This window comes from Engystomops pustulosus, chromosome 3, assembly GCF_040894005.1.
Source record: "Engystomops pustulosus chromosome 3, aEngPut4.maternal, whole genome shotgun sequence".
Classification (NCBI taxonomy): Eukaryota; Metazoa; Chordata; class Amphibia; order Anura; family Leptodactylidae; genus Engystomops; species Engystomops pustulosus.
This window is the reverse complement of record NC_092413.1, coordinates 143,770,103-143,842,191: the sequence shown is the minus strand read 5'-3', so window position 1 is coordinate 143,842,191 and position 72,089 is coordinate 143,770,103. Positions and strand designations below refer to the sequence as shown.

The 72,089-nt window shown below is 43.9% G+C and overlaps 1 protein-coding gene across 2 annotated transcripts; it reads left to right on the top strand.

The window, feature by feature from the left end:
- The first annotated feature begins 24,919 nt into the window (after positions 1 to 24,919).
- On the top strand, positions 24,920 to 46,259 carry EIF4G1 (eukaryotic translation initiation factor 4 gamma 1). Of its 2 annotated transcripts, XM_072142375.1 has the most exons (31): positions 24,920 to 25,030; positions 30,137 to 30,233; positions 30,434 to 30,520; positions 31,082 to 31,102; positions 31,729 to 31,896; positions 32,003 to 32,099; positions 32,574 to 32,680; positions 34,092 to 34,184; positions 34,464 to 34,530; positions 34,650 to 35,516; positions 35,755 to 35,843; positions 36,407 to 36,587; positions 36,896 to 37,029; positions 37,106 to 37,225; positions 37,318 to 37,491; positions 37,828 to 38,025; positions 38,503 to 38,649; positions 38,826 to 39,062; positions 40,052 to 40,156; positions 40,315 to 40,669; positions 40,761 to 40,863; positions 41,250 to 41,497; positions 41,590 to 41,714; positions 41,801 to 41,973; positions 42,675 to 42,800; positions 42,898 to 42,979; positions 43,066 to 43,164; positions 43,267 to 43,401; positions 43,499 to 43,580; positions 43,663 to 43,803; positions 44,909 to 46,259. In XM_072142375.1, exons 1-31 carry the CDS (start codon positions 24,954 to 24,956, stop codon positions 45,097 to 45,099), a joined length of 4,926 nt encoding a protein of 1,641 aa, XP_071998476.1. In that variant the 5' UTR covers positions 24,920 to 24,953; the 3' UTR covers positions 45,100 to 46,259. The 2 variants fall into 2 exon arrangements, with proteins under 2 accessions (XP_071998476.1, XP_071998477.1); XM_072142376.1 differs by lacking the exon at positions 31,082 to 31,102.
- Positions 46,260 to 72,089: the final 25,830 nt, after the last annotated feature.

Here is a 72,089-nt window from a genome sequence, read left to right as displayed (position 1 = left end):
TTTCCACATAAATGAAAATGATCAAAAACATGAATGTGTTAAAAAAACTGACACTGAACAAACTCTGACAGCAAATGATGGAAATCTGATGGAAAATGTTTTTCAGTGACCAAACTCTGAGGAACATTTTATTTTATCTTGGACTGTGCTGCTTTTTTATTGCAAGTCATGTTGTAGCCTAAACTTGAGCTACTTGGTTATACAATGGCATAACAATAAAAAACAGGGTAAATAAGTGCAATAATTAAGATAGTTCATCAAACTTTATTGAGTAAGCTAACAACAATTAAAAAACCTATATTGGGTATGTACAAAAATCTCCCCAAGAACCTGGCCAAGAGAGTGGCAGAGTATTTTACCACACAAGTGAGATGGTGACATCCAAGCTGGGGCAACAAGCAAATAAGATGGTAATAATGCATGAGTAAAACAAAAAGATAATTAATAATATTAAAGCACAAGTCACTGCAGCCCAGACACGAATACATACCTCCCAACTGTCCCGGTTTAAGCGTGACAGTCCCGTTTTTTGGGCTCTGTCACGCTGCCACGGGCGGCTGAGAGGATGTCCCTGGCCCCAACCACTTTTCCCATTTTGTCCCGCCTCCTCTAGACCCCGTAATTTATAGCTGCAGAGCAGCCGAGGCATGGGGGCCGGGAGGAGGGACGGAATGACTGCGGGGAACGAGGAGAGGTAAGAGAGTGAGGGGACAGAGGGCCACAGGGAGCCAGGAGGAGGATAGAGGACAGGGGGGCTGGAGTCTACAGGAGGACAGGGGGGGCTGATGGCTACAGGAGGAGCACAGTGGGGGCTGGAGGCTACAGGAGGAGGACAGTGGAGGCTGGAGGCTACAGGAGGACAGGGGGGGGCTGGAGGCTACAGGAGGAGGACAGTGGGGGCTGGAAGCTACAGGAGGAGGACAGGGGGGGCTGTAGGCTACAGGAGGACAGGGGAAGCTGGAGGCCACAGGAAGAGGACAGGGGTTCTGGAGGCTACAGGGGGGCTGGAGACTACAGGAGGAGGACAGGGGGGCTGTAGGCTACAGGAAGACAGGGTGGGCTGGAGGCTACAGGAGGACAGGGGGGCTGGAGGCTACAGAAGGAGGACAGGGGGGGCTGGAGGCTACAGGAGGACAGGGGGGCTGGAGGCTACAGGAGGACAGGGGGACTGGAGGCTACAGGAGGACAGGGGGGCTGGAGGCTACAGGAGGAGGACAGGGGTTCTGGAGGCTGCAGGAGGAGGACAGGGGGGGGCTGGAGGCTACAGGAGGAGAACAGTGGAGACCTCCCCTCACTAATAACATATCTCAGCAGTGTCCTCCCCTCACTAATAACATGTCCAGCAGTGGCCTCACTTTACTAATAACATGTCCAGCAGCAGTCTCCCCTCACCAATAACATGTCCGAGCAGTGGTCTCCCCTCACTAATAACATGTCCAGCAGTGGCCTCCCCTCACTAATAACATGTCCAGCAGTGGCTTTACCTTTCTTATAACTTGTACAGCAGCAGTCTCCCATCACTAATAACATGTCCAGCAGTGGCCTCACCTTACTAATAACATGTCTAGCAGCAGTCTCCCCTCACTAATAACATGTCCCAGCAGCAGCCTCCCTTCACTAATAACATGTCCAGCAGCGGCCCTCCCTCACTAATAACCTGTCCAGCAGCAGCCTCCCCTCACTAATAACATGTCCAGCAGCGGCCTCCCCTCAATAATAACATGTCCAGCAGCGGAATCCCCACACTAATAACATGTCCAGCAGCAGAATTCCCTCACTAATAACATGTCCAGCAGCGGAATCCCCTCACTAGTAACATGTCCAACAGCGGAATCCCCTCACTAATAACATGTCCCAGCAGCGGCCTCCCTTCACTAATTAAATGTCCAGCAGTGGCTTCCCCCACTAATAATATGTCCAGCAATGGCCTCCCCTCACTAATTACATATCCAGCAGTGGCCTCCCCTCACTAATAACATGTCTAGCAGTGGCATCCCCTCACTAATGACATGTCCAGCAGCGGCCTTCCCTCACTAATAACATATCCTGCAGCGGCCTCCCTTCCCTAATAACATGTCCAGCAGTGGCCTCCCTTCACTAATTACATGTCCAGCAGTGGCCTCCCCTCACTAACAACATATCTAGCAGCGGCCTCCCATCACTAACGACATGTCCAGCAGCGGCCTCCCCTCACTAATAACATATCCTGCAGTGGCCTCCCTTCACTAATAACATGTCCAGCAGTGGCCTTCCCTCACTAATTACATGTCCAGCAGTGGCATCCCCTCACTAATTACATGTCTAGCAGTGGCCTCCCCATACTATCAACATGTCCCAGCAGTGGCCTCACCTTACTAGTAACATGTCCAGCAGTGGCCTCCCCTTACTAATAACATGTCCCAGCAGAGGCCTCACCTTACTAATAACATGTCCTGCAGCAGTCTCCCCTCACTAATATCATGTCCAGCAGCGGCCTCCCCTCACTAATAACATGTCTAGCAACGGAATCCCCTCACAAATAACGTTTCCAGCAGCGGCCTCCTCTCACTAATAACATGTCCCAGCAGCAGCCTCCCTTCACTAATTACATGTCCAGTAGTGGCCTCCCCTCACTAATAATATGTCCAGCAGTGGCCTCCCCTCACTAATTACATGTCCAGCAGTGGTTTCCCCTCACTAATAATATGTCCAGCAGCGGCCTCTTCTCACTAATAACATGTCCAGCAGTGGTTTCACCTTACTAATAACATGTCAAGCAGCCTCCCTTCACTAATAACATGTCCCAGTAGCGGCCTCCCCTCACTAATAACATATCCAGCAGTGGCCTCCCCTCACTAATCACATGTCCAGCAGCCTCCCTTCACTAATAACATGTCCCAGCAGAGGCCTCACCTTGCGAATAACATGTCCAGCAGCAGTCTCCCCTCACTAATATCATGTCCAGCAGCGGCCTCCCCTCACTAATAACATGTCCAGCAACGGAATCCCCTCACAAATAACATTTCCAGCAGCGGCCTCCCCTCACTAATAACATGTCCAGCAGCCTCCCTTCACTAATAACATATCCTGCAGCGGCCTCCCTTCACTAATAACATGTCCAGCAGTGGCCTCCCTTCACTAATTACATGTCTAGCAGTGGCCTCCCCTCACTAATGACCTGTCCAGCAGCGGCCTCCCATCACTAACGACATGTCCAGCAGCGGCCTCCCCTCACTAATAACATATCCTGCAGCGGCCTCCCTTCACTAATAACATGTCCAGCAGTGGCCTCCCCTCAATAATTACATGTCCAGCAGTGGCCTCCCCTCACTAATTACATGTCTAGCAGTGGCCTCCCCATACTAACAACATGTCCCAGCAGCAGTCTCGCCTCACTAATTACATGTCTCAGCAGTGGCCTCCCCTCACTAATAACATGTCCAGCAGTGGCCTCCCCTCACTAATAACATGTCCAGCAGTGGCCTCCCCTCACTAATAACATGTCCAGCAGCGGCCTACCCTCACTAATAACATGTCCAGCAACGGAATCCCCTCACAAATAACATGTCCAGCAGCAGCCTCCCCTCACTAATAACATGTCCAGCAGCCTCTCTTCACTAATAACATGTCCAGCAGCGGCCTCCTCTCACTAATATCATATCCAGCAGCGGAATCCCCATATTAACCCCTTAAGGATGCAGCCATTTTACAGCTTAAGGCTCAGTCCCATTTTTTAGATTCTGACCTGCGTCTCTTTATATGGTTATAACTTTTGAACACTGTTACTTATCAAAGCGATTCTGAGATTGTTTATTCCCCACATGTTGAACTTCTTTTTAGTGGTAAATTTTGGCTGATAAGTTTTGCGTTTATTTACAAAAAAAAGAAAAAAATGATGAATTTTTTAGAAAAACTTGCAGAATAACATTTCCCATTTGTCTACTTTACATTTTCATAATTTTTGAAATGTTTGGATAATTTATTTTGACGTCACGCGGCCTACAAATCGAATAGCGATTTTCCGTATTTTCAGATTTGACTATTTTGGGGATAAATACTGTTTGAAATCAAATTTTACATATTTAGCAACAAAAACCCCCTATATAACCAACCCATTTTCAAATCTGCACCCCTCAAACTATCAGAAACAGCATTTACAAAAATTGTTAAGCCTTTGAGATCTTCATAGTAATTGAATCAAAATGGCGGTGAAATTTAGAATGGTCAAATTTTGTCGGTTATATGTTCATTTAGCCCTAAAATTTACACATTTCCAAAAGATAAAAAGAGAAAACTCACCATAAAATTTATCTACAATTTCTCCTGAGTGCAGCGACCCCCCACACATGGCCGTTACTTGTGTTATGGGGGCACAGCGAGGCACAGAAGGGAAGGAGCACCCTGCAGCTGCCAGGATTTTAGTTTTCTCGTTGCCCCCTTTTGAAGGCTATAAAATTTTCGCTTTTCCGTTATTTGGGCCATGTGACGGCATTTTTTTTTTGCGGGACGAGATGCTTTTTCCAGTGTTACCATTTTGGGGTTGGTATCACCTATTGTTGAAAATTTAGGAACTTTTTTTGAGGTCATGAGTAGAAAAGCATCAATTCTGTACTGGATTTTTTTTAACTGTTTTATTGCAGAAACAGAATCGTAGAAAACTTTACATTGACATTTTGCATTTTACAGTTTATCCACAAAATTATGTTACAATCTCTATCGATTTATCTGCTTTATCTGTAAAAAACATAAAAACATAAACTATAATAAAATGATGAGTCAATACCAGCTAACTGGGTCTTTGGTTTCATTTTCGAGTGTCTCTAATGTATTATATTCATTGATTATTGTCCCTGTATCTCCTCTCTATCATGTCCTGCTGGAGTGTCACTTATTTATACCTTCAAATGTTGCTGTTTGTTGGTATCCGGTCTTCCTTGGTCTCAAGAAGGTGGTAAAGTTAGGGTTTCAATCTGAAGTCAATTTTAAACTCTAAAAAAAAAAAATGTTTTAGTGTGTATCTCCACTGCTGTGCTTGTATAGTATTTAAACTCACTGTCAGCCTATAAGTCTCTCATGGCTATCCTAAATCTGGGGGGGGAGTAGTTGGTTCTCGGTGAGTCGCACCAGTCTCCCCATATTTGGTCAAATTTGCCAGGCTTTTGTCTGTGTTTATAGATAATCTTCTCATATGGCAGAATTTGATTTACTTGAAGCTTCCACATGCTAAGTGTAGGAGTGTTAGGTGAGTACCACCGCAGAGCAATGCATTTGCGGGCCAGTACTGGATTTTTTACTTTTTTTTTTTCGTGTTCACCGTATAGCCTAATAATCATGTTATCTTTATTCTATGGGTCGATACGATTACGGGGATACCAGACATGAATATTTTTTCTTATGTTTTACTAAATTTGCCAAATAAAACCCTAATGTGGGGAAAAATCTATCATTTTTGCATCGCCGTCTTCCAAGTGGCATAACATTGTTACGTTTTTGGCTACAGAGCTGATTGATGGCTTGTTTTTCTTTGCGGGACATGTTGTTCTTTGCAAAGGTATCATTCTGGAGTACATATGTTTTGTTGATCACTTTTTATTGCATTTTTAGTGGGATATAATAGGTAAAAATCATAATTTTTGGCGGGTTTTTAACGTTTTTTTTTTTTACGGCGTTCATCATATGGGTTCAATAGTTATTTAGTTTTATTCTATGGATTGTTACGGACGCGGTGATACTATATATGTGGGGTTTGTGTTATGATTTAGACTTTTTTGAGCGTTATATGTCTCTTTATATGTTTTGGGGCTTATGGGCATTTTTAGTGATTTATAAAGTAATTTTTTATTGAAAAACATTTTTTTTTAAATTTTTTTACATGATGCACCATGGAATATGAACAAGCAATCATCTGACCGCGGGTGTTAGCCGGGGATGTCAACGGTAGATTACCGTTGAAATCCCGCGGCTAACGATGCCGGTTCGGCTGCTATGCAGCGCTGAACCGGCATCGTCTCTGCGCAGTAGCTGTACTGCGCTGAACGCTATTCGCGGGACTCAGCGCAGTACAGCTACGGCGCAGAGCGCTAAGGGGTTAATAACATGTCCAGCAGCGGTCTCCTCTCACTAATAACATTCCCAGCAGCGGCCTCCCTTCACTAATTACATGTCCAGTAGTGGCCTCCCCTCACTAATAATATGTCCAGCAGCGGCCTCCCCTCACTAATTACATGTCCAGCAGTGGCCTCCCCTCACTAATTACATGTCCAGCAGTGGCTTCCCCTAACTAATAACATGTCCCAGCAGAGGCCTCACCTTACTAATAACATATCCAGCAGCAGTCTCCCCTCACTAATATTATGTCCAGCAGCGGCCTCCCCTCACTAATAACATGTCCAGCAACGGAATCCCCTCACAAATAACATGTCCAGCAGCGGCCTCCTCTCACTAATAACATGTCCAGCAGCCTCCCTTCACTAATAACATATCCTGCAGCGGCCTCCCTTCACTAATAACATGTCCAGCAGTGGCCTCCGTTCACTAATTACATGTCCAGCAGTGGCCTCCCCTCACTAATGACATGTCTAGCAGTGGCCTCCCCTCACTAATGACCTGTCCAGCAGCGGCCTCCCATCACCAACGACATGTCCAGCAGCGGCCTCCCCTCACTAATAACATATCCTGCAGCGGCCTCACTTCACTAATAACATGTCCAGCAGTGGCCTCCCCTCACTAATTGCATGTCCAGCAGTGGCCTCCCCTCACTAATTACATGTCTAGCAGTGGCCTCCCCATACTAACAACATGTCCCAGCAGCAGTCTCGCCTCACTAATTACATGTCCCAGCAGTGGCCTCCCCTCACTAATAACATGTCCAGCAGTGGCCTCCCCTCACTAATAACATGTCCAGCAGCGGCCTCCCCTCACTAATAACATGTCCAGCAACGGAATCCCCTCACAAATAACATGTCCAGCAGCCTCCCTTCACTAATAACATGTCCAGCAGCGGCCTCCTCTCACTAATAACATATCCAGCAGCGGAATCCCCATATTAATAACATGTCCAGCAGCGGCCTCCTCTCACTAATAACATGTCCCAGCAGCAGCCTCCCTTCACTAATTACATGTCCAGTAGTGGCCTCCCCTCACTAATAATATGTCCAGCAGTGGCCTCCCCTCACTAATTACATGTCCAGCAGTGGCTTCCCCTCACTAATAATATGTCCAGCAGCGGCCTCCCCTCACTAATAATATGTCCAGCAGTGGTTTCACCTTACTAATAACATGTCAAGCAGCCTCCCTTCACTAATAACATGTCCCAGTAGCGGCCTCCCCTCACTAATAACATATCCAGCAGTGGCCTCCCCTCACTAGTAACATGTCCAGCAGCCTCCCTTCACTAATAACATGTCCCAGCAGCGGCCTCCCCTCACTAATAACATAACCCGCAGCAGTCTCCCTTCACTAATAACATGTCCAGCAGCGGCCTCCCCTCACTAATAACATGTCCAGCAGCTGCCTCCTTTCACTAATAACATGTCCAGCAGAGGCCTCCCCTCACTAATAACATGTCCAGCAGAGGCCTCCCCTCACTAATAACATGTACAGCATTTCAAATTACTTTTTAAATTTCTTCCATTAGTGTTCGTTTGCTCAACTTCAGTTATTTGAGCAGAAACTTCAACAGGAGGCTGCATAGCTGTTTTTTTCCGTGGCAAATAACTGAACGGAATTGATACAAAAGTAGAGTAACGGAATCCATTAAAGAAGTGATATAAGATAATAGCAAATAGCAGAGGTCTGATCATAGGTGAGACGTGGGTGTAACTTGTACACACTGTACTTGTACTGCCCCTGTCCTTGGTGTTACAGAACTGTCCATAACACTTGAGTGACGGGAGACACTTTGCTCAGTAAATCTCCCGCTATCCCGACACAGGGAAGGGAGTATGGATGTCATCTCATGCATTCAGTAGGATGACACCGCGGGCTGGAGATTGGTCAATGGAAGGCGGATGTTCCACCGCTCTTCCAATCACGTCTCGTCTATGTTTTTTGTCTATGCCAGACATCACATTACGTCCTTTACTGCTGCACTGCCTGCATCAGCCTCACTTTGTGCACCCAGTGAACGCCTCCGCCGGCTGCTCATCACGTGACACTTGACACGCGCTCTCAACCTCCCCCTCCCCCCCATGTCGCACACTCATCACGTGCCCGGCATGGAAGGCGACGCAGCGCTTCTGACGCCCCGCCTCTTCCGCTCGTTTTCGTCACGTGGACATTGGCTGCGCTTGCGTAGTACGGCACCGGGATCCGGAAATGGGCCATCTGGCTGGTGCGGCTGCGCCCGGCTGCGCGGACTGAGGAGAGCAGGTGAGACTTGGTGGGGCCCGGCTCGCAATCCATCACCATCCTTCGTCTCATACGTCCCCGCATGTCCGTGGCAGCTGTCCGCTTGGTACTGCTTGGCCTATGTGGCCGGCCCAGGGCCATCTGTGTGTGTCTGTGCTCGGTTATGTCCACCTTGGATGATCCGGGCCCTGTGCCCTGGCAGGCGTCTCCGTGCCAGCCGGCGTTTGTATGCGACACGAATGTAGTAACTGAGATCTGGCCCGTTTTTGGCCACGTGTGCAGATAAAGTACGGGGTGACCTCTGCCATGCGTGGCCTCGCCGTATGTCAGTTCCTACCCGTGTATTCCGCGAATGAATGACATCACACGTCTAGAGTGACATCATATATCACCGCAGGCCAGGCTGCATTGCTTCCCTGCGGCACCTGAGTGACCCTGTGCCCGATGAGTGAGGCAGGCAGTACGTCACTGGCACCTGTGCCCCGGGTCACCATCCTCAGTGCGTCACTGACTGGTGATCAGGATGCCGGGTGAGGCCTGGGCTACCCCCAGAGGCCGCTATGCAGCAGGGGGCAGTGTGCTGTGCCACTGCTATTGTGTGTGACACCATATGCTTGTCACATCTGATGCCCTCTACCATTCTTGCCATAGTTTCTATGGATTAGCCGGTCACACATATGGACTGGTTATCATGGCGTTCAGTGCAGGGGCATGTGACGTCCTTCACGTGAATGTGGCTAGCAGTCTTCATCCACTGTGCAATGACACAGATACCGGTGCGATTCCTCATCTGGGGCTAAACTATTATTTAAATAATTCTCTATCTAGTGAGTGGGTCCCGTGGTAACCTATAAACTGCTGGGGCAGCCCCCTGTGATTGTGCTGTGTCTGTGCGCCCTGTAATGTTCTGATGAAGTAACATCGCTGCCCCCCTCCGCCTGGTGATGTAATATGTAGGCAGTGTATTATGTGCTGTCATTCCTCCTGAGCGCACTGACCATTACAGTGTAGTGGGGAGTTATGGAGGCCTGTAGTTTTCATCCTTGCACAATAGTGATCAGGATGTGTCTGCTGGCATTGTTCCTTCTTGTATACCCTTGAGCAGTGTAACATTACTGTTTGCTATATGCATAAATTAGGTGCCTTTAATAGAATTGTTCGCCAGATGTTTGCTCCATGGTATAATGTATGGACTTATTTTGTGCTTTGTGCAGGTTTTGTATACATATATTTCACATCTTACAGGTGAGTTTAGGTTCTTTCACTCTGCTCAGGTCTAAATGTGAATTACCATTGACAGTATTCATAGTGACGTGATGAAGTCCCTGCCTTCTTCAGTCATCAATCACTATAATGCTCGGATCAGGAATATAGATATACTGGTTTGGTATATGCATGCTTGATGCCAAGGGAGCTGCCCTACAAGGTAGCTAAAGAGGCATCCTTATCCCATCCAGGAAAACTTTGCATATTTTCACTATAATGCTGGGAGTCCTGTCCTGACTAATATTGCAGTAGCATTACAATTGCCAGCAAAACAGTGTCAGCAGTTGGATACTTGGAAATGCTTCAGCCTTCTATTGATTTAAGCCTTTTGTTACTTTTGTAATATTAACCGATAATAACTATAAAATGGTGAAATTTATAGTGCCTTGTATAACACATAATTCTTGAGTAATTGTTGTACATGCACACCTGTCTGCGGTGGTAAGAACTACTCCATGACCCAATAGCAGAGATAACAGTGGGACATCTGATGTAGCACTTGATGGGAATGGCAATTTTACATATCAGTAGTACATTACACAGATCATTTTACTCTGACTTCTCATTCATTTGTTTATTAGCCAATCCTGAGACTATAGAAATGACAGCACTACCGGACGTCACCAAATTAGTTTCCCTTGGCTACAAAAGACGTAAAAGCGTGAGTTATAACTTAGTTATCTGACTGAGGCACTCATATTGTGGGCGGACTGAAAATTTATCCTGATGCATGATTGGTTTAACAAAATGTAGATATGTAATAATGAATGGAGAGCTGCCGCCGGATTGTTTAATTCCAATTTTTCAATCCTGATCTCCCCTGATATTTACCATTGCTATACAGTGATTGGGGAAGCTTGTTGTTAATATTCCATTGTCATGCTGCTTGCATTAAAGGGGTATTCCCATTTCAGCAAATAAATGTTATTGTTTGAATAATGAAAAGTTATACAATTTTCAGTTTTCTAAACCTCTGCTTGCTGTCCTTCTTTAGAAATCTTAATTGTTTACTTCCAGTGTACAGAAATTTGTCCATGGTCACACAGGTGCACAGCTCTGATTACTCTCTCATACTAACGAGCCGTGCACCTGTGTGACATCACATGACTATGGTCAGTTTTCTGTTCACTGGAAATAAGCAATGAAGCTTTCTATAGAATGACAGCAAGCAACGATCCAGAAAAACGTGAGGAATTGATACAGAAAGTATATTGGAAAATTGTATAATTTCTCATCATACAGACAACAAAATTTATTTGCCGAAATGGGAATACCCCTTTAACCCCATATTAAGGGAATCGGATAACATGGGCAGGCTGCTAGTGCCCGTAGTTTCACTTTCTAGCCCTCATAAGGGTTAAATGGCTGCAGTTGGTGCCAACACTGACTGAGACGATTGCAGCAGCAGCAGACTGTCAGCTAGTGCCAAGCTTCTGCTGCAATACAACTCGCTCAGCTGTCATTCTGACTCTATATTAGCACACCGTACACTTGGGTGCCTACAGGTTAGATGTTTATGTTGGACACTGTCAAATTTCTGGCACACTTCAAATTACCATTACTGACTTTTTTTTTTTTTTTCCCCTCCAATCAACATTAATCTATATTGAATTCATTATAGAGAGACATTGTGCTACAAAAATGTGTGCACAGGTTGGTGCCACATGACCTGGCAGAGCAAATTAGTACATGAAGCCCAAGTGTGGGAGAATAAGAATACATATGTGCAGTGTCACCGATGTATAGTTATTTTTATTAACCATTTTGTTTGTGAAGGTTTTGTCTTTCAGAAAAGTGCAAGTGTCGGGTGTTTTTTTTTTTTTTTTTTTGGCTAGAAATATAATGGAAAGAATCAAGTCAGTGGTGGCCATTTATCAAGGCTATAATTGACTTCAGTAGGTGACTGGAGTAAATCGTATACAGCATTCACACCAGAAAACTGCCATGAGAGTCCCCTTTCAGGAACTAGCGAGAAAAGCTGAAACTCCATTTGCGCTATAAATTGAGTCTTGCCTTATTTAGTTATTGCTTCCTATCTCATAAAGATTTATCATTTGGATCATGTGATCAGTGTGACCTGGACACGATCTCGTGGATTTGATCCCCAGCGCTACCTGGGGCTGCTGGAGGAGTGGGAAGCTGTGGACAGAGCTGGATTATTATTGTAGCTTCTGCTCCTGTTTTTTGCTTTAGCGGTGTCCTCAGGGTGCTGATTTGAATGAAAGCTGTGTCGGAGCAGGGAACATAAATTGCAAATTAAATTTCTTTGGTGGCACTTTGCAATAAATAAGTGGACCTTGGTTGTAGTTTGGGCACTCAGTCTCTAATAGGTTCGCCATCACTGCTATATGGTATGATTAAGCAGAATTTATTAATATATTAAAACTAACTCTAGAAGACTTAAAGGGAAATATTAAAAAAAGCAAATGGTCTTTGTAAGCTGCCATAGCATAGTTACCAGCAAATAGTTATGCCATTTGTAAGAAATATGCCTGATGTCTTATTTTTCCAGAAAATAAGACAACCCCAAAAATAAGACCTGATGCAATTTTTTTCAAGCTTATAAATTTAAGGCCTCCCCTGAAAATAGGACCAGGCGGCAGCCATTGCTGCAGCTCCTTCCACAGCATACATTAGTATATGTAGATCAATCAGAGAAGTTGTGACATGCAGGCTGCATTACTATAAGGCTCATTCATTTAAAGTGTTCTAATAATGATTCCTTTATTTGTATAGCGCACACAGATTACACAGCGCTGCGCAGAGTTTGCCAAATCAGTCACTGTCCCCAATGGGGCTCACAATCTAACCCACCTACCAGTATGTTTTGGAGTGTGGGAGGAAACCCACACAAACATGGAGAGAACATACAAACTCTTTGCAGATGTTGACCCTCGGACTTAAAGCCAGGTCTCCAGCACCGCAATCATTAGACATGAGAGATTGGGGCCATTGATTCTAAAAGAAATGTAGCAACACGGATATAGGGTTTGGAGAGTTATGACGGGGTTCCAGAGGGTGATGGTATGATTTAAAAACCGGGCTGCCAAATCTACCATAGATTGATGTTGAAGGAAATAGAGTATATTGGTGGATGCTACAGTGAATGTTAATTTTTTGTTCAAAATGAAATCTGAATTTGTTCATTGAAATATAAGACCACCCCTGAAAATAGACCTACAGCGTTGTTAGGATCAAAAACTAATGAGGCACTTCTTATTTTTAGGGTATTTTATAACTTTTTTTGATGGCCAGTTATTTCCTGAACACAAACTTGTGTTTTGCCTGGGAACTGGCCGCCGTTTGTCCAAATTACTTTCTACAGTGTTCAGTCACGATACGTTGCTTTACCATGAACATGCAGGCTTTCCATTCCACAAAAGATGGGGTAGGTTTTATTCCTGCTCATCTTTGCGTTTCGGGCAGTAATTTCCAATGGACGTCGGCCATGTGGGAGGTACTTGCCCGCTAATGAGACACATCGCCTGTTGCTTGTGGCCTGCAAAATGCACGATCACCTATAGATGCTGGCTTGGCTTGCCTCAAACACTGTTGGTCCTATTTAAATGGGAGAAAACCTTTTGCCCATGAACTAAAAGATCAGACGGTCTACATTCGACTAAATTTTGCTTTAAAATGCCAAAAGTGTGTTATCCTTCTGCCAGTAATGATTTACATTTTTTGTAGTTCTATAGTGTAGAGCCCTGGCTTATAAACTTGGCTGGTTAATCAGAAGGATTCTTGAAATCTGCTTCGCCAACCAAGACGCTTATCCTATCGTGGTCTCCTCTTATGCTGGCATAGTTGAGGCTCCGCTCACATGCTATCTATTGAGTACAGTATGGTTATACATGTCTGCTAATCTTTCTGAAGAGGTTGGTGTGGCTAGTGCCAGACTGCGTGCTCAGCTGCGTGTTGGTGGGGTAATGCTACACTTAGAGTTAGAAGAGTAGTGTGGTATTATGTATTGTACATGTGTTGCCTCTTTTATTGCTTTTAGATTGAGAAACCATACAATTTTCTATTGCAGGTGTTTTTAAAATTATGTATCATCTTGTGTCGGTTCATTCAACCCCTATTGTGGGCAGAACAGTGGAATAGCCCACCAATTAGTCCATTTCAAGGCATCTCGTAGCCTAAATAAATAGGACCTAACATGGCCTCTGTAATGGGGTTCACACACGTGCATCATTGGACACTGGTATTTTGTTTAAAAAGATTTAAGTGGCGTTATAAGTGGCAAAAGATGCTTGTTTGTCTGTGAGAATTGTCATTTATAGAAGGTCAGAGCGGGCTGCTAGACACTTGCCCATAGTGTACCTGACATGAATTTGGGGGCAGGGGCCGTGGCTGCAGCATCAGCAGTGAATTGTTCCTAGCTGTTCCACATTGAGTTGCTGATGTTACACACAGTCCCAGTTATTAGAATCCTGTCAGGCTGACAGAGCGCAATAGGTATGCTTAGGTTTGCTTCAAGTCAGCACTGTTTTGTTCACTCCTTGTGTGTCCCCTATGCTGTGATGTAATTCATTATTAACCCCTAAAAGGTGAAGCGTTTTTTTTCTTTGGAGACATCAGTCACTTTTTTTTATTATTTCTTAATGTTGGTCGAGGGCTTGGTTTTTGTGAGACAACTTGTCCTCTTTGGTTGCGCCCATCTTTGGGGAGCCCATGACTTATTAGCCATCTTTCTGGAGTGGATGAAAGGAAACCCTATGTCTGGTATGTTACTGCAAGTTTTTTGTAGTGTGTGGGGAGATGAAAATGTCTTGCATTCAATGGCTGCCGATGGTGGGTCATGTGATCCTAAATGTCCTTGTGTACGCTCTATCTTCCAAGACTTTCAGTCTTGGTTTATAAACGTAGTCTAATGCACCTCTTGTCTCCAGTACAGGGAAGTGACATAAATGTGACTAAATACTGTCATAAGATGCATGGGTTTGCACATGGACATTTATGATCTCCTGACATTTTATGCTTGTGTGCTGATCCCATTGCCAACAGAGGGAGCTGACTTGTAACGGTGCATAGCCATTACGAAGGGTAGGGACACATCTGCTTCCTGTGCCATATTTTGGGTACAGCTGATCAGAGCAGGTACCGAGTGTTGCTTCCCCCACTGGCCAGATGTTGAACCACATTCACTTGTAGGTAGCGGGCTCAAGTCTTTGAAACAAATTTTCACACAATCATTTGGCTAAGGATTTTTTTTATTTTCTGATTTTTTTTTTTTTTTTTTTTTTGCCATCCTTTTTATTTTTTGCATAATAAAGGATGACTTGTGGATATAATTAACACATTCACTATTTAAAAAAAAAAAACGGTGTTAAATGTGCTGACATTTAACAGATGAGCAGCATGGTGGCTTAGTGGTTAGCATTACAGCCTTGCAGTTCTGGGGACCTGGGTTCAAGTCACAGGGTCAACATCTGCAAAGTGTTTGTATTTTTTCTCAGTGTTTGCATGGGTTTCCTCCAACAATACGCGTTGTTGCTGTCTTCTTGGTAATTGATAAAAAATTATAGTGGTTATGTTAATATCAGAATCTAAACCTGATGGATATCTCTTGACTATTGTCAGTTCTGTTTTAACTTGTAAGTCACATAAACACATTTACTATTGTTATCTGTAATGTAGGGATTGAATACTGCGGTCTTTGGCCGCAAAACATTTTGCATTATTAGAATGGCTGTGAAGCATTAGGGCAGATTCACATTGCTGTGTGTGGTGTCTGTTGCATTATGTCTCTGTTTTGCTTCCATTTTTTATCTGCATCTGTAAAAAATAGCATTTTAATATTGATTAGAAAATCTAACACTTGGTTTTCCAGCCTCCTCACTGAAAAAATAATGGACCTGTAGGGGGAGACTTCAGAAGCGTCTGAGGTAACACTGCTCTACTTGCCCATGGAAACCAATCAGAGCTCAGCTTTCATTTTATAAACTGCTATGGAAAAATTAAAACTGAGCTCTGATTGGCTCTCCATGTGCAGGTTACCCTCTTATCCATCTAAGTAAATTGATTTTGAGCATAATTTTGTGTGATTTCAAATGCCAAATGCTTTAAGAAGATTGTGCAGTAGTCTGTTAGAAAAATAGTACTAAACTTTTTTTTTTTTTTGTAACCTTTTTATTTGGTTTTCAAAAAGAAACATGGACGTATAACATTCCATTTTGAACATTTTAAACAAATTGCCATAGTGTACAGGCGGTCCCCTACTTAAGAACGCCCGACTTACAGACGACCCCTAGTTACAAACGGACCTCTGGATGTTGGTATTTTACTGTATTTTAGCCCTAGGCTACAATATCACCTACAACAGTTATCACATGTGTCTGTAATGAAGCTTTATTGTTTATCCTGGTTCTTATGACAACCCAACATTTTTAAAATCCAATGGTCACAGAGACCAAAAAAATTTTGTCTGCTGGTTACAATTATAAAGTATATAGTTCCAACTTACATACAAATTTAACTTAAGAACAAACCTGCAGAACCTATCTTGTATGTAACCCGGGGACTGCCTGTATAGTGAATACAAGTAATATGCATTAACCAGTTTTTCTGTTTTGTCCCTAGTGATAGTACTAGACTTATTAGAGGCACTTCATTTATCAAAGAATTGTGCAAAATTTGAGGTACTCCAAAGCTGACACTAGCAAAACTGACCCCTTAAAGTGAACCTGTCACTAGGAGACGCATTTTTAGCACTGCCCCAGTCCCCACAGAGCATAGTACATACGCTGCCAAAGTGTTTTTGTATTAAAAATAGGTTTTACAGAAAAAAAATGTTATATTGTACCTTTCATTAGCATCTGCTGTGTGACTAGGCAGTTGCCTATTGGGTATGGCTGGAAAGGAGCAGTTCCCCCCACCCTTGGGAAACAGCTACCCCATATATGAAAACCATATATGAAAACACCCATCACTTGGCTTAGCGACGCCTCCTGCTCCTCTACAGCCAATCCCGAGTGTGGGGAGTTATTCATACATTTGAAAAGGTCACAAGGGTGGGGGGAACTGCTCCTTTCCAGACCCTCCTATTGGGCAACTGCCTAGTCGCACAGCACATGCTAATGAAAGGTACAATATAACATATCCTTTTTCTGTAAAACCAATTTTTTTTTATACAAAAACACTTTGGCAGTGTAAGTACCGTATATGCCGACGTATAAGACGACTGGGCGTATAAGACGACCCCCAACTTCTGCCCTAAAAATATAGAATTTGGTATATACTCACTGTATAAGACTACCCCTCTCCCAAATGAAAAAAAGTCTGCTTAAAACTTTGCAAAACAAACAAGAGAGCAAGTGCCTGGTGATCATAACTGTAAGCTGCGATATTAATGAAGATCCGACATGCTTCTGTAAGTGCCGTCCCCCAGCTCTGTGAAACCGACCGCTGTGACAGGGCGGCTGCATTAGCATACAGCGCGCCGCCCCGTCTGCGCGTACTAAGCCTCTTCTAATGACTGTGAGAGGCGGACTGCCGCGCTCTCTGCGCGCTGACGGGGAAAAAAAACACCTCACACAGTGCGGCCCCCGTATATCCGGCGTATAAGACGACCCCCCCACTGTAGCCATTATTTTAAGGGGTTAAAAAGTAGTCTTATACGCCAGTATATACAGTACTATGCTCTGTGGGGACTGGGGGAGTGCTAAAAATGGGTCTCCTGGTGACACGTTCCCTTTAAGGACACAGCCATTTTGAAGCTTAAGGCTCCTAAATAAATTGCTGAATAACATTTCTGGATAATTTATTTTGATGTCACGCGGCTTACAAATGGAATATTGCTTTTCCGTATTTTCAGAATTGACTATTTTGGGGATATATACTGTTTAGAATGAAATTTTACATATTTAACATCAAACCCCCTATATAACTAACCCATTTTCAAATATGCACCCCTCCAGCTATCAGAAACAGCTTTTAGGAAGATTGTTAACCCCTTGAGATCTTCATAGCAGTTGAATCAAAATGGAGGTTAAATTTAGAATGGTCAAGTTTTTTCGGTTATATGTTCATTTAGCCCTAAAATTTACACATCTCCAAAAGATAAAGAGAAAACTCATCTTACAAATTATGCGATTTCTTCCAAGTACAGAGACCCCCCACAGGTGACCGTTTTATGGGCGCACAGTGAGGCGCAGAAGGGAAGGAGCACCCTGCAGCTGCCAGGATTTTAGTTTCCTCATTGGCCCGTTTTGTAGGCTATAAAACTTTAGCTTTTTCGCTATTGTGGCCGTGATGGCTTTTTTTTTTTCTTTGAAGGATGAGATTCTTTTTCCAGTGTTTACCATTTTGGGGTTGTAACCCCTTTTGTTGAAAATTTAGGAACTATTTTTTTGAGGGCAGGAATAGAAAAGTAAGTACAGTTTTTTTTTTTTTTTTTTAATTTTGCCATCTTCAGACGCTAATAACTTTTTCATACTTTGGTGTACTGAGCTGTGGGTGGTGTCATTTTTTTTTTGCGACTTTTGATGGCATTTTCATTGCTATAATTTTTAGGACTTTGCAACCTTTTGATCACTTTTTTTTAATTGATTTTTTTTTTTTAAGTATTTTTCAAAATGGCAAAAAAAAGTGGCATTTTCGACTTTGGGCGCTATTTTCCGTTACAGGGTTACACGCAGTGAAAAAATGTTATTATATTTTGATCAGTCATTTTTGGACGCCACGATACTGAATGTGTTTATGGGTTTTTACAGTTTATTAATATTTATATAAGTTCTAGGGAAAGGGGGATTTGAATTTTTAGTTTTTTTTAAAAACTTTTAAAAAATTTTTTTACTTTACTTTAACCCTAGGTTGTCTAATCGATCCTATCATATACTGCCATTCTACAGTATATGGGGATTTTCCTCCTCATTCATTACAATGTGCAATTAGCACATTGTAATGAATGGGTTAAATGAGACAGCCTTGGGTCTTAGTAAGACCCAAGGTTGTCATGGCGACGCATCGCCGCTCCCCGGGGGTGACGATTTGCGGCAAGATGGCGGCACCCATGCAAATGGAAACCACCCACAACCGGTGATGTCACCAATCGTTGGTATTATCGGTAAGCCTTTGATGCAATATGCAGCAAAGACTTACCGGCTATGCACCGGGACCCGGTGAGCGCCATACTTAACAGTTATATTATTACCTAGAACAAGACTGGATCAGTCCTCTGCACTGTTCAAATGTGTGATGCTGTTAAAACTCCAACCTAATAATTATCGTGCCATCCTGAATGGGTTCTGTGTAATGTGGTTGTGATACAAAGTTTGCAGAACTTGGTTTTGGGATATTTCACCATTACGTGTGTGTTTTGGGAGCTCTAAATCTTCTTGTATCAGACCTCCCCAATAATAGACTATGCATCTTGGTGGTCTTCACTCAGGATTTTCACTGTGTTGTTGGACGAATATAGACAGACATTGGGGCAGATTTATAAATGGTGGCCTAATGTTAGACAATGCAGAGTTAGACTGGACATTCTTATTCTGCACCAGATTTATAAGTGTCGATAAGGCTGGATAAGAATTCTGTCCTAGTATAAGACTGTCTAGTCGTACTCTGCAAATCCTATTGGTTATCTTACTTTACGCCAGAAAGTTAAGACACAATTCTGTTGGGTCAGCAGAATTTCTAGCGCACTGACCTTTTCTGCCGCGATACCACACCTCCTTTTCTTAGGCCACGCCCATTTGGAGTTAGTCCTAGGAGAGCCAGAAAACTTTCTGAAACCCTTTATAAATGTGGTGTAGACAGACTTATAGTGCAAACTACTACAGAATTCTGTCATGTACAGATTAATCTGTTAAAAACAATTTCCAGATTATTGGTAGTGCCTTTGTCCACCTTCTCTATGCAGAAGAGCACTTGGAAGCATGGACATACCTTCCCCTCTTTAGGCAGACTTCACACATCCTGGCCCTTCAAAATTGCATGTGCAAGCTGGATCTACAGATGTTTTCTCACTAGTGTGTACTTATTGCAGAGAGTATATTTTGGAGTCAGCCAAGGCTCCATATAATAGACATATGCTCTGTTTTACTTGTTAGTAAATTCAGAAGTTTATTTGCCCACTGACATAATGTCAGAGGCTGTGGTAGTTGGCATTCTTGTGTCACTCCAGTCTGATTTTATTGTCTATCTTCTCCCAGATGGTTTGAAACCAATGTTCTTTGAGCCACCCACATGGAAATGTTGATATGAAAGTCTTTGAATTTTGTATTAGACAAAATATTGTGTCTTTGGAGGAATATACTGCACCGTAGCACGGACGGCACACGGCAGCGCAGGGAGAGGAGGAGGTGACATGTCATATCTTTTCCTGGGCTACGGAGCAGTACGGCGCTGCGAGCCCGTAGAAGTGTATGGGGGACGTATATTGGCCGCATATACGTCGGCCGTATATACGTCCCCCATACTGTAGTGTGAATGTAGCCTTAGGCTTCATTCACACAATGTAAGCCCGACGTACCGTGGTACAGCAGGCATACATCGGCGCCGGGGGGGGGGGGGGCTGGGGGTGGGGCCAATAGCGATATATATGGCCACGGCGCCGTATTACGGGGAAAGTTAGGACATGTGTATGGGGGAACGTATATACCGCCCCAATATGTATGTGTGAATGTAGCCTTAACCTCAGTTAATGTCACAAAGTTTTTTCAGAGACCGTTTACTTGGAAAGTCCTAATTTAATCAATTTTATCTACCGCTCATCCAGTTTTGAGTATAAATATATCGTTGGATGGTAGCTCAGGTTGCGGTGTATTTTAATGCAGTGAAAACAAGCATTTTATGATTTGGAAGCACCCCTGTGTCATGAGTGGCAAGTTGTTTTTTTTTTTTTTTTTTTTTGCATTGGCAATGATACTAACTTGTGTGTCTATATAGAATCCCTTTAACATAAAAGTATGTCTTTACTGTAGAAAATAACGATGTTTTGAGCTTGGAAAGTAGTCTTTTGTATGTAAAAGCCCATGTTATGAGTTGTCTAGTGACCCTCCGAGCCACTGTGCATATCTATTGTCATGCTTAGAGCATGGCTCACAGAATATAATAGCCTTCTGTTATGTTATACAGAGCTTTCCCAGCTAGAGTGGGCTACAAATACAATTGTAACACATTTAAACTTAACCTGGTTAACAAGTTCCCTATTGGAACTATGGCAATTGACCTTTATTTGATAATGAAATTACTGTAATGGTGTCCTCAGATGTGACGTCTTGTTTTGGGTGCCACCATGATTTTTCTTATCTTTGTTGTACCCTCAGAAGTTAAAATTCTCTTTATTTGGTGATATAAAGGTCTGTTTACTCTTTATATACCAGCCTGACTTGCTGGCAAACGGATGATTTAGAGTAAGTAGATACGCTTGATAAGTAGATGCAGTGTGAATGTAGTGACAAGTAATCAAGGGGGACGTCTAATACTTCTCTAATGCTATAGCCCAGTGTTGGTTTGTAAAATACAGGCAGTCCCCGGGTTACATACAAGATAGGGTCTGGAGGTTTGTTCTTAAGTTGAATTTGTATGTAAGTCGAAACTGTATATTTTATAATGGAAGTTCTAGACAATTTTTTTTCTTTTGCCCCAGTGACAATTGGAGTTTCAAAATTTTTGGTGTAATTGGACCAAGAATTATCAATAAAGCTTCATTACAGACATCTTACAGCTGATCAGTGCAGTCTGGCACTATAGTAATGTATCCAGAGAGCTTCACCAGAGGTCACATGGGGCAGAGGGGTCCGTCTGTAACTATGGGTTGTCTGTAAGTCGGGTGTCCTTAAGTAGGGGACCGCCTGTAGTTGTGTAATGGGCCCTTAAAAGGTCAATATACTGCAGTGAAGTTTTAGCTGCAGTAGGTTTTGTCTTGTTACTTAAAGGAAACCTACCACTTTAAATTGCCACTTATAACCCACAAAACCTTGCACCAGCTCTTCTGCACTATTTGTAGAAACCGCTGTAGTCCGTTTAAAACTGTTATTCTTTATATTCCAAACCCCCCCCCCCTTCGGCGCACCACGATATGTGCTCTGCGCACCATGCGTGCCACAGTGCGTGCGCCTTATGAGGTGCCGGAGAGCCGGTTACGTCACCGGGCACACTCACGCCTACCTCGAGGACATATCGTGGTGCGCCAAAGGGGGGTCAGAATATAAAGAATAAACCAGTTTTAAACGGACTACAGCAGTTTCTGCAAATAGTGAAGAGGTGCAAGGTATTTGTAGGTTATAAATGTCATCTTAAAGTGGTAGGTTTCCTGTAAAGGAAGCTGTACACATTAAGTGCGAATTCCCTGGTTTTCCAGATTTTGACTGGCATTCCCCTTTTGGAGTGTTTGGCCAGAATATATATAATTTTTACCCAGGTAAAGGCATGGTGGCTTCTCATTTAAGTTTAATGGGAGTGTGATCATATTTCCACGTATGAGATAACGGTGGTTCACATTGGCGGTTTTTTTTTTTGCCCCCCTTCACAACAGTGTCTTCTCACTGAACCCATTTTGGCCTATGGGCACATACAGAATGGTTTTCTCTTCCAGGCTTCAGAGATTTTTCACTAATGCCTTACTGAACCAATCTGTATGTGAACATAGGCCAAATGGGTTCAGTGAAAAATCACTCGTGCAAAAAACATGCCAATGTGAAACCACCCTAAGGAATAGATTTGTTGGGGGCCTGCGTTTTAGCGAGAAATTGGTGAGACGCAAGTTGCACTAAAATCAGACAAATATTGGTGTGTTTGGCTTACAGTGAAGTCAACTACTAGGAAACTAATAGTTAGACTTAAAAGAGAGTCTATCACCGGATATTAAACTACCAGTCCTATGAATTGTCCTATCTAGAATTCCTTCTTTTATATGAAATCTCTATTTACCTATAAAGAAAATTACTCCAAAAGTCACATGAAAATGAACAGAGACAAGTTAGATTTGCCTGAGAAAAGTCAAGTTTAGAGGCTGTAGGTAAAGTGTCACTTCAGACTCCTATCTTGAGCTCTGTAGTACCTAGAGACCTGCTTATATCCTCATGTTAAAGATAAATGGTTTGGTTGTGAGAGCTACAAAACAAGATACCAGCATGTGGTAGATCACAGAACCACAAGCCTGATGCGACCTGAAAGTTGAGATTCTTGCCTTTTAGTATGACCCGTATGACATCATGGGTCACATCTATTAGGGCTTGTACACCTGAAATCAAATGTTACAGCCCAACAATTTTGGACCCATCAGTGATGGACACCCCCTCCCCCACCCCGAAAAAAAAAAAAACAATCACGAGAAGCGGGGTCCCATGGGATACAAGGTACCTCCGCCTGAACCCTTGTTGCTCGCTGAGATGAGCGAAGCAGAGGGCCGCACATGTACATTCTTCTCCATGCCCTGGGTCCGACAGAGGGACCTCGTTCCCCATCGGACCCTCCATTCTTGTGTTATGTGACCCCCCCACCGATCAGCAAGGTAGGGTGCTGTCACCCAGTGTGTTCTTGGTCAGTTCTTGGACCGTTTTTAAACGCACTGAAAACGCATGTATTTTTCATGTTTACCATGCTTATGACTGGTTTGAATCTGCGTTTCTTTTATGTTACTTTAAGCAGCTGTGAAAATGTTACTACAGGATTCATAGCAGCCAAATGCGTGGTACACATGCAAAAGCATATGTGTTTTCAGTGTGTTTAAAAACACACCAGGAACAGTCCAAGAACCGCACCATGTGACAGCACCCTTAGGCATTCGGGTGATGCCACACATGGCGCTTTTGGTTTGTTTTTAAGCATGTGTTTTCAGTCCGTTTAAACTGTTCATTTGGCTGCTTTGAACTTGTTAATGTTAACCCCTTAGCGCTCCGTGCCGTAGCTCTACAGCGCTGGGTCCTGCGATTAGCGCTCAGCGCCGTTGTGCTATGGCGCGGAGACTATGCTTGTTCGGCATCAGGGGTTGCTGGATGTCAGCGGTAATCTACGGTTGACATCTCCGGGTAACACCCGCAGTCACAGTGGGCTCCGATCGTGGGTGTTTAACCCGTTAAATGCAGCGGACTGCATCCTTTAACTTGCCTTTGCGGGGTCTCCACACAACACCCGCCCCCAAATAATGATTTTTACCTATTAAATCCCACAAAAAAATGCAATAAAAAGTGATAAACAAAACATATGTACTTCAGAATTAAACTGTTGCAAAGTACAACATGTCCCACAAAAGACAAGCCATCAACCAGCTCTGTAGCCAAAAAAAAAAAAGTTATGCCACTTGGAAGACACTTGAAAATTATACATTTTCCTCCACATTAGGGTCTTGTATCCCCGTAATCGTATCGACCCATAGAATAAAGATCACATGATTATTAGGCTATATGGTGAACACGAAAAAAAAAGTAAAAAATCCAGTAGAGAATTGATGCTTTTCTACTCCTGAAAGTAGTAGAACTTTTGGAAACGTGTACATTTTAGGGCTAAATGAACGTATACCCGACAAAATTTCACCTCCATTCTGATTCAGATACTATGAAGATCTCAAGGGGTTAACAATCTTTGTAAAAGCTGCATCTGATAGTTTGAGGGGTGCAGATTTGAAAATGGGTTGGTTATATAGGGGGTTTTTGTTGCTAAATATGTAAAATTTGATTTCAAACAGTATTTATCCCCAAAATAGTCAAATCTGAAAATACGGAAAATCGCTATTCGATTTGTAGGCCGCGTGACATCAAAATTAAATTATCCAAACATGTCAAAAATGATGAAAATGCAAAGTAGACATATGGGAAATGTTATTCAGCAATTTATTTAGGTGGTAAATCTATCTGCCTGAAAACGCAATGGTTTTGAAAATGGCAAATTCATTTTTTTTTTTTTTTTGTAAATAAACGCAAAACTTATCAGCCAAAATTTACCACTAAAATGAAGAACAACATGTAGGGAAAAAACAGTTTTAGAATCGCTTTGATAAGTTAGTGTTCAAAGGTTATAACCATATAAAGTGACCCAAGTCAGAATCCAAAAAAATAGGACCGAGCCTTAAGCTTTAAAATGGCTGCGTCCTTAAGGGGTTATTAGATTCTAAGCAGCCAAACACATGGTAAACTGTCAAAAACAGATATTTTAAAAACACATGTGGTTTTAAACGGACCAAAAACGCATGCTTAAAAATGAACCAAAAACGCTGTGTGGCATCACCCTCATCTGGATAGGGCCTGACTTGTTTCCCCGGAAAACCCCTTTAAAAGTGATATTCAATACATACAGTCATGAGGAGGTTAATGCAATTGAGCACCTGCACATCTAGCACCTGACCGCATGAGCAGCGCTGGCATGTGCCATCTTGCTGCAACTGGCATCCACAGGAGACAGTTGTAGCATTTCCTATGCTGTGTGCCAGGGCGGCTTCATTATCACGTTGCCAAGGACCGGTTAGACTTCAGCTGCGGCCTTATACAGGAATGTGAGTGTTCTGTACACTGGCGGGAATACAATGACTAAATATCTTACAGTTGACTCATTTCTACATCAGAATTGGTTATTTATAGGTCATGTTTGTATCCATTCGGATGTTTTTAAAATGTCAGATTCACAAGTCATTCACAAATGGTTACTATCTTACGTTTATAGGTTATGATTCGCACCTGCTTTTAGCTTTTTAAAGATGGCATACTGATTCCCTAGTGTCGTTTAGACAGGACCTAATATACCCATCCAAAATCAGATCTAGAGCATTGGGCCAAATTGCAGTGAAACCTGTTTGTGACCCAAAAAAACTATTGGAAACAGCCCTTTCACTGTGCAATTTTAACCATTACATTGTATTGCAGGTATTGCCATTCTGTGGATTCGGCTCATAATATTGCATGTTATTTATAATGGACTTTAATTCACAAAAAATAATCTACTATATTGAGATTGTAAACCTCTGGCCTTGTGGGACTGCAGTGCAGAATTATTACATGTTCGTATTGGTGCTGAGTGTTTAGCTTGCTGACTGGCAGGTATGTATCCAGTCACATTGACACCTCTACCTGTTACAGATGGGACACTAATATCCTGGGGTTCATGTAGTGATGACTTGCATGAGCACCTTTCCATAGGCCGATGTCTCATCAGGGCTATTTGGTTGTCCCTGTTCAGTGTTTTGTGTGTGTTCTCTTGCTGCAGCTACCCTCTGAGGATTTGGGAAGTCCCTATTGAAATAAGATGTTAGGTTCACAAGACACTTTCTATCTAAGGTGTATGTGTGATCTAATAGTTTTGAGTAGTACAGAAGGTAGTATCAGTGGGTGAAGATTGCTTGCACTCTTCCTGTTTTGTTGGCCTGGAAGAGGTTGCATAAAATGTTTGTTTTTGGGAGGGGGTTGTAGCCATCTGTGCATATCCTGTAGCCCCTTTCATATGCAATGAACTACCCCATCTCCTCCCAAATGTTATCTACTGGCTAGAGAGGGCTGGCTGCTGGTGGGGGGAAGGGACAGGGCTATATCAGCTCTCAGTGTAGGAGTAAGGCCATTACAGCTTCGATTATACAGTGTGGAAGGAAATAACTGGTCTAGATGCTGCCAATGTAAGTGCGGACATTGTGTTATAGCTTGTGTTTGTTGTGTAGTACTCGCTCTCACATTGTGATTGTGTGTAGTCTATCAAACTTAGGAGTCCAAGCCCATTTCCAGGTGTGTATAGATGTAACACCTGGTGAGATATCGGTATGGGGGGGCATTGCAGGGAAGAGCTCGATTTCCGTGTTGGATTATGTGGTGACAATTGTGTGTGAATATAGGTTTAGCTTTGTGATAATTTTTTTTTTCCAAGTAGTCTTCCGACTTCCAACTGTAAATTGCAGGTGAAGTTACTAACTTTATCTTATACCTTTTTGTGGAATTTTGTGGGCAGCTTAACACATACGTTTTTAGTAGTTATATTTGTCTATAGATTATAGAGTTGTTGCTAATCCCATTGAGTACCAGTGTTGGCCTAAACTGACTGCACATAGGGAACAATAGATTAATCACCGGTTGGAGCATATAGATTGAGACACTTTGAATGAAAACTTTGCCTTTGTTGTATAAAACCTTCAGAATACTCTACAACTTTGCTTTATGTGACTTTTATGGAGTTCTTGATGCCTATGTCTTTCTTTACCTGTTGACATGAGAAGGTAAATTGTGAGGTTTGCTGATTTATCAGAGCTGCATATTGGGAGTTTCACATGGATAAGGATATTTTAGGCAAAGATTCTAGGGTACCCAGCACCCCCATAGACCAGTTGGTAAAAAAGAGTCTTGTGTTGTAGGCAGAACTGCAGCTCTACGTCAGTTTAATGTGGATTTGACCTCTTAATAAATTGGGTTTTAAGGTGGCCATTAACTTTATGCAGCTGGAGGTAACATCCCCTCCCCCTCCGACTAGCACCCTGATGGTAAATATCAGAAGGGTCAACTGCTGGGGACATAGTTCAAACTGTACTTATCTCACTAGTACAGTTTGAATATGTATGGAGACCGTAGACACTATGTAACTTCCTGTTACATTCTACAGTCCTTAGCTCCCATTATGGGAGAGACAGCACTTGGTAGTGTGAACCTACAAAGTTTTTGGTAGTGTGGTGTCTATGAAAAAAATTGACATCGGGACCTGGATTACCCATTAATTTCACATAACAACATGGATACCACACAGGAAGAATCTCTAGCATTTGTCTTCTCCCTAAAGGAAATCTTCCATCAAAATCAAGCATGATGAACCAGGGACACAAATTCGTACTCCCTCTGCACTTCCCCTCCTTCTGTCTAGTGTAATCTTACACAGTGGGACAGTTGAAGTGTTCCTGCACAGTGTAACAGCCTGTCAAGCTCACTGCGGAGGGGCTCTGGTAATACACCCTAGAGCCCTTTTGGCTAACTAGCATGCATTTAAGTTGATAAGTTGATTTTAGATGGAAGGAGGCCATGGATAACAAATATAAGATTACTACAGTCACAGTGCCTGGATCTGTGAGTAATATATGGGGGGTAAGGATATTATTTTATCAAATTTACATTTATTAAAATGTCTGCACAGTTTTCTTGGAATGTAAAGTAAGTAAATGCCTTATACCTCTTCAGCTGCTGATCCTGTTCATAATATGGCCGCAGATGGAGGGTCATGTGATTGTCCTTCAGCAAACTACCTTCCATAGCCATGTGGTTTTATGCATGAATATGATCATAAGGCCCTGGAAGGTATATTGGTAATGGACAGTTAGGATCACATGACCCTCGCCATTTTATGCACAGGAACGGCATCCGAACAGGTAACAGACATCTCTGAACCGGGGTCTCTGCTTTACAAGAAAATGGTGCAGAAACTTTACTAGATGTATACATTACAGAAAACTTGAAATAGAGTGGCCAACCCCTTTAATTTATCTGTAGGCTGTGGCACAGCATGTGGTGGTGAATACCATGCTGGCTTCCCCATAACACTTAAACAATGCATAAAAAGGATGTATCCAGAACACACAGATAACTGGCACAAACATGTGGATCTGATATTTTCCTGAGGTGAAGTCTTTGAGGCATTTTCATATTAAAAATATATGCAATCCTTGGCCTCTCATGCAGAGCCCATTCTTGTAATAGTATGGGTATCAGCAATTGGAGCAGACACTGGTTTCCTGTCCTGTAGACAGGGATTGTGGTGTATGTTTAGTGTCTCTTGCATGTGGCATCTGGGTAAGTGATGAGATTAAATATAGAATAGGCTTTTATAGAGGTGAATGTTTAGGATATAGTAAAGGTGTTGGAGAGTTGGTGTCAGAGCTTTCTATTAGATCTATGAAGTGTTCTTACATCTTTTCTCTTTGTCTACAGTGTTACCTTTGTGATTAAATTAACTCTTGTTTACATATGTAAAATCTGGCCTTCAACAATAGCAGCTGGACGCCTTCCCTGAATGCTGCGTTATCATTTGTATGGCTAGGTGAGATGTCACCCTGCTGGGCTCCTCTATACGGTCTCTGGGTGGACCCAAACCCCTGGCCCCAGACCTTTGCATGAGAATAGACTCTTGAGTGAATTCCCTGGTGCTCTTTGTCTTGACAATTCAATTTCGGTTAGAATTTTTTTTTTTCCTGCCAAATGGTTAAGTCTCTGTACATATTAGAAGTGGCTCTTTACATGCTGCAATAAAGCTTATTATTCTTACTCCACAACCCCGTCACAACAGAGACTTGGGAAAACTCTTAAAATAACACAATTATTTTTCTGTAGATCTTGGGAAGTCCACATTTTGTTCTAATGACTAGAAAAATTGCAGCCTTGTTGGTCCTTTGAGTAATAGTATAAATGCATTGTGGGAGTTAAATGGGACAATGAGAGACTGTAGTAATATTTGTGTTCTATGTGCTATCATTCCGTGGACTTGTTAATGATCTAGATCTTTACTCATTCTCCCATAAGGAGTAGTCCTATAGTCATGGGGCAGTCCTGTTTGTGTATGCAGGGAGCTTCCCATCACTCCAGACTGATAGATCTCCCTCCATTACATTGTGAAATCTGTCTTGATGTCTAAGAATGAATGCTTTCATAAACCTACACATGTGTAGTATTTAAGGTTATGATATATTTGTGTGCTTGGTACTGCAGAACAGCCCCATTGACTTGAATGGGATTGAGCTGCATCCGTCCATCCAGACCATTGCATGTGACATCACAGGCCTGAGAAGCATAACCGACATTCACTGAATGTGTTTCACGATTCACAGTGCAGACTTGAGGTCATGGCTGCAAAGTCCAGAGTCCTTGGTGTGTTTGCATATGTTGGTGGAGATTTGCACAAGGCTTTGCACTTGTTGGGTGGTAAATGCTGAGATTATATTTGTAGTGTGTGGAATTTGTCAAAATATTTTTTAAATGAAGATTTTTTACAGACCGTATTATATTTTCAGTGTATTTCATTTACAGTTGGTGAAAATGGGCATGTAATCCATGTGTTTATACAGGTGCTTGCATGCTAGTCCTGCATCTTCCGTCCATGTCTGTGAGGCCATTAGTGGCTGTAGTAGGAGCTGGCTGTGTGACGACATGGATTAGGAATGCCTGTGCTCTATGGAATATTTGTTGAAGCACAATGTCAGCACCGGGTTTGGTGCTGTAACATGAGTCAGTATGACTATTAGCTCTTCTAGATCTTTTACGTTGGCCTCATCATACTGTCCACAGTATTAATATTTTTGGGGACCTACTAATCTTCCCTTTTGGTGTATTTTATGTTTTATATCCTCCAGTTTTAAGTAAAGTTGTATAAGCCCCCATAACACCCCCCCCCCCCCCCCTTTCAGTATTTGTTTATCTGCAAGGAGTCACCCACTTATCCCCTCTTCTTGCCCATTGTGAGGGGGCGGTGCTAACAGAGGGGGTGGGATATGTCTGCCTCTGGCAGACATAACAATGGGGGAAAGTCTCGCTTACAGACAGACACGTTTGACCCAGCATTGTGTATGTTTGTCAGTTTTCAGTTTGACTTTGACTTTGGATTGTGGTTTCTGTGTTTAATATTCTTTTGACATTGTTTTCTATTTTAGACCTTGTGGGGGACCCTATGCAGCAGCACATGAGATGAGTAAAACCACACAGTCTATAGGAGGACCCCCTACTGCCCCTTCCCCTGGACTCCCACAGGTATGTAAAGACTCCCTATATTACTACTTGAGTACATTTTTCGCCAGGCTTATTTGGAGTGTGGTAACTCTGACAGTGTAAATTCAGCTCTGCATATATGCAATCTGTATGATGCTGTACAGGGATGTAATGAATTGCATTGCTAGGTGCAGATGTAATTTCTGTAAGGGTTTCTTATTGTTATATTTTTCTGATTTCAGTCAGCATTCCCCACTGCACCCACAGCCCCTGTGGTGTTTGGGCCTCCGCAGGCAACACAAATGAACACGCAATCGCAACCACGACAAGTAAGTAGCGTACAGCTTATTGTGATGCAACAGTAATAGTTTATTTTTGCTATAAATTGTTACTTATTCATAGTTTTATTACAGAGGCTTAGTCAGCCCCCATTCAGTGTCCCCTTGCATGGTTTTAGATGCTCTCTGTCATGAGTGACTGAAACTTGTGATAAATGTGATGCAAGGTTTTCTAGACAGCTTTTTGGGGGGAAGGGGGTATTATTCACTTATAAAGAAATTGATTATGGGATACTTGCCCTCTATTACTGTTGGTAAAGTTCTCCAATGCTGCGCACTGGACTTTGGGATTGGTATGGCTGGCATAGCTCTGTGTAGGGCACTGCAGTTAGCGCAGCATTCATGTATATCGGACCTTGCTGCAATGCTGCGCACGGGTTTAATTTGGATGTTGAGGTTCTAAACTCCTGGCTGCATGCATTCCCAACCCTTGGCATCTCCCTTGCCCATTTACTTACTTCCAATGATCACCCCTTCTTGTGTAGATTTTTCACATTTTTCTCCTTCCACCTTCTGCTTCTTCCACTTTTTTTCCTCTGCTGCTTGTAACAGGCAGGATTCAGATCTATTCAGGTAATGCTTTGTCTTTGTCTAATGCTAATCCCTAAAGCCAAGCACCTGTATATTGTAGTTACTTAAATTTTGACTGTAATGTTGTGTCACTACCACCAAGTTGGTTTTATTCATTTTTTGCATGTTACTTGCCAAACGTACGCCCTTTCTGGTCATGTACTTTCTGTAAATTGAACTTCCTTTCAACCAAAATGACTGAGGGTCAGAATTTAAGATATAAGTAGGTTTATTTTCCCCTTCAATCTGCTGGCTTACAGTTTATCCACTTTAGCAACCACCTTATTGTTCCATTGTGTCTTTAAATAAAAAAAATCAAAGGTCACAAGAGGATAAGTAAAAGTAGGTTTACTGTGTCCGAATAAACATTATTTGTAGTCTGACACTATGGAAGGTCTGTTTTCCAGCTGTAGACCCAAATAAGATATTTTAAGCTGCATTGTTTGTAAATGGTTGCTGAATTGTATAAAATTATAATTCTATAGATGTATAGCTTTTGATTTTGGTCAGTTTTATAGGCATTTTCTATAGACACGAGCTAAATGCCACTCATTTGTAGGTTTTTTTTTTTTTCTTTCCCTCTTATCTGGTCATTGTTTTCTGATGTCTTATCTTCCCTATTCCTTTAGCATTATTATCCAAGCAGGACACAACCTCCTAGCACAGCAACAAGAGTTCAGACTGGATCTACAGCTCGAGCAGTGCCTCCTGCCCATGTGTACCCAGCTGGTTCCCAAGTGATGATGATACCCTCACAGTTATCCTACACCTCCCAGGGCTACTATATTCAAGGACAGGTCAGTCCATTGCCTTTATTTTTGCCTGATACTTATTTGAACAATTTTATTTTATGCTGACAATACTAAAGTGGAGAGTTTGATTTGAAATATTTTTCTTTTATAGGGTCGCTCTTATGTGATGCCCACACAACAGTACCCTGTACAACCTGGTGCCCCTGGTTTCTTTCCTAATGCCAGTCCCACAGAGTATGGTACCTATGGTAAGTACTGTACTTCACTGTCGCTTTGAAATTTATGCATTAAATTGAACTGGAAAGAAAATTGGGAATTGTCATCAGATTGTCATTTCTGACGTTTAATGTAAAGTTTAACTTTTTGTGGAGAAAGGTGCACACCCCTTTGGTTTGTCATAGGTGTATTAGCTGTGCGATCTCTACAGCTGCTTTCTGCACCTCCCCCTTCATGATGTTTATATGATCAGACGTTGACTATATTTAGTTCAGTGTAGCTTGGATGCAGAAAGGAAGCTGGGAATGTGTAGTGGGGGAAGCGGCAGGCAAATACAGTAAGTTTGAAAGCTTTTAGATGTGCTTATTGGGTCTTCTGGAGATGGCAAAGATGTCAGAATTAAGATTTTTGGTGTTATATCCTATGTAAGGATATAGATCTGTGTGATTTCCCCCCCCCCCCCCCCCCAAAATGTTTGCTTACTCTTAACTCTTTTTTGTATCTAGCCGGAGCATATTACCCAGCACAGCAACAGTTTCCTCCTGGAGTGCCAGGAGCACAAGTAATGATAAATCAGCAACAAGCAATTCCTCCAAAAAGAGAAAGAAAGACGGTGAGTTACAAAGCTTCATAGCTTCCAAGTTTGTGTGTGTGGATTTGTTTATTCCACCCTTATGTATGTGTAGTCATGTTAATGTATTACTATAGGTTACAAATTAAAATTCTCCTTGCTCCTGGGTGATTACTGGCACTCCCAAATGACTTTTTCATCTCCTCCTATTGGTGCAACATTAGCAAATCTGTTATGTAATGCATTGGTGTAGGCAAGTCAGGGGTGATGGGCATCATGGAGGAATAAAATATTTTAAAGTGAAGGAATTTTTAGGAATTTCTAATGAGATTGTGATGTTACTATATCCCATATTAAAGGGTCATGTTCCCTAAACATTCTACAATTGTTATCAATCTGGGGTTCACAGGTAGGAAGACCCCTTTAAGCTGTAATTTTTGTACATTGGTCTTATTCACACCAGGGTTATTACTCATGTAAGAAACGTGGTGCCAGCATGGAAATGCATCATGTGAAAATACAGCAGGACATGATCATATTTAAAGGTTTTCCTTCAAAAATGGCTTGTAAGAGAAAAAAAAAACTTTGAAAAAGGTGTGAGCATCACATACGTGAATGTTAAAGATGTGAAATGCTGTGCACTGTGTACCCTGTAGTGACACATTATTGTTGATACAAATATATTTTTTAAGATAAGTTTAATGGGTGTGGAGCTACCCAGCAGCATTACTTAGACTTGTAAAGGTGACCTCAAAACAACAACTCAGGACTGGGGAATTTACAAGGAAAAGCTGTACTAATTACAGCTGATCCTCCGCCTCATAGCCTCACACTATGACATGTCTGCTAGCTTCAGGTATTGGGTGAAGTTAATGTTTCTGTAAACTTGTCTTTGTTTTGGGGGGGACTTTCTTTCCTTTGAAGCCAAACACCTCCATACACTTTTTTAGATGTTTTCCTTCATCATTGCTTTGCCTGTTTTACATTCTTAGTATGTTTTTCTGCAGCTTGTTTAGGGATAGTTGGGTCTAGTGTTGGGGATAGTTTGGTTCTGGATTGTTAAATGTGCATGTGCTGGGACAGGGAATAATGTGTCCTGCTCCTACTAACCCTTTGATCATTACAAACAAGGCACAGAGCGATTGGGTGAAGCCACTTCATAGCTTGGGTCTGTGTTTGTCTCATTACGCTGATGTCCTGTGCCTTAGTTCTGGCAGCTCTGCAGGGACTCTTTGCTTTAATTTATTTCCCTTACAGCATGTGGCAGTGTTTTCTTTCCACGTGGCTGTTACTGGCTTCCGGAAGTTTCTCTAATCTTTTCTGATACTTTTACTTTTGAACTCTCTTGGTTAAAATTGGTCATAATCTTCTTTAGCAGATGGATTTATTGGTGTTTTTGAATGAGGATATAGTATTTTAAAATTATTCATATAATTTACAATTTTTGCATTAGATAAGGATAAGAGATCCTAATCAAGGAGGAAAGGACGTTACGGATGAAATTTTGTCTGGAGGAAGGACATCTGCCACACCCACACCTCCTCAGGTAAATCCCACTGATCTCCCATAAAGCTGCAGTGTTGACATACTAGGCATGCCTGTGCTATGAAATCAATTATGAATGTTTGTGTGCTCATGTCATTTAGGACTCTTCCCCTACACGATGGAGAGGGGTGTGGGGGAGGGTCTTCCTTATTTGAATGACAAATGTAAGCTTGCTTGGGCAAATTGCCATACCCGAGGCTCTATGAGAAGAAATACATCCTATGCCAGAAAACAAAAATTGCATTAACTTTTTATACTAATAATTATTTTCTGTTCATAGTCAATTGGAGGAACTGATGTGCAGGCGAATGGAGAGAGTGTCCATGTGCCTATTGTAGTACGCCCAGGTAAGCAGAAACAGTGTTCAGCTCCTTTCATAGGGTTTTTCCCTTTCAGCTCCTCTACATTTGACTTGTGGCATTCAATTGATGTGACCTTCATACATTTTTTATATTTTTTTTTTCAGATGATGGCTCAAAGACCACCCAAGTGCTTTCCAAATCATCAGAAAGCCCGTCACCCTCTCCTCCTGCAGAGGAAAATTTGACCATGGCAGATGTTTGTGAGCAAGACTTGACGCTTGATAACACTACACCTGAGGTATCTGTACCTTTGCTAAGGCAATTTAGTTCACCTGAAGTGTCCTTGGTAGAAAACCCATCAACTCAGGTATCTACGCTGCCAGAGGCTCCTGTATCTGATCAGGACATCCCAAGTCTGGTTGAAGTTGGCATTACAGAGACAGCAGTTAAACCAATAGAGTGGGTTTCTGAAGCTCCAGTCATTCACCCACAGCCAGAGTTTTTAACCCCCACCCAGCCTGATGTGTCTGAGTCACAAGAATCTCCTTTGCCACAAGAAGGTTCTTTTCCTGTTTCAGAGGCTGACTTGCACATAGAGTCTCCTCCCTTACAAATTTCACCAGAACCTTGTTCTGTAGAAGCAAAGGAACCATCTATAGATTTTATTGAAGAGCAAAGTACTCTGGAGAGTTTGCCACCTGTCGACCTTCAGACTACCAATGGCCTCTGTGAAGAATTGACTGTACCACTTGCGCAACCAGAGCCTTCCGCTATTTGCCACCCAGAACCCTCCTTGGAATCTCCAATTGCTCAACCAGAGGAACTTCTTACAAATGGAGAGGCATCTCCGGGTATACCGGAAGTTGAGGCTCAGGATACACAGGAATCGCATATTAGTCCCATTACAGAACCTGAGGAAAAGCCAGTTGATCCCACACCTGAAGTTAAGGAAGTCCCAAAAGAACTACCTGCCGAGCCAGAACCCGTTGTTGTACAAACTGCAAAGCCAGCGGCAGAGGTTCCTGTGGCAGGTAATGGGTCTACTATTGATGGTTATGTGCTAAATTGTCATTGTGATACAAAAATTTGCAATTCTCTGTATATTCTAGAAATACATTTTCTATATTGATATAATCTACTGTTTTTATGGGAGCTATCCTTCTTTTCAGTTGATGAAAATGTGTTATAATTTTTGCAGTATTTTTAGAAGCGTCTCCATATCTGGCACATGTTCACATTTTTTATTGAAAATATTTTTCACCCTTTTAGTTGCTGTGTCTGCCCCTAAAAAGAAGAAAAAAATGAAAGATTTTAACAAGAAAGAGCCAGTGGGAGATCTATTAGATGCTTTCAAGGAGGTAAGAAGTTTTTGTTAGTAAGTTATATTTTACATGTAAATGGTTTTTGCTTGTTTTTGGAGGGTTTAAGTTTACTTTCTAACTTTTGGCTTAAAAAGCAATTGCCAGACATTCCAACATCCATTTCTGTAAATCATTGTAGTGGAATAAATTTCCTTCCTTTTACACCTAACCATTTTCCGTTCCATACACAATAAACATTGATATGATTAGTTTGTAAACCCATGAGTTAATTTACAATACAATTCTCAAAGGAAGAACTCTTGTTAGAAGGCTTCAGAATGGTCCATTTACAAAAAATGGCCAGTAAGCAAATTAGTCCGGGCTTATAGACATGCCATAAATGGCCACTTATTGCCTCCAGAGTACCTTCATGCTCCGCAGTACAGGAACTCTTGGCATTCAACTGAAATTGTGATTTAAGTTCATTCACATTAGTGTCTCCTATCAAAGTGTAACTGGGATAGAATACTTTCTTACAATAATCAGAGGTCAACAAAGGACCCTCTTTTCATTGTCATTTAATGTGTAAGTAAACAATGTTTATGTTCTTTATCTGTTAGCCAAGTGATGGTACTCCTGAAGTTACAGAGCCGGCTGCTAACCCACCTGTTGCTACGCCCGAGGTCGACCAAACTCCTAGTGTCCCTGTAGAGGAACAGGATGAGACATGGGAAGAAAAGGAAGACAAACTTGATGCTGAAAATATACAACCAGGAGATCTCAAATACAAATATAAAGAGGGTAAGCAACATCTTATACCGTTTTGGAATGGTGATCATTCAACCGACCATAGAACATTTTCTGTGTTTTGGAGAGCTCATCAATGCTCATTTAGGATGACAATTTCATAATTTAAGACTTTGACCCTTATATTAGCATGCAATAAAATTTTGACAACCTCTGTAGTTGTTGCCTGTGCTCTAGTAACATGGGAGCAGTTAATGTGAGTATTGCATGCAAGAAGTACAGTCAGGAATGATGAGGCTTTTGGAATTGTTGAAAATATATTATATGCCTTTTTAACATTTGGTAATAATTTTTTTTTACAGAGCAGTGGAAGCCTCTGAATCCTGAGGAAAAGAAAAGCTATGACCGGGAATTTTTACTTGGCTTTCAGTTTATTGTGGCAAGCATGCAAAAACCTGAAGGTCTCCCTCAGATTACAGATGTGGTCTTAGACAAGGTAAGTGTCTTTACTATCATATGAATGTATTTTCTCAGTACAATCAGTTGTTAACTGCAGTTGTTTCTTGTAACAGGCAAATAAAACTCCCCTTAGGCCGTTGGATCCCACCAGATTAACTGGCATGAACTGCGGACCAGACTTTACACCATCGTTTGCCAATCTAGGCCGGCCTGCTATGGGAAATCGTGGTCCAGTAAGTTTTTATTCATTGTGTATGAAACTTAAATTGGGATTTATTCAGTCTTATTATGATCTATATTATACTGTATTCCATTAATTTTGCAGCAAGCAAATCTTGGTCCACGCCGATCTCAACAAGGACCTAGAAAAGAGCCGCGTAAAATCATTGCAGCAGTGTCATTAAATGAAAATGTACAGCTAAACAAAGCTGAGAAAGCTTGGAAACCAACTAACAAGAGAGCCAGCGAAGAAGATGATCCGGAGGGTATTAAGACCCAGGTTAGTTGGTTTCTGTAAAAACATTTATGGCATGTCCATAGGAGCAGTTCTTACTGCGGTTTCTGTAACTCCTATACAAGTAAATGACTGATACAAGAGTTGTCAGAATAGATTGGAGTATCCAGGGGCTTGTTCTGGTGCTGAACCTTTTATCTTTTGACTTGCTAGCACACACTTGTGCCCACCCTGGTGTGTATGTCTTTCTATTTCTTTGGTCGCTGTATGTAAAGCAGACTAGGCTATTGATTGCCACAAATCATGCCTATCATGCTAAATCTAATGGATCACTGTACAGAAATTTTTTAACCTTTTATCAAATATATCATCCTTTTATAGGAGTTGTTCCGCAGAGTGCGCAGTATCCTCAACAAGCTGACTCCACAGATGTTCCAACAGCTGATGAAGCAAGTCCAGGACTTGGCCATAGACACAGAGGATAGACTCAAGGGTGTTATTGATTTAATATTTGAAAAGGCTATTTCTGAGCCAAATTTCTCTGTTGCATATGCCAATATGTGCCGCTGCCTTATAGGGGTAAGTCACTTTTTTTGTTGTGTTCAGGTTTTTAGGAAAAATGAAAAACTATGTTCAAACTGATTTGGCAAGCTGTGTATCCCTGCGTGATCTTTGTGCGCTATATAAAGGAATTATTAATTACCCTAGTCCCCCAAATATTTAGTACATCAGGCTAAGGCTCCAAACACATGTCCGTAAATACATTGTGCAATACATTGCGGCCGTACCACAAAGGCCGCTCGCCCTTCTCCACCTGGCTTGAAGCTGACGGCACACGTCTGCTAATGGGGACCTGTGCATGTAGCCTTGTACTGGAAAGTAAAAAAGTTACCTATTCATAGGGGAAACAGTGTGATAATCTTAAAATGACACTAGCTGAGTAGGTTGTACAGTCACCAGTTAAAGCCAAATTTCTGTCAGTCTTTTCAGACTTTACATTTGTTTGTAGTTTGATTGAAATTTCCCTCTTTAAAATTATCCTTGTCTTTTGTCCAGCTTAAGGTCCCAACTACAGACAAGCCAGGAGTGACTGTCAATTTCCGCAAGTTGCTACTAAACCGCTGCCAGAAAGAATTTGAGAAGGACAAAGATGATGATGAGGTGTTTGAAAAGAAGCAGAAGGAAATGGATGCTGCTGCTACGGTAGTTACTGAGTTTGCTTTCTACGTTTTTTTTTTTTTTTTTTTTTTTTTATTTATTTGACTTTTAATTTTTTTGTTTTGTTTTTATTTTGTTAGCATTTGATCAGGAAAGGTCTGTTGTTATTGTTATTCCTGTTCAGTGCCTTAATAGTATTTTTTTTTTTTTCCTTTCTGCAGCCAGAGGAAAAGGCCCGACTTAATGAAGAGTTGATAGAGGCCAGGGATAGCGCTAGACGCAGATCCCTTGGTAATATAAAATTTATCGGTGAACTTTTCAAATTAAAGATGTTGACTGAAGCCATTATGCACGATTGTGTCGTAAAGTTGCTAAAGAACCACGACGAGGAGTCTTTAGAGTGTCTTTGTCGGCTTTTGTCCACAATTGGCAAGGACTTGGACTTTGAAAGGGCCAAGGTAAGACTTTACTATGGGCTTTCATTAAATCTGACTTTCTCATTCCTTTCTTCAAGCACTAGTTGAGCTTTTCTCATCCAGTAGAACAAGCTTGTTAAAGGAAATCTACCATCACAATAGAGCATGATAAACCAGGGACACTGGCTCACAGATCCAGGCACTGTGACACTGGTAATCTTGTTATCTGTAGCTTCCTTACTGCCCCTCTGCTCCTTAGCACTTCCCCACACCCTCTGCAGCATAGTAAGTTCCATCACACAATGGGAGGTGGAAATTCTCCTACACATTGTAACAACCTCCTGTGAGCACTGCCCCAGTAGCCCTTCAGACTCATTAGCATAATTATAAAAGTTGATTTTAGAATGGAGACCATGGGTAACAAATATAAGATTACCAGTCAAGGTGCCTTGATCTATGTAATATAATTTAATATCTTGATATTTGGAAGTCTACGTTATCTGGCTTTGCATAACCCTTTCTCTGCAATAGATGTATCCAACACATTGTCTTAAAATGGTTGCTGTGAGAGGGAGGTGTTTGCACATCAATTTTTCATCATGATTCTGTCAAGTCTGACTGAACCCCATCAACTACAGACATAAATTTGTACATAGTTTCAATAGGAGGATTTATTTTTTTCCCCAATAGGAGGATTTTTTTCTTTTAAAGCATAAAACTTACATTTCATATTGTGCTATGTTTACTTTGTGGGGGGGAATAGATTTGTTCTTTTATGTAACTTTCAATCCATCTATAATCCAGTCAAACCTCTTTGAGCAGACTGCCTACACAGTACTTTGGTCTTTGAAAAGCGGTGGTCTGTTCATTTGGGGGCTGCTTTCATGTACAATGAGGAGCAAAAATCACTGAATAAAGTCTTTTAGGTGGCTTGCTTTTTAATGTTCAGTGTTGTTAAACTACTGTAGATTTAATGTAGGCTAATAGTTTCTTAGTTACTCTGGTTAATGCTTGCATCTAATTTTCAACAGCCTCGTATGGATCAGTATTTTAACCAAATGGATAAAATCATAAAAGAGAGGAAAACATCTTCTCGTATCCGCTTCATGCTTCAAGATGTCATAGATCTACGATTGGTAAGTATTCCTCTATTCTATATATGCAGATATGTACAGATAAAATATAAATGCATGTGAAAAATTGCTATATAGAACACTGTTAATAGAGCAAAGTAAATCATGTGCTCTGCATATTAGTCACCTATTGATAGGTTAATTAAATGTATTTTCTTTAGTGCAACTGGGTACCACGTCGTGCAGATCAGGGCCCTAAGACAATAGATCAGATCCATAAGGAAGCGGAGATGGAAAAGCAGCGTGAGCAGGTTAAGGTACAGCAGCTTATGTCCAAGCAAGACAAGAGACGGGAGCCTCCAGGACGCCCAACAGGTGGACGTGGAAGTCAGCCAACTGATGATGGCTGGAATACTGTGCCCATTAGTAAAGGAAGCCGACCTATTGACACAAGTAGAATTACCAAGATTACCAAGCTTGGGGCTATCGATTCTAACCAATTGCTGGCACCTGGCGGTCGTTTGAGTTGGGGTAAAGGGAGCAGCGGAGGAACTGGAGCAAAACCTGCAGAATCCAGTAAGTTATTATTTATACTGTGATGTAAGGAAAAGCTTTGTCAATCTGTCATAGAAGAATTTGTAATTATTTTCTTATTTCTTCTACCTAGCTCAAGAATCTGGAAGGCCAGCAACCAGCACACTTAATAGGTTTTCTGCCCTACAACAATCTGCTGCTGCAGAGAGTCAGGATTCTAGGCGTTCCGTTCAGAGGTTTGTATCTTTATATAGCTCCATCAAATTCTGTAGCGCTTTACAGATTCTGGGAAACGTACAAATAAAATCAGACGTTACAGAATAATATTCCTATATATAACAATAGGAATGTGAGGGTCCTACTCGCAAGACCTTGTCTGAGGAAGAAGGTGATGTACTTTATATTCAGTCTTTAGCAGAAAACTATTTTTCTTTGTTGTAATCTTAAAATATATTGAAACAAAAATGTAGTTTCGTACTTGGTTTAGACTTTAATATTTTTGGTTTTCCTTAAACCAGATTGAATATTTGTTTACCTTCAAATGTGGAACATAAACTTGTGTAACTGTGCCTATAAACTTGTCAGAAGGGGCATATATGTAATGTTTGCTATTTTGTTGCAGAGGAAGTTCAAGCCGTGACCGCTCTGAGAAGGACAGAGGAGACAGATTTGATAGAGGAGAAAGATTTGACAAAGGTGATATTTTTGAACGTTCCGGCCGCTCTGATCGGGTGAGACCTGTTGTAACCAAGAGAAGTTTTAGCAAGGAGACAGATGACCACAGCAGAGAGCGAGATAGACAGATTCCCCAGGAAGCAATCAGAAAAGTAACAAGTATGGCTGAGCCAAGAGATCGCAGCAAAGACAACAGTAAGTGGTGGTGGTTGTGTTCCTCCTTTAATATTTATCTCCTTGTCTAAATAATGTGTGCATTGTGTTTATTAATACTTAAATCTTTACAGTTAAGCGAGAGCCCCCAACTACTGCTGCACCAGTTACTTCCACTAAGCCTACCCTATCAGAGGAAGAATTAGAAAAGAAATCCAAAGCTATCATAGAAGAATATCTACATATTAATGATATGAAGGTGAGGTACCTTCCCAATAGTTGTTTTTCTGTGGCAATTTGTTTCAAATTATTCCACTAACATTTTTTTTTCTTTTGTCACTACAGGAGGCACTTCAGTGTGTGCAAGAGCTCAGCTGCCCTTCTCTGCTCTTCATCTTTGTACGAAACGGTATCGAGTCCACATTGGAGAGGAGCACTATTGCCCGGGAACACATGGGTCTTCTTTTGTTCTCATTAGTGAAGAATACAACACTGCCGAAAGAACAGTATTATAAGGGGTTTGTATTTCTTTTTTTTTTTTATTTATAGGTGTGCAATTTATTCACGGGTATATATAATTGGATAGTATACAAGTAAGGGGAACGGTTGCATTTTGAGTTCTTGTCAGTGGCTGCCATGTCATACGGCAGTTAATGAGCAAATGTCTTTTTTAGTTAATCTATACTATACAAAACATACTGGGGGGAAATCATTAGGATAAACTTTGCTAGTGAAGAGCTGAAGAGTGTCATCCAGTTTTAGCAAATATTGTTTGTATCATATAAGGTTTCGGTCCATGGTCATGTGATGTCACACAGGTGCACGGCTTGTTACAGTAATCAGTTGTGTCTGCCGGTTTGACATCACATGACCATGGACAGGTTTCTGTCCACATGAAGCTTCCCATAGTATGACTGTAAGGAATTTATACAGAAACTATATACCGTATATACTTGCGTATAAGCCGAGGCCCCTAATTTTACCACCAAAAACTGGGAAAACCTATTGACTCGAGTATAAGCCGAGGGTGGGAAATGCATTGGTCACAACCTCTGCTTATACACAAGTATATACGGTACTTTATACTATTTATTACAGTAAATACATTTTGTTGTTTGTATATCTGAACAATCCATACTAAGATGGGTTCTTTTTACATTGTTTAAAAAAAAAATGGTGATGGTAGCATACTAATTCACATTGTTTGTTTTATTTTCAGAGTCTTAGAAGTACTTGAAGTAGCTGAGGATATGGAGATAGACATCCCTCATATCTGGCTGTATTTAGCTGAACTTATCAGTCCAGTCTTAGCAGAGGGAGGAATTCTCATGGGCGAATTGTTCAGGTAATAAGTGATCTCATTTTTACTGGATAGTGCCTAGGACTATTGGATGTAACATGGTGTGAATGTTATCTTATTATTTTATTTTATTTTTATATAGAGAGTTGACCAAACCTTTGGTTCCTGTGGGGAAGGCCGGTATCCTTTTAGTTGAAATTCTAGGTCTTCTCTGTAAAGGAATGGTGAGTTTTTGTTTTTTAATGAATTCTGTATTTGAGTTTGCTTTGAACTACTTTCTAATAACTGTTACCACTTGTTTTTGTTGCAGTCTCACAAGAAAGCAGGAGCCCTCTGGCAAGAATCGGGACTCAGCTGGAAAGAGTTCTTGTCAAGAGAACAAGATATGAACAAGTTTATCAGTGATAATGTGAGTCTCTAGAAAATTAGCCACTTTTGTCTGTTTTCTTATAAATTTGCAGCCATGCTAGAGGCCAAAAAACTAACATACCGACCTTGTTTTTTATTTCAGAAACTTGAGTACACTTTAGGAGATGAGTCTGAGGCTCCCAGTAAGAAAGACCTCTCTCCAGCAGAGCTAGAGAAGATGCTCACTAAATTATTAAAAGAAAACTTTGCTAACCAGAAAATATTTGACTGGATTGAAGTAAGAACACAGGGAAATTTGAAAAATAAGTTCAATTTTTGTTTGTTTTTTTCACAATTTTAATTTTCTGATATTTTTTTTTTTCCCCTCTTCACAGGCCAACTTGACGGACCAGCAGTTATCTTCTAATACATTTGTTAGAACTCTCATGAGTTCTGTTTGCAACTCTGCCATTATCTGTAAGTCTTGGGCCTTTTCGTTTTATAAACCTTTTGATGTTACCTTGTCAAGCTGACCTTTTCTCCCCGCTTTGTTTTGTAGTTGAAAATCCTTGTAGAGTTGATGTTGGTTTGATCCATAACAGAGCCAAGCTGCTACAAAAATACCTAAATACTGAAGCAAAGGAACTACAAGCTTTGTACGCGTTGCAGGCCCTCGTTGTGAAACTTGACCAGCCCCCAAGTAAGTTGCTTTTTTATTTTCATGTTGGTTTGGAATGAGGAATTTTTCACACAAAAAATGTTGCTGATGATTGTGAAGTGGTTAAATTATCCAGGATATCCTTGTGATAAGTTTGTAAAAAAAAACTGAACATTTACCGTATTTTTCAGACTGTAAGGCACACAAAAAAGCCTTTGATTCTCTCAGTAATCAAAGGTGCGCCTTATAGTCCAGTGCACCTTATATATGAACCGCAGACAACAGCTGCCTTGAACTGTGCACAGGTCTGCCACCTGCTGGTCATTCATCCTTATAATCAGGTGAGCCTTGTATATGAACCTAGACGTTTAGCAGGCATTAATTGATGGTGCGATTTATAATCCGGTGCGCTTTATAGTCCGAAAAATACGGTAATCTATCCATAAAATGAGTGGTCAATGGCTCGCCTTTATCCTACAGAGCACCGTGCTCTGCAGTGTGTTCGGACCCCGACATTCAATGTATAATCCAAAGGAAAAACCAATTCACTCCAACTGCATATCTTCCGTTCCAAGTTTTTTTTTTTCTTCGTATAATCAAATAATAAGCATAAAAGTGGGATAAAAGAGTATAATAACATAGGATTAAATAGTCCTGTTGTTCAAGACTATCTGCCTAGTGAGATGCTGTCTCTTCACTTCCTAAAACACCCACCAAAATATTATAAACCGGCTGTGTAATATAGTTCAGCTTCATTTACGTAAAGGAAGCAAACCAGGCCCTGTGAAGAACATGGGTTCATTGTCTGCAGCACTTCACATGCCAATGTGCAAAAGTGCAATTGGTTACCAATCCCTAAGCTATGTGATCTATTTTTAAAAACCGGAATACCCCTTCAGTTACCGATGAAAGAATAGCAGCAGTCACTCAAAAACAAGCCCTAATATTGCTAGGAAAAATGGTAAATGGTATTTGGGAAGCTTTAGGGGATGCTTTTAGGTTATTAGTCTAAAACAAGTAGTCGCTCACCATACAAGCCAAGTTGGGATTTGAGATGGGTAATTGCTCCCGACACCTACAGCTATGCAATGATAATCAAAGAATGTGCCATTTGAAAAATGCTAACTAGTGATATGTTTTCTCATAGATCTCTTAAGAATGTTTTTCGATGCGCTATATGATGAAGATGTGATCAAGGAAGAACCATTTTACAAATGGGAATCTAGCAAGGACGCAGCAGAGCAGCAAGGAAAGGGGGTCGCCTTGAAATCTGTAACGGCCTTCTTTACATGGTTACGGGAAGCAGAAGTTGAATCTGACACTGAACACAAGGACTAGAAATTTGCCTTTACGCTTGCTCTTGTTTTCTTTGGGGCTTCCAGTTTTTGTTTTGTCCCCCCCCCCTTCTTTGTACAATTTTTTTTTTTCTTTTCTTTTCTTTCCTTTTTTTTTTTTTTTTTTTTTACTATGAAACACATGAATCCCAATGATTTTGCATTTCTGAGAATGTATTGACTCTTGCTGATGAGGCCTGATAGAGGGTGGGAGGTAACCTGGCATATGAAGGCATTGAAGGTCACAAAGCCTGGTATTAGCAGGCGCTTGCTGGAATGAAGCCTTGGCACATGGGCAGGCGGCAATGGTGTTTTTTTGTTTATTTTTTTGTTAATGCAACAATCACATGGGGTTTCACAAAACAAAAATACTTGAGGTATTTGGGACTGCTAAAAAAAGGGTGGAAAGCTGTGTCCCACTTTATTCACCTCCTTTTCATCACCTAAGTGGGGCACATGCAGACCTTTTTCTTGTGCAGGCGTGTTTTTCCTTTATTTTTTTTTTCCCCCCATCTTTCCCGAAAGAGCATTTGGAGCCTTTATGCTTCAGTGGGACGGAGCACTTGAGCTTCTCTATTGCTCTTTATGGCTGAAATATAGATATATAAATATATATATAAATATATATAATTATTACAAATTGTTTTTGGTTTGAAGGTGGCAGTAAGCCACTTTTGAATCTCGTGTTTTGCTCTCCAGTACATACCTGGAGTTCAGGGCACTGACCGAACTTTTTTTTATTTTATTAAAAAGACAATGAACTTCTAATTGATCTGTAATTCATGTTGTTGGATGCTCTACCAGCAGCTGGATTTTTCCCTATTTGGTTAGTCGTGTTTTTTTTTTTTCAGGTTTTTTTTTTTTTTTTCCCTTCTCCCCGACAAGTCTCCTTTCTTAGTGGAGTAGATTTTTATTTCTATTCAGATCACCATGTGTTGGAAAGAGGCATCTCTCAACCCTAGCAAATTCTGTATTTATAGAGAAAGCAAAGCCTTTTGGTTATTTGTCCTTCCAAAATGTTTTGGAGGTTCTTGTAATTATTAAACCAAGTAAGAATGAAATTTGTAAATACTTTTTGCTTTCTTTATTAAGTATTTAATGATTCTGACATACAATTTCCCCAAAACCTCTTTTCACAGAAACTGGAAATAAATGAGAACCTTACGTAATGTGTCTTGATTTTTCTATGTGCGCCAAATGGATTCTAGCCCTTCATCCAGACTTCTATTAGGGTTGGATAAAAAGGAATTTTATATGGATGTTTTAAAACTTAAGGTTTCAATTCCCAGTGACAAGTGAATGTGAGAGCTTCAGTAAGCTTTGCAACAACTAAATGACGCGTATTGTCTCTTTAAAAAGGTGAAGTAAAGCGTGATGTTTCGGACCCCGGAGAGATACACAAGCTCAATTATACTTTTAGACACTCCCAGAACACAAAGTTTTGGAAGGTGCAGGAAGTGATTTAGTGATGTCCACACAATAAATCACTACTCTTAATGGCTAAAAGACCCCTTTCACTAGCCTCTGTGAAACAAGACCTTATCAACCCAAAGAAGCCACCACCAGCTCTCCTTTAATAAAAGCCCGATCCGTAGCAGGATTATATAGGGGGAGGAACCAACCTGGTAGCATGTATTAAACAGACCTGGACATGGGGATTCGTGGATCGACATAAAAAAACAACACAGGTTAAATTTTATATTTAATTGCCTTATATGACAGGAGATATATATGCTTAAGCAGAGTACAAATACACGGGTAGGACTAAAAGTATTAGAATACAGTATGTTACCTTCTGTGGGCCTTATGGAAACAGATAAGCCACACTTCAAGATCCTTCCTTTGCTTGTGATGGTGAATTGTTCCCCAGGCAAAGACACTGGGCCTCAGCAGTCCTCTGATTATATTGGGTGCGGAGACACCCCTGCACACCCAGTCTAAGGACTCTCCTATTTGGTATTAAATCCAGAACATTTGGGAAGTTGTAGCTTCTCAAGGGGTAGTCGTAGGGTTAGGGTTCTGGTCTTATTTGCATCCGGGTGAAACCCTGGATCACATTGATGCCAAAGGTGACCTATTTATTATGGTTCCATTCAGAGATATTTGTATCTCTGTACAAGAATCTAGTGAGTCATAGCTATATGATCCCTTGGCTATACTGAGCCCAAAAACGTATTTGCCCTTTTGCTGAGATGGACCATAACTGGCCATAACTAACATATTGGTCTGGTATTTTTTATAATCCACCGTCTGGCCAAACAAAATAGAGGGAAGTCAGATCCTGGGAGCTGTTGCAGCTGGGGAAGTCCTTTGAAGCTCTACCACCTGGAGATTTGATGACACTTTAGCTCAATTAGGCGAATCAAGATGAGGCTGGAGGAAAGGGGGAATTTGAACCCACATTGAGGCTGCAGTCACACGTTTTCTTTTTGTTTAACACATGCGTTTTTAAACAGTTGAGATTTGCCTTTATTACGATGTCGACTTTGAGTTTTACAAAACGCATGCGTTATTGTGATGTTGGCGCATGTTTGTTTAGTTGGTGCATCTTTAATGCGTGTGTTAGCACTTGTGTTTTGTAAATACAATGTTGACAACAATGTAATTTGGCAAATCTCCTCTTCAGCTGTTTGCGTTTAACACATGCATTTTCAAACAAAACTCAACATGTGACCACAGCCTCAGAAGTAAAAGGCCCCCTTCTCCTGTCATATTTATCACAATCTTTATCACAATATATGATGCCTTGTTCTGGTGAGAGTTCCTTCTCATCTGCTCTAGACTCCCAGGTCATGTTAGCCAAGCAGTGCACACCATGCTGTGCCCATGGACTTCTGTGGGACTTCTGGATTGGCTTACAGTGTGGCCCAAAACTGAAAGTGCAGAGCAGATCAGGAATTGTATTTTCTATCCTGTGGCACATACCCTTTTAATATAATCTTCCTGGAAAACTACCAAACCATTGCTCTTGTGCAAGGGCTGACCATCAACTTCTAACCACCATGCTTATATTTAGTGCTATGTATTTAAGAAAGCAAAATCATGCTGTCCTCTCAAGAGATTGTAAAGGTTGTAGCTGCCCATGTGATGTAGGGATCATGAATCATAAGATTAAATGCAAATAAAAAAATTAATCATCTAAATCAAGCATGATAAACCAGTGACATTGTAGGCCCTCTGTGATTTGGATTTACTGGCTGTTACACTATCACCAAGCCCTCCTCCATCCATCAGCACCTGGAGCACCTACATCATGCAGTGCAGCTCATTCAACATGGCACATCAATGCGAGTTGTGGCAAGAAGATTTTCTTTGTCTGCCAGCGTAGTGTCCAGAAGTTAGAGGCGCTACCAGGAGGACAGTACAGCAGGAGATGTTGACCGCTACCTCTGCCTTTGTGCAAGGAGGTACAGGAGGAGCACTGCCAGAGCTCTGCAAAATGACCTCCAGCAGCCACAAATGTGCATGTGTCCGCACTAATGATTAGAAATGGCCTCCATGAGGATGGTACGAGGGTCCAACGTCCACAGATGGGGGTTGTGCTCACATCCAAACAATGTGCAGGATGCTTGGCATTTGCCAGAGAACACCAGGATTGGAAAATTTGCCACTGGCGCCCCATGCTCTTCACAAATAAAAGCATTGTAGGGAGGTCATATTGGCACGTGGAGGCCACACGCAATACTGAGCCTCATTTTGACTTATTTTATGGACATTACATCAAAGTGTGTTTCCATTTTAGTTTTATGGGTGACTCCAAATCCAGGCCTCCATTGATTAATAAATTTGATTTTCATTGATGTTTTTTTTTTTTTATTTTGTCCACACATTCAACTATATAAAAATATGGTCCACAAACATTTATGGCTGATGAATTGCACAAACATGGAGTGTTGAGATGTATTCTCTGCAAATCACACATGTTACAGGTTTATTGTTCTGCCTGGCTCCCCACAGTGCTAAGGAATTGTGTTGGTTGACATTATTCTTCCATATGGCTTTCTAACATATTGCATTTTTGTCACAACTGGCAGACTGGGTTGTCAGGCCTTCTACACATAGAGGCTCCATGTATGTGTGTATAATTCATGATATTATACTATAGTTCAGAATAAAACACCTATGTTACCTCAAACATTGGGGATATAAAGCCAAAAAAAAACACAAATTAGAAATTGTAAGTAATAACTCTTTATTAATACAGTATGAATAAGTGAAATGTATACCAACCACAGGTGGTAGCACGCAGGCAGAGGAGTTATCCAAACACACGGATGTAAGTAAATGTAATAAAGAACAAAGGGCGTATTGAAAATTCCAGATATTATATTATAAACTACAGGTAAGTTGTAAGGTAATATGAAAAATTGACCATACATCATAAGTATAAGTAGTGTAATGAGTTGTAATGGTGCCAAAAAACCCCAAAAGGTCAGGATCTCTGATCCTAGCAGCATTCCCAACACCCGAAATGGCTAGAGATGTCTAACCCATGTTATATGTAATAGACTCTCCGGTGCCAGGGATAACGTCATCCGAGTCATAGGTTACATAATGTACCCACCCTGGACCAATACATGAAGGTTCCCGGGTCACCTGATCATCAACATTGCCACATGCGCATTGTATACTGTAACGGCTGAATTTGGCACTTGCATGGACTTCAAGCAATAAGGTCAATCGGCGCCTGTGTAGTATACAGGACTTGCTGCACATCTTGGAGTGCTAAGTTAACGTCTTGTAACAAGGTACAAAATGAAACGGCAATAGACAGCACCTGGGCAGGATAGAGACGATAAGGTCAGCCAGCACCTGCGCAGCTAAGTAATGTACCGTAATTGCGCAAGGAACAGAGATGTTGTGCAGACCAAGCAACCCAAATACAACTAGCGTTTACCCAGAAAAATTATGGGCCAAAACTGGAGCATATAGGCAACATGTTACAGGACACTGATAAATATTAAGGACTCGAAATATGGTGGAAATTTGTTTACCAAAATTTCCATTTCTTTTAGTCCATGAGGCAGCACACATATGGGATTTTTTCCCCTAGGTACAACTCAGAAGAGAACAGGTTAACAAGCAGTAGTAGACAATTAAACAATTAGTGTATTGGCTGACTCCACCTGTATAGGGCCGGAGGACATACACAACCCTTGTATGGTATAAAGCAATAACGTTTCATCATTTAACCCCTTCCCGCTCTACGTCCGATATATATCGGATGCTGAACGCAGTGACTTTGCGCTTTGCGTCTGATATATCGGACGCAGAGCTAATGCCAGCTCAAGATCTGAGCCGAACCGGCATCGGAAAACACGGGGTGCCGGCTGTAACATATAGGCGGCGCCCCAGTGTAACACCCGCGATCGGAGTGGGCTTAACCCAGAGTGGTGCTTAACCCGTTAAATGTAACATGCTTGTGGGGTGTCTTTCCCCCATGATCGCCCCCCGAATCGTTTTCGGGAGGCGCCGATCATTGCTGTGGCATCACTGGGGTCCGATCTGGACCCTAGTGTTGTCTGCAAGAACTGCCGGTAAGATGGCATCTATGACATCATCTTACTGGCAGAGTGCCAGCCTATGCATGTGCATAGGCTGACACTGCTAATACCCTGCAATACATGAGTATTGCAGAGTATTATCATGAACAAGCAATCAGATGATTGCTTCTTCATGTCCCATGCTAGAAAAAGTGGAAATGTAAAAAAAAAAGTTATTCAGAAAAAAATAAAGAAATCAATAAAAATGCCCAAAAGCCCCAAAACATATAAAGAGACATATAACCCCCCAAAAAAGTCTAAATCATAACACAAACCCCACATATATAGTATTACCACGTCCATGACAACCCATAGAATAAATCTTAATAATTATTGAACCTGCACAATAAATGCCGTAAAAAAAAAACCTTATAAACCCTCCAAAACAAGCCATCAACCAGCTCTGTAGCCAAAAAAGTAACAATGTTATGCCACTTGGAAGACGGCAATACAAAAATGATAGATTTTTTCCCCACATTAGGGTTTTATTTGACAAATTTAGTAAAACGTCAACCCGTAAAAAAAAAAAATATATCAAAAATCCAGTACAGAATTGATGCTTTTCTACCCCGGCCCTCAAAAAAAAGTTCCTAAATTTTCAACAATAGGGGATACCAACCCCAAAATGGTAACACTCGAAAAAGCATCTCATCCAGCAAAAAAAATGCTATCACATGGCCCCAATAACGCAAAAACTAAAATTTTATAGCCTACAAAAGGGGCCAATGAGGGAACTAAAATCTTGGCAGCTGCAGGGCTCTCCTTCCCTTCTGCGCCTCGCTGTGCCCCACATGTTGGGAGTCTCTGTACTCGTGAGAAATTACAGAACAAATTGTTTGGTGGGTTTTCTCTTTTTATCTTTTGGAAATGTGTAAATTTTAGGGCTAAGTAAACGCATAACCAACACAATTTGACCATTCTAAATTTCACCTCCATTTTGATTCAATTACTATGAAGATCTCAAGGGGTTAACAATCAACAATCTTCCTTAAAGCTGTTTCTAATAGTTTGAGGGGTGCAGGTTTGAAAATGGGTTGGTTATATAGGGGGTTTTGATGCTAAATATGTAAAAATTTCATTCAAAACTGTATTTATCCCCAAAATAGTCAATTCTGAAAATCCGGAAAACCGATATTCGATTTGTAAGCCACGTGACGTCAAAATAAATTATCCAGACATTTCAAAAATTATGAAAATGTAAAGTAGACGAATGGGAAATGTTTTCAGCAATTTATTTAGGTGGTAAATCTATCTGCCTGAAAACGCAATGATTTCGAAAATGGCAAATCTTTCAAAAAATTCATCATTTTTTCTTTTTTTTGAAAATAAACGCAAAACTTATCAGCCAACATTCACCACTAAAATGAAGTACAACATGTGGCTGCGTCCTTAAGGGGTTAAGGGTGGGAAAGTTGTGCTTCCTTACGGACTAAAGGAAATGGAAATTTCGTTAAGCAAATTTCCTCCTTCCTTTTCGTTTGTTCGGCAGCACACATATGGGACTTAGCAAGCAGTACTTATGGGGAGGGATCTCATTAGCCTGTTGCAGCAACACCTTGTGTAAAGTTGAGGATGAGGATAGATGAGGATGGAGAGGGACGAGGGACCGCATGCAAGGGTATACAGCCCGGGCCGGTCCATCCAAGTGTTCTGTGTAAAGACACAGAGGACCTAAGAAACGTATTATCTGGAAAGTTTTTTTGTTTTTTTTCTTTTGTGTAGGCACACAGGACCTGAACTCTTCTCTAATACCTAAGAGAAAAAGAAATACAAGGGTTGTGTGTGTGCTCTGGTTGTGTGTGAAGACACTAATTAATTGTCTACTACTGCTTGTTAACCTGTTCTCTTCTGAGTTGTACCTAGGGGAAGAATCACATATGTATGCTGCCGAACGGACGAAAAGGAAATTATGTATAATACACAAGTATCAATATATTCCAATATATTGTAAAAGCATATTGCTTCCAGATGGTCCATACACACTACAGCATGTAGGGGTGCAAGTAATAAAGTGCACTTTAGGGTAAGTGCTGGCTATGTGCAGTGTTGGGCAGACAAATCGCCCACCGTCCTGGCTATAGGCACCGGCGTTGGTGTTGGACTAAGTACATAAATGAGGGTTGTACAGTTGGTAGTTAATGCCCTTAAACCAACTGTATTCTTAGGAAAGTTGTGGTGTCATGTCCAGTAATCTTCTTCTTGCACGAAGGCCTGAAATTTGTCTCAAGACACGTCACCTAGGTGGCATAATCATAAGCATATATGCTACATGCAGTACATGTTATACACAGTATTCCTTCCGTCTGATAGTCTTACCTTAGTGTGCAACTTCTAGGTGTCACTACTTAGACACCCCCGGTCCCCTAAAAACCCACGGTTTACAGAGGCCACACAAGCACGAAGCTCCGATTTGAGGCGTAAGCCTGTGCTCAGGATTTGACAAATACAACGACGGTTCAACAATCCACAAAACCTAACAAAAAGGTTAGATGCAAACTCACATATACCAATTATTACTATAGTTGTGCAAAGAGCTTCTCATTGGCTTTAACAGCCCAATAGATATGTAGCTTAAAACTAGAGATGAGCGAACATGCTCGTCCGAGCTTGATGCTCGGTCGAGCATTAGGGTACTCGAAACTGCTCGTTGCTCGGACGAATACTTTGCCCGCTCGAGAAAATGGCAGCTCCCGCCGTTTTGCTTTTTGGCGGCCTGAAACAGAGCCAATCACAAGCCAGGAGACTCTGCACTCCACCCAGCATGACGTGGTACCCTTACACGTCGATAGCAGTGGTTGGCTGGCCAGATCAGGTGACCCTGGGATAGACTAGCCGCTGCCCGCGCTGCTCGGATCATTCTGTGTCTGGATGCCGCTAGGGAGAGCGTTAGGGTGTTCTATTAGCTTACTGTTAGGCAGGAGTGATTCTCCAAGAACCCAACAGCCCTTCTTAGGGCTACAATAACGTTATACTTTTTTTTTTTTATTTGCAGCTAGTACCATATTGTGAGGAATTTGCAGGGGGACTTGCTACCGTTGTGTTTAGCTCTTAGTGACACACATATCCACCTCAAACACCAAAGTGGGAAAATTTATTAGGGGTTTGATTTCAATTAGGCACAGTCTGCCATTTACTTTTTATTTTACGTTTATTTTTTTAATAACTCAGTGTCATCTCATCTTGCATAGTAGTGTGCTTTCATACTTGGCTAGAAAATAGCCATAGGAGAATCCAAACGGCTTACTTACGCCTACAGTAGCGTTATATATATTTGATTTCTGGTTGATCTGCTGGTGGCTGTACTTGCTGCAGTGCATCTACTAGCAAATTGTGAGCAATTTGTAGTGAGACTTGCGACCGCTGTGTTTTGCGCTTAGTGACGCACATATCCATTGCAAAGACCGAAGTGGGAAAATTTATTAGGGGTTGGATTTCAATTAGGCACAGTCTGCCATTTCCTTTTTTATTTTACGTTTATTTTGTTTAATAACTCAGCGTCATCTCATCTGGCATAGTAGTGTGCTTTCATACTTGGCTAGAAAATAGCCATAGGAGAATCCAAACGGCTTACTTACGCCTACAGTAGCGTTATATATATTTGATTTCTGGTTGATCTGCTGGTGGCTGTACTTGCTGCAGTGCATCTACTAGCAAATTGTGAGCAATTTGTAGTGAGACTTGCGACCGCTGTGTTTTGCGCTTAGTGACGCACATATCCATTGCAAAGACCGAAGTGGGAAAATTTATTAGGGGTTGGATTTCAATTAGGCACAGTCTGCCATTTCCTTTTTTATTTTACGTTTATTTTGTTTAATAACTCAGCGTCATCTCATCTGGCATAGTAGTGTGCTTTCATACTTGGCTAGAAAATAGCCATAGCAATAGGATAGCATCGTTTGGTTTTAAAAACTAAAAAACACAAAAAAAAACAAAAAAACACAAAAAAAAGTTAAAAAAAAATTAAAGTTATAACTCTCATTTTAAAAATGTTTAACCCGAGGGCTAGGGGTAGAGGACGAGGGCGGGGACGTGGGCGTCCAACTACTGCAGGGGTCAGAGGCCGTGGTCCTGGGCGGGGTGAGACACCACCTGCTTATGAGGGAGCAGGGGAACGCCGCAGAGCTACACTCCCTAGGTTCATGTCTGAAGTTACTGGGACTCGTGGTAGAGCACTGTTGAGGCCAGAACAGTGCGAACAGGTGATGTTGTGGATTGCCGACAATGCTTCGAGCAATTTGTCCACCAGTCAGTCTTCCACGCAGTCCACCCATGTCACCGAAATCGGCACTCCTCCAGCTCCTGCACCTCAGCCTCCTCCCCCCCAGTCTGCCCCCTCCCAGGAAAATTTGCCATTTGAACCGGCATACTCTGAGGAACTGTTTTCTGGACCCTTCCCACACTCACAAACCACTTGTCCGGTTGCTGCTGAGCAATTTTCCGATGCCCAGGTTTTCCACCAGTCGCAGTCTGTGGGTGATGATGACCTTCTTGACGTAGTGGAAGAAGTGTCTAAAGAGGTGTCCGACGATGAGGAGACACGGTTGTCAGACAGTGGGGAAGTTGTTGTCAGGGCAGGAAGTCCGAGGGGGGAGCAGACTGAGGGATCGGAGGATGATGAGGTGACAGACCCAAGCTGGGTTGATAGGCCGGGTGAACACAGTGCTTCTGAGACAGAGGAGAGTCCTCGACCAGAACAGGCTGGAAGAGGCAGTGGTGGGGCCAGACGGAGAGGCAGGGCCAGAGCTGGTGCATCAGCGCCAAATGTGTCAACTAGTGAAGCTCCCGTGGCGAGGGCTCCTGCGGCGAGGGCTAGATTTTCCGAAGTCTGGAGGTTCTTTAAGGAAACACCGGATGACCGACGGACTGTGGTGTGCAACATTTGCCAAACCAGGATCAGCAGGGGTTCCACCACTACTAGCTTAACTACCACCAGTATGCGCAGGCATATGAATGCTAAACACCCCACTCAGTGGCAACAAGCCCGTTCACCTCCGGCCGTGCACACCACTGCTCCTTCCCCTGTGTCAGCTGATAGTCAGCCCCCTGCCCAGGACCCTGCCACAAAAACCCCATCGTCGCCTCCACGATCCTCCACAGCATCCACCAGCGTTCAGCTCTCCATACCCCAGACGCTGGAGCGGAAACGCAAATATAGTGCAACCCACCCGCACGCCCAAGCCCTTAATGTCCACATCTCCAGATTGCTTAGCCTGGAGATGCTGCCCTATAGGCTAGTAGAGACCGAGGCCTTTCGCAACCTCATGGCGGCGGCCGCCCCTCGGTATTCGGTCCCCAGCCGCCACTACTTTTCCCGATGTGCCGTCCCAGCCCTGCACCAGCACGTGTCAGACAACATCATCCGTGCCCTGACCAACGCCGTTTCTGACAAGGTCCACCTGACCACGGACACGTGGACGAGTCCTGCCGGGCAGGGCCACTATATATCGCTGACGGCACATTGGGTTAACTTGGTGGAGGCTGGGACCGAGTCTGACCCTGCGACTGGTCATATACTGCCGACGCCGAGGATTGCGGGGCCTACCTCGGTCCAGGTGTTTCAGGCCTACTATGCCTTCTCCTCCTCCCACCCCTCCTCCACCTCCTCCTCCTCCGAATTACCATCCGTGGGCATGGCGCCATCAGTCGGTAGCTCTAGGCACAGCAGCAGTGCCGTCGCTAAGCGACAGCAGGCGGTGCTCAAACTGCTGAGCCTAGGCGATAAAAGGCACACCGCCCAAGAGCTATTACAGGGCATCACGGCGCAGACTGATCTGTGGCTGGCACCGCTGAACCTGAAGCCAGGCATGGTTGTGTGTGACAACGGCCGTAACCTGGTGGCGGCTCTGCAACTCGGCAGACTGACACATGTGCCATGCCTGGCCCATGTGTTAAATCTCATAGTTCAGCGTTTCCTCAAGACATACCCCAATCTGTCTGATTTGCTCACAAAGGTGCGCCGCATCTGTGCGCATTTCAGGAAGTCCAGCACAGATGCTGCCACTCTCAGGGCAGCGCAGCGCCGCCTCCAACTGCCCGCTCACCGACTGTTGTGCGACGTGCCCACGAGGTGGAATTCAACACTGACCATGTTATCCAGAGTTTACCAGCAGCGCCGAGCGATTGTAGACTGCCAGATGTCAACTTCCACCAGAACTGGTAGTCAGGTCAGTCAGCTTCCTCAAGTCTACAATGAGGAGTGGACATGGATGTCTGATATCTGTCAGGTGCTGAGTAACTTTGAGGAGTCAACACAGATGGTCAGTGGCGATGCCGCCATCATCAGCCTCACCATCCCGCTGCTTGGCCTGTTGAAAAACTCTCTGATCAGCATGAAGTCGGAAGCTTTGCGCTCGTCACAAGAGACGGGGGAAGAAGATTCCCTTGTTGATAGCCAAAGCACCCTTAGGTCTGTTTCTCAGCGCATATCGGAGGAGGTGGAGGTGGAGGAGGATGAGGAGGAAGAGGAGGAGAAAGTTGGCGAGACACAAGAGGGGACCATTGTTGAGTCCTTCACTGTTCAGCGTGTATGGGCAGAAGAAGAGGAGTTGGAGGAATTGGAGGAGGAGGAAATGGACAGTCAGGCCAGTGAGGGGAGTGAATTCTTACGCGTTGGTACTCTGGCGCATATGGCAGATTTCATGCTAGGCTGCCTATCCCGTGACCCTCGCGTTCAAAGAATTTATTCCAGCACCGATTACTGGGTGTTCACTCTCCTGGACCCACGGTACAAGCAAAATCTTTCCACTCTCATCCCTGGAGAGGAAAGGAGTGTGAGAATGCATGAATACCAGCAGGCCCTGGTTCACAAGCTGAAACAGTATTTCCCTTCTGACAGCGCTAGCGGCAGAGTGCGTAGTTCTGCGGGACAAGTAGCGAGGGAGAGTAGGCGAGCAGGCAGCTTGTCCAGCACTGGCAAGGGTACGCTTTACAAGGCTTTTGCCAGCTTTATGTCACCCCAGCAAGACACTGTCACCTGTCCCCAGTCTCGGCAGAGTAGGGCTGATCTTTACAGAAAGATGGTGAGGGAGTACGTAGCTGACCATACCATCGTCCTAAATGATCACACAGCTCCCTACAACTACTGGGTTTCAAAGCTGGACATGTGGCACGAACTGGCGCTGTACGCCTTGGAGGTTCTTGCCTGCCCTGCCGCTAGCGTCTTGTCCGAGCGGGTTTTCAGTGCAGCTGGTGGCATCATCACCGATAAGCGTACACGTCTGTCGACTGACAGCGCTGACAGGCTGACGCTTATTAAGATGAATAAAGCCTGGATTTCTCATAATTTCCAATCTCCACCAGGTGAAGGAAGCTCAACCTGAATAATTTATCCACTCCTCCTCATTTTCCTCCTTCTCCTCCTCTTTGTACAGTAAAGCAGAGGAAACTGGCTATTTTTTGACAGGGCCCACTGGCTCTAGCTATAGTACTTTATGCATTTAATTTTTCTGGAGGGCCACCTACCCGGTCCTCTGTTTTAAACAATTTTTGGGACTGCCACATACAGGCACTCAATCTATTCAATTTTTCTGGAGGGCCACCTACCCGGTCCTCTGTTTTATTTTTTATAATTGTATTTTTATTATCATTTTTTCCAAAGAAATTTAACAACAAGGCTAACATGTACATATTTTACAATAAAGTATTTCAAATAACAGTACAACCGAAAGACAAGCTTTGTTCCAAAAAAAAAAAAAAACATTAACAGCCTATATCATCCGTTTGTGTATCAGGACACTAGGCCTGACCATACAGTGTTTTCTTGTGTTTACACACTTGCCAAGTATGGCCTTACGCCTTATCGGTTGAGGTGGGTTTGGGGGAGGGGGAGGTATCAACAAAAGACAGTCATACAGACTCACCATGACGATAGGTAACAAATGGGTAAGAACAAAAGGGGAGGACCACATCACTCTTCACCTCCCGCTCGTTCCTCTAACCAGTAACGGTCCCACCGTTCCCAGGTCTTGTCAAATAGTGGGATACGATTGTTCAAAGAGGCAGTCATATACTCCATACTACGTGTTTCCCTCACCCTAGAGAGGAGGTCCATTCGGGAGGGGGGGGCCTGTCTTTTCCAGAATTGCGCTATCAAGCACCTTGCGGCTGTAAGTATATGCAGACTCAACTTCGTAGCCGTCTTAGCCATGGGTTGGGGGGAGACGTTCAGCAGGTAGTACAGTGGAGAGAGTGGAATGTCCACTGCTACGACCTCCCCGAGGAGAGACTTTACCTCCTGCCAAAAGGGCTGCAACAATGGGCACGTCCAATAGATGTGTTGAAGAGAGCCTCCAATCGAGCCACATCGCCAGCATGTGTCCGGCGTATCAGGAAAGAGCCTGTGTAGCACGGATGGGGTATGATACCACTGCAACATCAATTTGTACTTATTCTCCTTGTGTGTAGCACACAAGGAGGTCTTAGCCGCTCTGTTCCAGATTAGTTGCCATGTATCCTGAGAAATTGGGCTCCCCACTATGCTCTCCCATTTGGCCATGTATGGGTGTGTAATAGGTTCAGCTGCGTTCGGATGTAGTAGGATCATGTAGATGTCGGATATGAGACCCGAAGTGTGGGTGGCGGTTTTGCAGATGTGTTCAAATGTAGTGGGTGTCGAAACCGTTTCAGTGCTGTTCAAAGCCTGTAGAAGGTGCCTAATTCGTATGTAATGAAAGTTTGCTGTTTGCGGGAGATGGAATTTATCCTGCAATGCCGCAAAAGGCAAAATCTTCCTATCTCGATAGTCCACAATGTCTGCAAACCTAAACAACCCCTTCTCGTGCCAGGGTTTAGTTTCCTGCCCTACCCCTGCCTGCTGCATAAGGGGGGTGTGTAAGAAAGATTGCATGGGAGAGCATTTAGAAACCAATGGGAACCTGGCCAGACAAGCTCTCCACAGTTTAATCGTGAAGGAGATGGGGCCTAGTTGGGAGTCAGGTAACGCAGGTGCTTCTTTAGGCCAGAGGTAAGAGTTGGGATGGAAAGGGGCCAACCACAGTTTCTCTATCTCCATCCATTTGGAGAATGCTAGCAAAGTGGACCATGCTGGAATGCGCCGCAAATGTGTTGCCCAGTAGTATCTGGTGATATCTGGTACCGATAGGCCCCCCTTTGACTTGTGGACGACTAGAACAGTCCTAGAGATTCTATGTCTTTTTTTTGCCCAAATAAAGTGCACTATGGATGCTTGCAGAGCCCTCAGAACACCCAGCGGGACAGGGACTGGTAGGGTTTCAAAGAGATAAAGCAGCTTGGGCAGGATGGTCATTTTGACCGCCGCTATTCTACCAAAAAGGGAGAGGGGGAGGCTATTCCAATTGTCGAGCAGAGTCCTTATTTCCCGAAAACTACCGGGGAAGTTCTGCGCATAGAGTGTATTATAAGAGGGGGTCAGTAGTATCCCCAGATATTTTATAGCATCTGCTTTCCAGTTATATCTAAACGCGGTCTTCAGTTGGTCTACCAAGGGTTGGTCAAGGTTAAGGGGCAATGCCTCTGTTTTTGAAGTATTTACTTTATAACCGGAAAGGCGGCCATACTGCTGCAGTCGTGCCTGTAAGTTGGGTAGAGAGATTAAAGGTTGAGTTATCGTTAATAGGATATCATCCGCAAATAAAGACAGTTTGAATTCCTTGTCTCTGACCATAATACCATGGATATTAGGGTCTTGTCGGATGATGGATGCCAAGGGCTCAATACAAAGTATGAACAGGAGAGGAGAAAGCGGACAACCCTGACGGGTACCGTTCCTTATCTGCAGAGGTGGGGAGGACGCATGTGGAAGCTTAATTTCAGCTGTGGGGTTTGAATATAGTCCCCTCAAGGCCTGTAGGAAGGGACCCCTTATTCCCACGTGCTCAAGTACTTGGAACATAAAGGGCCAACTAAGGCGGTCGAACGCCTTCTCTGCGTCTAAGCTAAGGATCAGAGCTTGGTCTTTTTGTTTATTGACCACATCTATGAGGTCAATTGTTCTCCTCGTGTTGTCACCACCTTGCCGTCCCGGTACAAAGCCTACCTGATCTTTATGGATTACTTGAGGGATCCACTGTATCAAACGATTGGCCAGCAGTTTTGTAAAAATTTTTAAATCTGCGTTCAGTAATGCAATCGGCCTGTAATTGGCACAATCAGTTGCATCTTTCCCGGGTTTGGGAATAAGAGTAATGTAAGAATGAGTAAAAGTTGTAGGCATAGGTGCACCTTGCAGGAACGCATTAAACACCTTCGTCATACGTGGCAACAACACAGGGGAGAAGGTTTGATAATAAAGATACGTAAGTCCATCTGGACCCGGGGATTTTCCATTGGGCATTCCCTTAATGACCTCCTCAATCTCTTCCGATGTGAACTCTGAGCCGAGTGTCTCTATAGCCTCCGAGGGGATTCCAGGAAGGGGGCAAGAATTCAAAAAATCTACTAGTGACTTATTCCTAAGGGTCCCGTCCAGGGGCAGGGTGTTTGGCAGGGAATATAATTTTGAGTAGAATTCTTGGAAACAAGAGGCGATCGCTCTCGGGTCATGTAGTAAATTCCCCCCAGAATCCCGTATAATATGGGGGGTTTGGTGTTCCCTCTTCTCCCTTAGTTGTTTTGCCAGAAGAGAGTGGTGTTTGTTTGCTTGCTCGTAATATCTTTGCCTAGTGAACACCAACAATTTCTCTACCGCTTGCGTCTGGACCTCTCGTAACTGTTCCCTAACCTCAATTAACTGTTGGAGTCTCCTCCTGGTCGGATTAGCTAACAAAGCTGCCTCTTGTTTGGCTATCTGTTTTCTTAACTCCTTTTCTAGATGGGCCCTATTTCTTTTTAGTCTAGCTCCCTGTTCTATACAATGACCGCGGAAGACCGCCTTGTGTGCCTCCCACATCATAGGGATAGAAGGGATGGAATCTTCATTAAACTGGAAATATTCCCTCAATGCTCCAGTCAACTCCTCCTGGATCAGGGGTTTTTTAAGAAGGGACTCATTCAGGCGCCAGTGACATACCCTAGTTGTAGATAAGCCTTCATTAAGTCGTAAAGAAACTGGTGCATGATCTGACCACGATATGTCTCCCACCTCTGCAGTATGCATCATTCGCAAGAATTGTATATCTCCAAACCAGTAGTCTATACGGGTATGGGTGCCATGTGGGGCAGAATAGAAGGTAAAAGAACGGTCCCCTGGGTTGCCCACTCTCCATAAATCAAACAGAGCAAATCTCCTGATGACTCTGCGAAAGGCCGCTGAAGTAGTGCTTTGCGATCTGTTGGCGGGAGAGGGGTTGACTGCCAGCCGGTCCATGTTTTCTGAGAAAATAACATTAAAGTCCCCTCCTATCAGTAAAGGTGCCGTTGGGAGTTTAGCTATTTTATTCAGGACTTTGGTGATGAAACGGACCTGCGATGAGTTAGGGGCATATATATTGCATAAGAGCACCGGCGAACCGAACATTTTACCCTGCACAATAATGAAGCGACCCATGGGATCTGATGTCACAATGTCAGGCACTATGGGACATGAAGCTGAAAATAAAATCGCCACTCCCGCTTTTTTATTCTCGGTAGACGCCATATAGGATACCGGGTAAAGATGCTTAGCAAAGTTAAAATTCCCCGTCATATCATAGTGCGTCTCCTGCAAAAACACTACATCTGCCCTACTTCTCTTAAGCTCGTTGAGTGTAAGTCATCGCTTCCGGGCAGAGTTGAGCCCTTTTACATTCAGTGTCAAGAGCTGGACCATGTTGAATGAACCAGCCTAGGTTCCCGATCAAAGTGTCTGGTGCGCTTCTATGTAATATGCAGTAAAACAGGTCCTGGGGGGGGGGAGGAGGTTGTACGAGTTATGTGTAGCTTACACAATAAGACTCTGGTATGGGAGTGGAGGGGAGTACCAGTGTATATAGGCCTAATGTGTCAGTAGGGGGGGAGAGGACAAGGGGGTTCGACAATGGGGAGACAAAACTTACACACCACAAGACAAACAATTAAAACGAAGAAGAACAAGTCAAAAAGTAATAAGAAAGTAATAGGAAAACAAGGATAAACTCCTAGTTCTATAACCAAGGAGAGGAGAAACCTCCTGACCCTGGTGTAGGTCTACTCAGCCGGTCTACCCCTAAGTCGGGGGAGTATAGTCGGCTGATCTGGAATCACCACCTCCTGTATCAACCCTTGGATAGGGCCAGAGGGCGAGATCCAGCAAGGACCCACCAGTTAGGGGATAACGTGGCGATGGAACCCTTTTGAAGGGTGAGAAATACGTCAATTATAATATCACACAAAATTTGAAAATGTAAAAAATATTACTATCTATCCAGAGCTTAACCCCGGTGCCTTAATGCCCATTACTACCTATATAACTAAGGAGGGGATAAATACCCCTAACATATGCAAACATAGGTTAACATAAGCAAACTTAAGCTAACATAAGACCCTCATCAAACCCTCAGATGCAAGAACCACAAAGGATATGTATTCAGAAAGCATTCTCTTCTATTCATAAGAGTCCTGAGACAGGGCTCCGGTTCGTGGTCGTCTTCTCTTTTGTTGCGGTTGGTTCTTGTTTTGCGGTTGGCGCAGTTGAGGGGGGAGACTCCCCCAATCTTCCAGCCGTGGAGTCGGGATGTTCCAAATGGCGCAGAATTCCTGCAGTTCCTCCATTACTGAAAGCGTTGCCGTTATTCCATCTTTGGTGGCAGATAGGGCAAAAGGGAAATTCCAACGGTAGGATATGTCGTTCTCGCGCAGGATATCTAATAATGGCCGTAAAATCCGCCTCTTTTGAAGGGTGATCCCAGAAAGATCCTGGTAGAGCTGTATAGCATCCCCATTGAAGACAAAGTTCTTCTTCTTCCTCGCCGCCAGCATGATACGTTCCTTTAATTCAAAGTCATGCACACAACAAATGATGTCTCTCGGATTCGTCCCCATCACTTTAGGCCTCAATGCTCTATGAGCTCTGTCGAGCTTCACCTGTGTGTCCGGTTCTCCTAATAATGATGAGAAGAGAGCTTGTAGCGTGATCCGGACACCCTCTTTACCCTCCACCTCCGATAGACCCCGCACCCGAATATTGTTACGTCTGCCTCTGTTGTCGAGATCCTCCAGGTGCCTGGCCATGTCCTGCAATGCGACATAGTGAGAGTGCACGGCATGTTGCGTCTACGTAATCTGACGCCTTGAGTCTACTTGTTCAGCTTCTAAGTTATCAATCTTCTGTGCCATACCCTGAATATCACGCCGTATCTCCGAAATTTCAGACTTGAATGCCTCTTTGACTTCGGCAATTAAGGATTTAAAGTCCTCTTTAGTAGGCAGATTCTGGAGGTGAGCGTGCCAGAGTGGTTCTGATGTCGACGATCTCTTATCTGGCATAGTGTCTCTACTACATAGCTCAGGTGATGACGTCCACTCTGGGGAAGGTGCAGCATAACGGGCGAGAGTGGGGGTAGCACCCAACTCGTCCTCCATCCCTTGTGATCTGGGGACATATGGGAGACCGGGGATGAATTCTCCTGGCTGCGGTAGGTGGGGGGATCTTAGCAGGGGGTCCCCAGGAAGTCTTCTACTCCCACCATCTTCCCCCCCGCCTGACAACATCTGGCTGCAGCTGTGATCTGGGGACTGAGCTGGAGGTGAAACAGTACCTTTAGGTTGAGGGGGGTCCCCCCCTCCAATGTGTCGCTCGCATGCGCCCAAATCGGGATGCTGCTGGATCTCCACTGTTTTCATGCGCTGCTGCGCCTCAGGGGAGCCACGCTGCCCTGCTGGCTGGGCGCCAAGATGGCGACTCGGCGCGGTCCGGGAGGCATCCTCGGGCGCGCTGCGACCCTTATGTGCGGTCGGTGGAGCGGAGGACACCGCCGCTCCGCGCTTACTTGCCGCTGGCTTCGGAGGCATGCTGATCAGTTCCCCCGGGTGCTGGTCCGTGGCGAGTGTGTTGCCGGACCTCCGCCTGACACGTGGTCCTGCTCCGGCGGTGTCCGCGGAGCGGAGAAGGAACCGGGTGAGCGGTGTTTCACCCACTCTTTTTTCTTTGTGGGGTCCTGGTGGCTTCTTTCCCCTTCTGGGGAGCTTTTTGCGCCTAGTGGCCAGGGTAGAACCCCTCCTTTGGGGTTAAATTGGCACCGGGGCTGTGGAGCTCTCTTAATGTGCGGCCATCTCGGTCAGGCTCCAGCCACGCCCCCCCGGTCCTCTGTTTTAAACAATTTTTGGGAGTGCCACATACAGGCACTCAATCTATTCAATTTTTCTGGAGGGCCACCTACCCGCTCCTCTGGTTTGAAAACTTTTTTGGACTGCCACATACAGGCACTCAATCTATTCCATTTTACTGGAGGGCCACCTACCTGCTCCTCTGGTTTGAAAAGTTTTTTGGACTGCCACATACAGGCACTCAATCTATTCAATTTTTCTGGAGGGCCACCTACCCGCTCCTCTGGTTTGAAAACTTTTTTGGACTGCCACATACAGGCACTCAATCTATTCCATTTTCCTGGAGGGCCACCTACCTGCTCCTCTGGTTTGAAAAGTTTTTTGGACTGCCACATACAGGCACTCAATCTATTTAATTTTTCTGGAGGGCCACCTACCCGCTCCTCTGGTTTGAAAACTTTTTTGGACTGCCACATACAGGCACTCAATCTATTTCATTTTTCTGGAGGGCCACCTACCTGCTCCTCTGGTTTGAAAACTTTTTTGGACTGCCACATACAGGCACTATCCAAATTAAATTGTCTCCATAGCAGCCTCCACACGTTGTCTCCATTGCTACCTCCAAAAGTCGTCCATATAGCTGCCTCCAGACATCGTCCCCTTATCAAACGAGGTGTGTCAGGCAGAAATTTGGGTTGTTTTCATGGATTCCACATCAAAGTTGTTAACTTTGTCGCCACCCTGCTGTGTTATCCACAAAATATACTGGCAAACTTTTATCATTTACCAATATTATTTCAGCGCTTCTTGCGCATCTGTTTACATTCCCCTCACCCGGCATATCCTAAACTTATAAGAACGCTACTACACTTGATCTTATACAAAAGGTTCTTAGAAGTGCTGTTTGGGGAGTAGCCTAGAGACAGGGGCTTGGATTGGCGAAAGCTCGCCTGGCAGCGGAGCGCCAGCTCCATGCGCATCATGCGCTTCTTGCGCATCTGTTTACATTCCCCTCACCCGCCATATCCCAAACTTATAAGAACGCTACTACACTTAACTTGGTGCAGGCTGGGACCGAGTCTGACCCTGGGGCTGGTCATATACTGCCGACGCAGAGAATTGCGGGGCCTACCTCGGTCCAGGTCTCAAAGGCCTAGTATACCTCCTCCTCCTCCCACCCCTCCTCCACCTCCTCCTCCTCCGAATTACCATCCGTGGCCATGGCGCCATCAGTCGGTAGCTCTAGGCACAGCAGCAGTGCCGTCGCTAAGCGACAGCAGGCGGGGCTCAAACTGCTGAGCCTAGGCGATAAAAGGCACACCGCCCAAGAGGCAGGGCATTCCACATCAAACTTGTTAACTTTGTCGCCACCCTGCTGTGTAATCCACAAAATATACTGGCAAACTTTTATCATTTACCAATATTATTTCAGCGCTTCTTGCGCATCTGTTTACATTCCCCTCACCCGCCATATCCCAAACTTATAAGAACGCTACTACACTTGATCTTATACAAAAGGTTCTTAGAAGTGCTGTTTGGGGAGTAGCCTAGAGACAGGGGCTTGGATTGGCGAAAGCTCACCTGGCAGCGGAGCGCCAGCTCCATGCGCATCATGCGCTTCTTGCGCATCCGTTTACATTCCCCTCACCCGCCATATCCCAAACTTATAAGAACGCTACTACACTTGATCTTATACAAAAGGTTCTTAGAAGTGCTGTTTGGGGAGTAGCCTAGAGACAGGGGCTTGGATTGGCGAAAGCTCGCCTGGCAGCGGAGCGCCAGCTCCATGCCAAGATCCAACTAATATAGTTTGAACTGCAGCACCTTTAATCTACTACTAGTTCACTGCCTCCATACATGGTCCCCTTATCAAACGAGCTGTGTCAGGCAGAATTTTGGGTTGTTTTCATGGCTTCCATGTTAACTTTGTCGCCACCCTGCTGTGTAATCCACAAAATATACTGGCAAACTTTTATCATGTACCGATATTATTTGAGCGCTTCTTGCTCACCTCCTTTGGTTCCTCTCTGCCACCCATTGGTTTGAAGCCAATGTCCATTTAGGGTATGTCGCCATGCCACTCTCTAGCCTGCCGCTGCTGCCGCTGCCTCTGCATGCCGTCCCCTATAGTGTCAGGGTCAATTATTGGATGTTTTAGATGCTATCTAGCTTCATTCTGTCACTCTGTCATGGCCATGCTGTTGCCCATAATTTTGGCATAATGGTGCGATTAAGCAGCCTCAGAGGCATCCATGCATGCTGCCCCTGCTGTTTCCTGTCCATTTCCGTGGTGTTTCCATCCTTTTCTGAGGTTCCCAGGTGTTTGGCCAAGCTTCCCTGTGCAGAGCCTTGGTCCCCTTGAAAAATGCTCGAGTCTCCCATTGACTTCAATGGGGCTCGTTATTCGAGACGAGCACTCGAGCATCGGGAAAAGTTCGTCTCGAATAAAGAGTACCCGAGCATTTTAGTGCTCGCTCATCTCTACTTAAAACGTTACATAACATACTAGAAACAGCATAGCTATGGCAATAGCAGATGAATGTCCTGTAAAATAAAAAGGTATGAAATAAGCAATAAATACTAAACTTCCTTGTAGTAACCGAACAGAAGTCTCTCAGAGAGCTCTTTTAGACAGAGTCCATCCTCTGGGCACAGTCCTTGATGAAGGAAAAAGTGGGAGAAATAATATAGCACAAAGGGTCTCTGCTTGAGGTGAGGGACACAGTCCTTTGAAGAGTAGTAGATGTGCTTTCATAGCACAACTGTGGGAAAGTTCAAGCATTGTCTCTTGACTATGGATAGTCCCAGGATAGTCTCTGGCTCTGTAGGGATAATGGGAGGAAAAGTCAAAAAAGTCATATGTACAAGACAGGTAATGGGCTTCAGCCCATAAGGGAACTACTCACTGTCTGAGTCAGAAGAAAATCGGTTCCAGTTCCCTTGATTGGGGTGCAGTCGGCTGGGGACACCCACTGGTGGTTTCAGGAACTACAGGTTCCTCAACGTCATTACTGGTCTCCTGAGACTCAGGAACAGGAACGCTGACCTCCAGAGTGTCAGCCTCACCAGCGGGTTGATCTGCAGGACCAAAATCTGGTCTAGGAATAAGGCAGCGCCCTAGGTCCTTCTGCATCCTACAAATCTTCCGGGGCCGGGTCATCACCCCACTGATAGGGAGCCACCGGACGAGGGTCTCTTGCTGGAGAAACCGGAGGATGCTCATCCGCCGGACCATCTCCCGCCATGGAGGACCCCTGGGATCTGGCAACACTGGTGGCTGGGGAGACACCCGGGGTGCTCCCCTGGACAAGGCCTGTTCCATGGATGGCAATGGGATCCACACTGACATTCACAGTGGATGGAGCACTAATGTGGGTCACCGCCTGGGGAGATGTAGCCTGGGAAGAGATGGGATGTTCCGTGCAGAAGTCCTCTGGAGGGTTGCTGTGGTAGAGGTGCTCCTCAGGGTTCGGAATCCGGGTGAGCCCGGCAGCCAGGCCCGGCGCCAGCACCCGGCCAACCCGGGCAAGTGCCGGGGCCCCGGGGTTCCGGATCAATTGTACCAGTGTCGCTACAAGACACTGGTACAATTGATCACCATCCGGATCGATCACTTTTCTGCCTCTATTCTGCGCTGGTCGAGAGCGCAGCATAGAGGCAGAATCTAAAACTCACCTGTCCCGGTTCCCACGATGCGGCGCTCCGCAGGGTATGCGACGGCTATGAAGCCGGCGCACATGATGACGTCATCGGATCACGTGTTCCGGCTTCAGAGCCGGCGCGTACGGGAGGCCCAGGCCGAAGACAGCTGCAGGCGCTGCTCCGGGGGAACCAGGAAAGGTGAATCCTTTTTTCTTTCCCGGAGGGGGGGGGGGTGTTCAGTGTGTCTGAAGGGAGAGGGGCGAGGGGGGGGTCAGTGTGTCTGTAGGGAGAGGGGGGAGGGAGGGGGTCAGTGTGTCTGCAGGGAGAGGGGGGAGGGAGGGGGTCAGTGTGTCCGCAGGGAGAGGGGGGAGGGAGTGGGTCAGTGTGTCTGCAGGGAGAGGGGGGAGGGAGGGGGTCAATGTGTCTGCAGGGAGAGGGGGGAGGGAGGGGGTCAGTTTGTCCGCAGGGAGAGGGGGGAGGGAGTGGGTCAGTGTGTCTGCAGGGAGAGGGGGGAGGGAGGGGGTCAGTGTGTCTGCAGGGAGAGGGGGGAGGGAGGGGGTCAGTGTGTCTGCAAGGAGAGGGGGGAGGGAGGGGGTCAGTGTGTCTGCAGGGAGAGGGGGGAGGGAGGGGGTCAGTGTGTCTGCAGGGAGAGGGGGGAGGGAGGGGGTCAGTGTGTCTGCAGGGAGAGGGGGGAGGGAGGAGGTCAGTGTGTCTGCAGGGAGAGGAGGGAGGGAGGGGGTCAGTGTGTCCGCAGGGAGAGGGGGGAGGGAGGGGGTCAGTGTGTCTGCAGGGAGAGGGGGGAGGGAGGGGGTCAGTGTGTCTGCAAGGAGAGGGGGGAGGGAGGGGGTCAGTGTGTCTGCAGGGAGAGGGGGGAGGGAGGGGGTCAGTGTGTCTGCAGGGAGAGGGGGGAGGGAGGGGGTCAGTGTGTCTGCAGGGAGAGGGGGGAGGGAGGAGGTCAGTGTGTCTGCAGGGAGAGGAGGGAGGGAGGGGGTCAGTGTGTCCGCAGGGAGAGGGAGGGGGTCAGTGTGTCTGCAGGGAGAGGGGGGAGGGAGTGGGTCAGTGTGTCTGCAGGGAGAGGGGGGAGGGAGGGGGTCAGTGTGTCATCAGGGGGTTCAGTGTGTCCAGAGGGGGGGGTTTCAGTGTGTCAGCAGGGGGAGGGAGGGGGTCTGTGTGTCAGCAGGTGGGGGTCAGTGTGTCCGCAGGGGGAGGGGGGGGTTCAGTGTGTCCGCAGGGGGGTGAGGGGGTCAGTGTGTCCGCAGGGGAGGGGGGGGCAGTGTGGCCACTGGAGGGCAGCCCACGGAGGGGCCCACTAAGGCTCTGTCGCCCAAGGGCCCACTAAAACCTGGAGCCGGCCCTGCCGGCAGCCCAGGGCCACCGTGGCCACTCTTGCAGGCTGAACTCAATCCACTCTCCTGGCTTAAGATTGTGGAGTAGCTCCGGGAGGTCGGGTCGCTTGATGGAGCGGTGGGGGATGAACACCTCCTGCCCAGTATAGTCTTTGGTGGTGAACCTGTACCCCTTCTTGATGTCAAAGGCCTGTACATGTCCTGTTGTACGATCCCACGGCACCCAGGCACCTTTGGTGAATCGACCAGCCACGAAGCGTTGGGCCTTCAGTTCTAGCCGACACTGGTCTGCGATGGCGTCTTGCAGGTTCCTGCAGAAGGTCTCACCACTGCCACGTGGCTGCAGAGGCACTGGATGTTATCGCTGCACCGCAGGTGCGGGCCTTGCAGGTGTGGGGGCAGGAACTTACACCTTAGGGGTGGCTTCCGGCTTTGCAGCAGGAGGTACGGCCACCTCCGCGATGGTTTATTGGGGTTCTTGCGGGAGAACTCCCGGCAACCACGCTGGAGGTAGGTAGCAGGAACCGCCCAGGCAGGGAGCCCCATTCCGTCACTAATCAGAGGTAGGTATTCAGGACGGAGGCCTGGGTTAGTCCTTCCAGAGGTTAACCCTTTGGGCACTGCAGCCGACACTGTTCTTTGCAGAGATTTACCTCGTGGGTGCTGGAGCAGCGCTCTACAGCATGTTGCGAGAAAATAACACAGTTTTTCTTGTAATGCACTTGGACCTTAACCCGGATGGCAGCAGGATTAGACAACACAGTATTTTAAAATGACAGTTCAAAGTGCCAGTTTAAGGCACAGAAGCAGATATCCTGTTCGTGACGCCACTTGCAATATCTCCCATCGGGGCCTAGCTTTTTGCTCCGGGCTTGGAGACAGCTGGGGCTCAGAATACTGGTGTGGATGGCTATTGCAGCCTAGGGCATGCTGTTGTCACAGTGCTTTTGGATGGTGTCTGGAGGGCTGTCCTACAGCCTGGCAGGTCTCCAGCAGGTGGTGTGTGCAAGAAATTTGGAGGGAGAGGCTGATGTATTGGTTTCTCCTAGGGGCAACCCCTGAGTGTCTGTAGGATGAGTCCCTAAGTAATAGATGTGGAGCCCGTGGTGGTAAGCAGCCGTATCCAGGGATCAAACGGAGGCAACTTTTTGCAAATCGACTTATAGTTCTTTATTGAACTCCAAACAGCAGGCAATGGCCCAAACATGATTAACATCGGATTCTAGTTACTGGAGTGGCCATGGAGAGGGATCTGCAGGAATGGTGCACTAGCTTGATAGTAGAAGCACGCTGGGATAGTTGAGGTGGAGCTGTGTCCAAATTGTGGAAGCTGGGTTAGAGTCTCCTGACTCTGTTCCTGGGATTGGTATCTGTGGCAGCACTGAAGGTGTGCTGCACACACTGGGGCACATTTACTAAGGGTCCGTCGGACGCATTTCCACTGGGTTTCCCGAATATTTCCGATTTTCCCCACTGTCTCTATCTTCATTCAGACCATGTGGCAAGACAGACAGACCATGTGCTCCCACTGCACAGGGGTTTTATACTCCCCCTGGTCAGGTGGTAGCACTCTCCAATCACACTGCAGCTAACAATACAGCCACATAATTGGATAATTACTTACACCAATTTAAATGTTGCCTTTCCAGACAAGTTCTACAGCAGAAATTACACTATATTCTCCTAGCATTATCCTCGCAGGTTCACCAGATAGATCCCGACATGGAGAGGAAGGGTGTTGCAAGTGCATATGCCAAGCCTGGTATAGATTCATAAGCTGTGCAGTCCGACTGCCAAATCAGGAGGGCAGATCCCTCATCATACTCTGGTGTATGATAAATCCCTCCCCACTGTATGCATGCACCCTGTTTACTGGGGAAACCTATTGTACCAAGACTGGTGATAAAAGGCCTGAGCCTATTTGCCAAAAATAGTTTTCTCTGGTAACTTTTAAGTTTTGTATAGTTGTGAGGTATCTTTGAATTACACTAGAAATACTCCTTCCCAACAGGAGATGTCACTGCAGGATTCCAGGAGTCTGAGCTGCATACACTAAGTTTATATTTGCTGAATATAGCTGGTTTCAGTCATTTTTTAAATATATATTTATATATGTGGTCCCCGGGTGACGTACAGGATAGGTTCTTTAGGTTTGTACTTAAGTTAACAAGTGTATTATTATAAGTGTAACTTCAGAACATTTTTTTTCTCATTGTGACAATTGGATTTCCAACATCTTGTGCTTTCATTGGAACAAGGATTATCAATAACTTCATTACAGGCACCTTAAAGCTGATCATTACAGCCTGGCACTTAAGTAAAGG

What these genes read in the sequence shown, in the direction of transcription:
- EIF4G1 (XM_072142375.1), top strand. Translation starts at nt 24,954, where the DNA reads ATGCTGTGTGCCAGGGCGGCTTCATTATCACGTTGCCAAGGACCGGTT. An exon ending in TGTGCCGCTGCCTTATAGGG is followed by an intron (nt 38,026 to 38,502) that starts GTAAGTCACTTT and finishes TCTTTTGTCCAG; the next exon opens with CTTAAGGTCCCAACTACAGA. An exon ending in GAAACTTGACCAGCCCCCAA is followed by an intron (nt 43,804 to 44,908) that starts GTAAGTTGCTTT and finishes GTTTTCTCATAG; the next exon opens with ATCTCTTAAGAATGTTTTTC.